At 48.9% G+C, this 71,432-nt stretch overlaps 3 protein-coding genes across 3 annotated transcripts; 2 read left to right on the top strand and 1 right to left on the bottom strand.

The window, feature by feature from the left end:
- The first annotated feature begins 13,969 nt into the window (after positions 1 to 13,969).
- LOC144161792 (beta-1,3-galactosyltransferase 5-like) lies at positions 13,970 to 15,182 on the top strand. The gene has a single exon (XM_077692392.1). The coding sequence runs from the start codon at positions 13,974 to 13,976 to the stop codon at positions 15,180 to 15,182; it is 1,209 nt and encodes a 402-aa protein (XP_077548518.1). The 5' UTR covers positions 13,970 to 13,973.
- Positions 15,183 to 34,302: 19,120 nt separating this feature from the next.
- On the bottom strand, positions 34,303 to 51,279 carry LOC144161791 (tetraspanin-33-like). Its single transcript, XM_077692391.1, has 6 exons — positions 51,253 to 51,279; positions 48,796 to 48,946; positions 44,997 to 45,237; positions 40,192 to 40,474; positions 38,454 to 38,597; positions 34,303 to 36,108 (listed from the first exon to the last, which is right to left on the bottom strand). The coding sequence occupies exons 1-6, from the start codon at positions 51,277 to 51,279 to the stop codon at positions 35,827 to 35,829; spliced, it is 1,128 nt and encodes a 375-aa protein (XP_077548517.1). The 3' UTR covers positions 34,303 to 35,826.
- Positions 51,280 to 52,611: 1,332 nt separating this feature from the next.
- On the top strand, positions 52,612 to 68,861 carry LOC144163302 (putative peptidoglycan muropeptide transporter SLC46). The gene is made up of 7 exons (XM_077694217.1): positions 52,612 to 52,771; positions 53,767 to 54,081; positions 59,031 to 59,766; positions 61,163 to 61,399; positions 62,884 to 62,967; positions 64,247 to 64,403; positions 68,262 to 68,861. The coding sequence occupies exons 2-7, from the start codon at positions 53,812 to 53,814 to the stop codon at positions 68,344 to 68,346; spliced, it is 1,569 nt and encodes a 522-aa protein (XP_077550343.1). The 5' UTR covers positions 52,612 to 52,771; positions 53,767 to 53,811; the 3' UTR covers positions 68,347 to 68,861.
- The last annotated feature ends 2,571 nt before the right edge of the window (positions 68,862 to 71,432 follow it).

Raw genomic sequence — 71,432 nt, 5'->3', positions numbered from 1 at the left:
CTCCCTGGGAGACCTCCGATCTCCCTCGTCAATGTGTATTTTCCGGTAGGCTTCCGTATAGGGGAGAAACTGGACAGTTATATAGCCAGTAAATCGAGAGTTATTGTTGGCGGTGACTTGAATGCTCTACACGTTTCTTGGGGCTTCAGAACGGATTCTCATCATTTAGAGCTCTCGCACTGGCTGGAAGAGAATGGTCTTTCCTGTCATAATTCCTGGGAAATTGCATTTATGCGAGATCTCGATCGGCCTTGGACTTACCTTCTCCTCAGGCAATGTACAAGTCGTGTCCTGGGGTACATTACCCTGCGGTTCAAGCAGTGATCATTTTCCTCTTGAGTTTGCAGTAGGTATCCCCCTAATTAGAATTGAGGTTTGAAAGCAAAAATTTATTAACGCTCGAGTTTATCAAGGGGCATTGCGGGATTGCTTTACATCAATGCGGACCACTGATTCCACTGTAGATGCTCAGCGAACGATGGAGTCTTTGCAAGCAGCAGCAAAAAGCGCGGAGTTCACAGTCAATTGTTCCGCACATACAAAGGTCTTTAACTGATGGAACACTGATTTGAGCCGACATTATCGCCGTAGAAAAGCAGCTCTGAGGTCTCTACTGCACAAACACTGTCCGGTAAATAGCATAATCTATAAGTACGCAGCAGTGTTCAAACATGCAGTTGCTAAAGCTAAAATGGATTACATTATAAATCTCAATGACTTTCTTTCGAATCCTAAAAATGAAGCAGCGCTTTATGAGTTCATGACAAGCAATCGGGCGGTTTCTATTAAGCAGCTACAGTCATTAGAAGTCTTGACTTCTGCTAAAGAGACCCGGATTCTTGAGCGCGCTGCCAGAGGACTTGCGGTTCCGTTTTCTTCTCGTTGTAGTAACTCCCGTCTTATCAGTCGACCAGAAACCTTTTTGCGTGCGTGCGTGCGTGCGTGCGTGCGTGCGTGTGTGTGTGTGTGTGTGTGTGTGTGTGTGTGTGTGTGTGTGTGTGTGTGTGTGTGTGTGTGTGTGTGTGCATGTGTGCGTGCGTATGTGTGTGTGCGTGTGTATGTGTGTGTGCGTGTGTGTGTGTGTGTGTGCGCGTGTGTGTATGTGTGTGTGTGTGTATGTGTGTGCGCGTGTGTGCATGTGTGTGGTTTTTCCTTTCGTTTCTTTTTTCCTTGACCTAGTTATTTTCCCACTTCTCTTCTTTTCTTTTGACCTGGGGCCTGCAGATACCTTCTGATAAGAACTCTCACCACCTGTTCTGCTTCCGGTGTTTCTGAGAACCTTTTTGCAGGCCACGTGGCGTGGCAGCAAACACCCTCTCATCCTTTCTCTCCAAGAATTTCCCTGAATATGCACCACACCTGACTTCCATCTTACTGACTTCGCGGCTCAAACTATGCGACCTTCTTTCCCCCTCAATCTCTCCACCAGCATACTCCCAAGCCAATCCGGTTCCTGCATTCCACTTGTCACCTCTCACCTAGGGACCTACCCCTATATAAAGCGTGCTAGTGAGGAGGGGGTTTGCCCTGAAGGCAAGTCTCTCTGCTGAAACGTTGGCAACAGTCGTAGTTTCTACCTTGTTCGAAGTTTTCTTTCCTTGTGTTCTCTACCATCTTCAAAGTTTTATTGCTCTCTGTGTGTGTGTATATATATATATATATATATATATATATATATATATATATATATATATATATATATATATATATAGAAAGAAAAGCCGGCAGTCTACAACGCCAAAGAAGGCATAGGGGAATTGTTAGACTATTTTTTACCGTTAGTGACGTTACATTATTTTTTCTTTTATTAAAATTACGTGAGAAAGAAAGAAAGCAAAACACGCGCCCAGAGTGGGGACCGAACCCACTCCTTTCGATTACATCTCGAATGCCTTACCAATTCGGCTATCTGGGCGACTGTGTTCCCCTTCACTTTCTAGGGTATTTATATTTACAACAACTGTATCTGACGCTTGAGGGTGGTAGCCAGCGCCACTCAGACTACACGGGGAGAAGGGGACCTTCTTTTCAACCCTCGGGGCGTGACGCGAACGTCTACAGCCTGTCATAAGCGAGTAACTGGCGGGAAACCGTCTTTTGCTACCTTGGCATCAAGGCTGCCAGAACCGAGGCCAGAACCGCACAATAATAGGGTTTGGAAATGAGGGGCTCGTTAGGAAATACAGAAAGAAAAGCCGGCAGTCTACAACGCCAAAGAGGGCGTTGTAGACCTACCACATCCTCCCCTTTGCTTTCCGGGGTTTTCTTGACTGCCAACTCTTATTCCTGTGTTATTTTCAACGAGCCCCTCATTTCCTATTCTGATTCGCTGCACGCATAGCGAGGGCCTCTGTTCTGGCAGTCTTGGTGCCATAGGATGCTTAAAGGAGCCATGAAGAGAAAATACAACTTCGTTCAATTTGAAAGAACGAGGATTCAGTATCTCACTCCGCTCCATTAGAGCCACAAAAGATGTTTTTTTAACGAAAAAAAAAGCAAGAAGTATTTAAAAACTGTCAAATTTTGCGCCACAATGACGTGTTATGAGCAAGAATGACGTCATACGGGCCAACAATAAATCATAATTATCAGTGCGTTAAGTGCACGTTAGCATTCAAGTGATGCGGTCAAATGGAACTAGAGGCCCCATTACAGACATCCAGTCATGTGTCGTCGCGACAGGTCTCTTAGGCTGCCGCCAATCGCACAAACAAGGTTCCGTGACGTCATAGAAAAGTTGCGGGAAATTGGCTAGGGGGTTGCGACTGCTTCAAACGTTTACTTTAATATCTCCGTTATTTGTTCGAAGATTGCGATGATATTGGTATCATTGTTATCGGGACTAAGCAATCTTTCTAACAAACCCAACTTGTATTTTGTCTTCATGGCTCCTTTAAGAGGGTTTAACGCCGGTCGACCACTCTCGACATGTCGTAGACACTCGAGTCACGTCCCGGGGGTTAAAAAGAAGGTCCCCTTCACCCCGAGTAGTCCGAGTGGCGCTGGCTACCACCCCCAAGCACAGGAAACAAAAATACCTAAACATAAATACCCCAGAAAGTGGAGGGGAAAATCGCCCCGCCGGTAGCGTAGTGGTTGTCGCACCAGACCGGTATTCTGGAGGTCGTGGGTTCGAATCCCTCCTGGCGGGCATTTTTTCTCCACTTTCTTTCTTTCCAAATTCTTTATCTATTTCAATGACCTACCACATCCACCCCTTTGCTTTCCGAGGTTTTCTTGACTGCCAACTCTTATTTCTGTGTTATTTTCAACGAGCCAGAATAAATACTTGAATACTCGAATAAATACTCGAGGAGCCAGAATGAATACTTGAGAAACTGGTAGACGCACGATTAAAAACAAACAGTGGTGTACTGACGTTTCGACTGTGCGTGTGTGTGTGTGTGTGTGTGTGTGTGTGTGTGTGTGTGTGTGTGTGTGTGTGTGTGCGTGTGCGTGTGTGCGCGCTCGCGCGCGCGCTTGGGCACACAGGCTTCAATATTTTCGTCAACTTCGGTAGAGAAAACTTTAACCTCAGCCCATTAACCGACCGGCTCATTTACTGCTATGGATAAGCTGCGCTTCAGTTCGGCACCAGTGAAACGAAGGAAAATATTTTGCGCGTTCATGTGAATATTATCACGCTGCACCCTTTCAAATAGTGCTGAACTGGCAGCCGGTTACTAAGGTTCTGAATTAGCGTCTCGACTGGGGCCAGTTGGTTCATTCTGAACTTAAACAACAGCGCACAGACAGCGCTTGTCTGTGCTTCTTTCTTAGTCCTTGTCGTTTGCGCTGTTGTTTAAGTTCACTAAGGTTCTGTTTATCCTCGTCCAATCGCACATTTTCTCGTTGACACCTTGGGCCCAACATGATATTTTAGCGTTACTCGATGAATAAGTTAAAACGTTGTTGCATTAGTGCATCATTTTGCCGAACCTTGTTTCTTTCCCACTACCCTTAACCCTCAGCCTTGAAGTCCATTATTTCCACGCCCGTCACTGCGGGTGGTTCTATCAGCACCACCAAGACAGCAGTGTGTGAAGGTTATTTCACCGAGAGAAGTATACGAGTGAAGCGAACACGTTATCAAGCACTTATCCTTCACGAACACCAATACCTAGCGAGCACAAATAGTTTGACTGTAATAGAGAAATAAAATAATGTGTAAGTTAGGCAGGCATTTCATCTAGGAGGAATCACGATACTGTAGGAGGGCTGACTCGCCTTTGTGCCGGAGGACGTGGCGTGAACGAGTGCGGCGGTCGCGTTCGCTGTAATAAAATAGAAGAACGCGTGACCACCGGGCGTGACATGGTCGACGGGAAGCAACATACAAAGCGGTGACGGGCAGAACCGAAGCAATATGTAGCAACCGAAAGGTAACGCAGATGATCGTTGGGCGGCATTCCGCAAAAGCCGTTCCACCGAAGCCGCCAGAGGAATGCGAAGTGTACACAATGTTTTTGTCCGAGTGGAATGTCCGGGATGGCGAATGTCGAATCGGTTTTAGAAGGACGGGCAGCCAGGCAGGACACGTATAGCAAGGAAACACAGAACGAAGTAAAGGGCATCCGGGTTAGGAATACTCTACTGGCCGTCTTGCTTTAGACGTTGGAAAAACAATGCTTCCGCGATATCTATACGGTGTTGAATGACAGCTTTTCTATGAAAAAGGCAGATGAATGAAGATTCTCCACCTTCATTTGATGCTTTACGTAACCCTCCACGCGACATTTTAGCGTTTATGCTATGTGAGAACAGTTGTTAACAGGAGTGTTTGAATTTGCGCAGAAATGACAGGCTCGGGTGGCTGGTTTTCGTTCATGTTCGTCGAACCTTTTCCCCTGCTTATAAGGCGTTGAACCAAGTGCAAAAAGTAACTAGCCCACAACGCTGTCATGTGAAAGTTTAGCCGTCTGTGTCTCAGGCTCCTTCATGCGCGAGGTTTGTCGTGGTGAAAGACTGCTTTCTGTAGCGGGTCTCACCGCTCCCTGTTGATGAGCACAGCACACTGCACCCAACAATACGGCCGTGTCGTTTTTTGTTTGTTACAGCGAAGCTGGATATGTCTAGGCCACCCTGTTCTAGTGCCCGTGGGAGCGAAAATTCGGCGTGTGTAATAGAAACTCTGGCATTTGTTTTCAGAGTATGGAAAAAAATTAATTTAAAAATCCTGGACCATCTTCGCTAACGTGAAACCTGGAGAGGGGGCGAAGCATGCAGTGTTTAAGTGTATTCAAAGATTGTAAGTCTCTCTCTTGCCACACGGTGTCCCCTTAAAAAAATTCATAGATTGATTTGCGCGAAATGAAGTACTACATCCACTGCAGAAAAACAATTTCACACCGTTGCCTGCTGTCGCCCGCGCCACTATACCTTCTGGCGGCATTTTAAAAAATGAAGTGCCAACAGTTACGAAAGGTTCCACTAGATAGGTTCCCCGTTCTCATTGGAACGCACGTGGACTAGGGAAACGCGGTTCTTCAAACGTTGAAATGGGGCACCTCGATTCATGCGCGTCTCCGCCGTACTGCAGCACTGGCATCAAGGAGCCCGGCCTGTAGCCGTATACTAAGGAATTCATCGTACTAGCGAACGTTAAGACAGGGACACAGCTAAAGAGAAGACGAAACACACGCTAGAACTTCAACTCGGTCTATGCCACATAAACAGGAAAACACCAATAAGTACATGAAAAAAGAATGGGTTATCGTAAAAAAATAATAATAATGAAACACTATCACTCATATCACAGGCCACATTACAGCGCCGGTCCATAACGCATGGCGGATTTTTTTTTTCTAACCGACACGTGCAAACAGCCGTTATCCTTCGCCCACGCTCAACCACCTTCCTCTCTCCAAAAAATTGATTTCCTTTGCGGATAGTGCCAAGGACGGTGTGCTGACGCATCCTCCCCCCTCTCTTCCTATCAAAAAGGCTTCCACAATTTCTCGGTCGGTTTGGGAGGGTGACCTGTCCATGATGCGCGTCCCGCAGAAATCTGGTGTGCACCCCTTACACCTACGGCAATGATCAGCCAGGTGGCCAGCCCCCATCTGCGCTTTGACAGCCGCCTGACGCTCTCTCAGCCTCACATTGAGGCACTTGCCTGTTTGGCCAATGTAGCACTTTTTGCACGACATGGGGATTCTGTAGACCACCCCCGTCGCGCAATTCACAAACCTGCTTGTATGCCATACGGCACAGCTGGGCTTGGTGCCGGGATTATTCACCCTACGCACCATTTTTGACAGCCTCTCAGGTGCCAAAAAAAAAAAACACCACACTTCTCACCAACCTTTTTCAGGCGGTGGGACACTTGGTGCACGTAAGGCAAGGCTACCACAGGAACTCTCTGCCTTTGGCATTCAGAACCGGACACGTGGTCTGTTTTGAGGTCCTTCACAAGGCTCTCTGCCACAGAGGCCACCATTTCAGGTGGAAAAGCTGCCGCTTTCAGTCTTTACGCTTGCTCCAGCAGGCTAACCTGCATTCAATGCTGGCAAGACCTGGTAAGCGCCGCCCTCAGAATGTTCTTTGCAATGCCTCGCTTCACAAGCTTCGAATGAGCTGACTGATAGGGTAGGATGCCCTTTTTACTACGCGGAGCACACTGCCAACAAGGCTGATCACTCCCAAGGTGCAGGTGCACATCCAGAAACTGCAAGACACCCATCTCCGGCAACTCGTACGTAAACTTCAAACAACCTGCACACTCAGTGAAAACGCCTAGCCCATGGGCAACAATGCTATTTCTATCACCGGGCACAACTTCATTCAACACCGCAAGATAATCATCTCTACATACCAGCAGATCTTCACAATAGGGCTGCCCTCAGGGCGGCAAGCAATCTGCCGGTCACACTTTGCCAAGAACAAGTCGCTCAGGACTGGGGCGATACACGAACCTATGCACACACCTTCTTTTTGCAGTACCAGCCTATCTTAAACCTGACCACAGTAGATGACAGATAAAAGTCTAGTAAAGCTATAAAGCTACTGGCAGGCATGCCCGCAGAATTCCGGAACGACACAATACCACTAGCGTCAATGCTTTCCTGTACAGCACTTAGTATTCCACCCTTTGGAATGGAGTAAAACAGTTCTTCCGCGTCAATGGAAAAGGCTAAAAGGCCGGCCCCCCTCTCTTCGCGCTCCGAGAAAAAACTAATGACTTCTTCCAAGTTGCGTACCAGAAACGGGTCCCAAGCTTTAAACCATTCAACTGCTTTTGCAGAAACTTTGAAAGCGCACCTTGCCAGGAGCCTTTTTCCGTAAAAATCGCACGAAAAGGTACAGAATCCTTGTGTGTCTTTGCTGTATAAAACACTTCTAGGGCATTCGCTTTTGCACCCGCAATCTCTTTTCTTAAGTTGGGTAAATTCAAATCGTCACAATGGCGCAGCGCTTCTCTTTTAACCTTAACAGGATTGGCTGGGGTTAACACAAAATTCTTTTTTAGGGCGTTCTCGGCCTTTTCCTTGAACAAGTCTTTTGTCATGACAACAAAACCACCCTCCTTGTCGGACAGCGTCAAAGCCAAGTTATTGTCCCGCAAGAATCCTACGGTGTTGTTCACACGACGACTACACCGCTGCGCTCTCGCACTACCACCCACAAGGCACTCTACTCCTTCCGCTATGCACCGCTCCTTGTTGTCCTGACCGGCACAAGATGCTACTTTCCTGACCATTGACACCAATCGAACAGGATGCATCTTCGGTTCACAACAGAATTTCGGACCACAATTCAACACAGACTCTGCTTCGCTCGTCAAAGTTACATCCCCAAAGCACTTTACCTTCTGTGGAAGACCCTTTTTCCCCGAAGAAGCTCGCTTCCAGGAACATAGCGTCGGGAGGCATTGGGACCACAGAAAAACCTTCACAGATTCACTTTCACGAATCCAACGTTGAAAGTCTGAGGCTGTCGTCAAGATGAACCGAATGGTGAGCAGACAGAGCACGCAAACAGTCCTTTAGGTGACGAATTTGTCTCCACAGTTCCGAGTGGGCCATTCTCATGAATCTTCTCGCTCTTCGCCATGAAGAAATCGCAGGAAGGAAAAACAGTTGCACATCCGGAGGAACCAGGTGATTGCCAAGGGCGAAGCTGTAGACTTGTGCGCAACACGAAGCAATGGCGATGAGGTTAATGTAAGTGACAGAAGGATTACCACATTGAAACAGGTTGACATGGCCCACTGTACCAGAAATAAGGACTACTAAAGCGCTAATTTGGGTGAGTTGGTTACTGTATACTAAGGAATTCATCGTACTAGCGAACATTAAGACAGGGACACAGCTAAAGAGAAGACGAAACACACGCTAGAGAACGTCAACTCGGTTTACGCCACATAAACAGGAAAACACCAATGAGCACATGAAAAAGGAATGGGTTATCGTAAAAAAAATAATAATGAAACACTATCACTCATATCACAGGCCACATTACAGCGCCGGTTCATATCGCATGGCGGAATTTTTTTTTTCTAACCGACACGTGCAAACAGCCGTCGTCCTTCGCCCACGCTCAATCACCTTCCTCTCTCCAAAAAATTGATTTCCTTTGCGGATAGTTCCAAGGACGGTGCGCTGACGCATCCTCCCCCCTCTCTTCCTATCAAAAAGGCTTCCACAATTTCTCGGTCGGTTTGGGAGGGTGACCTGTACATGATGCGCGTCCCGCAGAAATCTGGTGTGCACCCCTTACACCTACGGCAATGATCAGCCAGGTGGCCAGCCCCCATTTGCGCATTGACAGCCGCATTGACACAAGCTTAGTTCATTCGAAAGACGGCCTCGTTAGAATCACGCTGACACCAGTTTTAACGTAAACTTCGCTCAAATAAGCTAAATAATTAGAAAAAAAGGGAATGGCCCTGCCACCCACTAGCTCATTTCCCGCAACAGAACATATGTCGTCATACCATCCAGCTCTGCGATTCGTGGAGGCCGGCGAAAGCAAACGCAAATTAGGCGGAGCTTATAAGCTTGCCGAACGAGCTATTTGCGATTAAATTTAGGCCACATTCTTTTTATAGCAGTACGAATGGGGGGATAAACCGTGGAAGTTACGAAAGCACGGGTAAACATAAAAGTATCGATTCGTACTGTTGCTGGTACTGCACGCACTATGCTTGTTTTTGCTGCCCAGCAGTCCGCCGCTTTCGAATTGCCTTAAACGCATTGGCCGTTTGGCGTAAGCGACGTTGTACGTGAGTGGGACCGGGCAGTTGAATGGGTGGCGCCACCGCTCGGCGCTCCCCTCGTTAGTGGAATGAGCCGTGCAATGGACTATACAGCCTCCCATTGTTTTTGTCGTGTTTGCTTCGGTGCTTTGAATGTTTTGGTGGTGTTGTGAGCGGACATTTGAGATGAAACGAAGTCTAGACAGATGTGTTGTGTTCTTAGATGCAGTAACGACTACGTAAACTTGTCGGACGCTTCTAAAGTTGGGTATCGGCTGCAATAGGGCTCCTGCGCTGGAGTTTTGGCGACGTGCAGCGCCCCTGGTGGCCGACGCCTCTTGGTAGTACAAAAGAAGACGACCCTCGCCGCCCTCCATGCGTTTTCAATTACAAGGCAGAGTGAAACTTGGTTGTACTTACTTTAATCGCTTTATGGTGTGTTTAAATGACTGCATACTGTATGAAATAGCCCTTAAAGTAGTTTTAGAGGCCAAACAAAATAATATCTGCTCGAACAAGCCGATTTATCGGCTTTCTTTTCAGCGAGCTGTCGCGGTCGCCGCGGATGGTACAGTATCGCCATGCCGGGTGGTCTAACTTCCTGAGGACGATTACCGTTCTTTCTTCTTGCGTGCGGTCGACAGAGGAAAGTTCACGAGTAGCATAAACACGTAATGCTGCTCATCCTATATCCTGAGGTAACTGCAAAAGGTTGCGTCAGCGGGAGCATGCAAGCGAACCCAAGAATTGCGCAGCCGACTCAGCTGACTCTGCTGGCCTGGCACCGCCTTGAAAACGAGCGGAAATTTTGTATTGTATTTACGCAAACTAAATGATCCTTGCGGAACGTTTTACGCCCAGGGATTTACAAACGGCAGGGTACATGTATACTAGCGAGTAGGTGAGGCATTGCGTGAAATAAATTAAGCGCTATTATAGGACGCAATACAATCACCAAATCGCACGCCCGCTGCCTGCATAAATGTGTACTTCTATATTTGTATAGCATAACAACATAACACAGCCTCATACATGGCGCGCGGCCCCGAATATTTACATACGATCATCACACTCTTTTAGTTATCTTCGCTAACAATCTGAACGCCGACACGTTTTGTCCTCAAATTGGAGTTAGACAGCGAGATAAGAACAGAAAATTGGTCGCTTCAAGTTGAATTGTCCCCCATCGTCACACTTCGCCAGATTATTTTCAAATATTATCGGCGATTCACTGAATTTTTTCGCCTTGCATTCAAAGCCCCCCTCTCCCTCTCACCCGATTTGCCGTCGAGCCCTCCGCCGTGTCGGCTGGATGCAACTCGGCCCTACACTTCAAAACGTTATTTACCCTTATTCTAGCCTATTAAGTGCGAACAGAGCGTAATTAAGTAAAGTGAGCGCAAGTAAGGAAAGCGAGCGGCCTCTCGGTTCGCTCTACCACTTTGTTTTACGGCCACTAATTTCGGAATCGCAAAACAGATTTCACGCTTCTGACGCTCGCTGAATTTTGTCACTGAGATACGCAACAAAACGGCAAGCTAACGCTGCACCATGTATTCGTAACGGCGACGCAAACGAGCACTGTTTAATGAAAGTGCACGCATAGTGCGCAGGCACGCAAAACAGCGGCGCACCGCAGCAGGCGAGCAGCGGTCCGCCGGACTCGCTGGCTTTTAAAGCGCCATCATCACCGATTTCGTCACTCTTCTCTTTTAATCGGCTGTTGTTGAAAAGTCCTTGTCACCTAGAGTATTAGTTTAAACTAGAAGACTCACTTCAAATTTCATTTCATACAACCATCGATCGGTGAACCTGCTTGTGGCAGAGCGCCGTCACCGTCCCGGCACTTTCGTCGGTGCTGTAAACGTATTTAGCGCTGCAAGGCTTTATGCCAACTTGATCGCCAGAAGAGATCGGACTCGTTGGGGATGGGCTTATGGCCATGTCGCAAAACAATCGGGGGCATTGAGCTCATTTTGCTTCTGTCAACACCGGATCCTATGGGACCCGCGCAGCTTTGTACTACCCGGAAGTACTGCCCGGAAGCCGCTTGCGCAGCGCCCCCAGGGCAGCGCAGGAAGCCTATGGCATGAGCGCTTTTAGATGCGACGCTGAGAGCATCTCTTGTCGGCGGCCCGTTCCTTCCTGCGTGCGTCCGTCGTCGTCGTCGTCGGCGTCCGCACTCTCCTCCGCTCACCCCCTCTCCTCTCCGATAGCGAACACACTCTCGCGAGGGGCATTGGATTGGATTCGATTGGATTGGCTTGGCATGGGTTGGCTTGGATTGGATTGGATTAAAGTGGATTGTGTTGGATTGTGTTGCGTCATAGCCGCGGCAGACGCACTGGCGCCGGCGCGTGCCCAGGTGAGAGCGACACTCTCTCTCAACATCTGCGGGTGTGCGGCCCAGCGCGCTCTCACTCCGCTGGTGGGCGGCATTGCGCACGGTGCTGCGCATGTGCAGTACTCTCTCTCCGCGGTCTCCTCTACTTCGGGCGCGCTGCCCATATAACCGGTGTGCCGCTCTCCGGCGGCCTTTCGGTCGACGGTTGCTCTCCGCTTGCGCTTGAACCCCCCTCAGCGTCGCATCACACCAGGGTTCCCGCAAGGGGAGGTGGGCGTAATTTTTTGCAGTGATCTGCGGTTGCCTCCACCTGTTCTGAGTACGAATAAAACTATTATTATTGGTATTCATTTCTCCTTAAATGCCCTAATGGCTACTTAAACTTATTGGATGCTTCTAAGGTAGGGAATGGGCTACATTGACATGAGCGCTTTTTGCGTGGCTCTGCGCCTGGCTCCGCCAGCTCCGCGCGATCTGAGTAGGAATAAAACTATTCGGAATATTAGTATTCATTTCTACAACCTTAAATTGTCTCACTGGTTTCAATGACTACGGTTTCCACGCCAGCCTTAGCGATGGGATACCTCGATGCGTGTGCTTTGAAGAGAAAGACACTTGCGTACCAGATGGATTACCGTGTAGCCGTAGAAATGTTGCGGTAGTTTACACTTTCTGTAACCGTGAGCTTTGTGATTTCGGTTTTGGTGAGCGACACTGTGACAGCATGGGAGCCTGAAAGCCGAAGTGGAACTCCCACGTTTGTGGTGGTCATTTTATCAAGAGCCAAAGTTATTCACCCACCCAACAGTCCAAGTTACAAACCATCCCTCCTCCTCTTCCCGTTTTACCACCTGCGTGGAATAAACGCTGGCACCGATAGTTCAAAAATGTGGCAACGTTAACGTCAGCCGGTGTTTTTTAATGCTTACGTATTCTTTACAGAGTATTTAAAAAATCGTGTAATGCCTTGTGAAAACACCAAAAACGCGGGATTAGTTGCCTCAAATATGGGTGCATCAGCCCGAGTCCTCCTGCACAGACACATTTCCGACACGCTGGAAAAAGTTTAGAATTGGAGAGGGGTGCATGGAAGTTCAAAATTAAACGGCAAAATCATCTAGCCCTCCGTCTAATGATTACGATGGTTAAACGCACAGCTTGCTTCATGCGAAATCGAATTGGAAAAGGTCAAAGACGCTGCGATCAAAAGACTAAACTGCGTGCTGGTCAAATTCGAAGCTCAACTAGTCAAAGTTTAAATCCAGAAGGCAACCAAAAAAACCCACACGAGAAAGGTTTTGCGATAAACCATCATCGTAGTTAGACAGAGGAGTGCATGATTTTTCAAGCGTAGGTGGCAGCTTGTAAACCGACCGCAGCATTCAGTTGTGAAGCTGAGACAGGTTTAGGGCACCCTCCTGTCTCGCGTCCTTCAGCCACGCAGGAATTGTTTTTGAAAAACCATTTACCAACTAGCCAGCAACCATTGCAATTCTTGTAGAGCAATGCTTCTCCACGACAAGCATAACGTTCTACTGTCATGCGGTAATAATTCTATAAACGATTCCCGATGACTGTAGTAAGAACATTTCTGTGAAACTAAACACGTTTAAGCCGTAGTTAATGAAGTTACGGAATCGTCGTCCATCACAATTTGTTTTGAGGTAAATCTTAGAAGGCATCCCCCAACTTTGTCTTTCGCTTGTGCACGACGTCGATGCCGTTTTGTCATCAACTGCCAAAGGCCAGTGCCGCAGCATTCCTGGATCGGTTGCACACATCGGCTTTGTGAAAGCATTCCGCTGCAATATACTCCTTGATACACGAAACTGCATGCAGGCATGAAAAAATTGCATGAAGGAACGGATATTCACTTCCACCTTGGCTTCTAGCTTGGCGCATGGAGCGTCGTCTGCTATTGGTAAGTACTGAGTATGGGCGTAAATCACACACATGGCATGCCTCGTAAAGGTCACATCCGCGCTCAAGATTTACCGATCTGAAAAAAGTCCTTGTGGTTACGTTGGCTTTGCAATCCGCATCGCAAAAAAAAAACGACAGAAAGCCATGCTCAATAACACTGCGCTGACCGCCACCGGCATTCCACTGACGAGCGGTTCGCCACGGGCGGCGCTGTTCGCTGAAGCGATGGTGGTGCCATACAACGGCCGCCCGGTCCCTTATGACTTGATTGTTGACGTCCCAAAAACGCACGATTTTGTGGGAGAATTAAAATTTCAACCTACATTACTTTTTCTCAGTAAGAACGGCATCATTTGCTGCCGGACAAGCGCTAGGAGTTCTTAAAAGAGGAAATCATTCGAGTAAAACAAGCATGTATTTTGTCCTCATGGCCCATTTAATATTTGCAGCGAGAGCGCGTAAGTTACCCTCTTCTGAATTTCGGATTTTCTTTTCTTCAGGCCCTCCCTGATGACGGGAAGAACGACAGGTGATACCGTCCTCTGCAATTTGTCGAGGAAGCAGCTTGTGTGCGCCACAAGCGGCGTCGCCGCTTACGTGGTCTTCCTTACGTGGTACCTGCACCTTTCCCGGATACACTTCGGCTGGGGCATGACACCAGTGAGAACAGGACACAACCTTTCCTCACCGGCTTTCGAGGGAGCTAAACCTCCTTCAGGACGAGACAGCCCCCCAGTGTTGGCCAACGACCGTCTACCCCCAAAATCTTCTCGCGCTGGAAACGCCGAAGATTGGTACACCTTCACCTACATCCTAAACAAGCCCAACATCTGCTCTGGCTCGCCAGTACCGACCGTCCTCATTGTGGTCATCAGCAGCTCCATCAACTTTGCCCAACGCAAGGCCATCCGGGAAACGTGGGGAGCAGCGGCGCGCCGACGTGGCTATCGGCTCGTGTTTCTCCTCGGCAGGCCTAACCTCAAACCGGACCAGAGCAAAATTTTATACGAGGATGCCAAGCACGGAGACCTCGTTCAGGCTGACTTCATGGACACGTACCGGAACCAGACCCTCAAGTCGATGACGATGGTCCGATGGTCCAACGAGTACTGTCCTGGCACCCAGCTCGTCCTGAAGATCGACGACGACATGCTGCTCAACGTCTGGGGCCTCGCGGATCGGGTACGCAGGTTGCACGGCGTGAAACGGACCATGTGGGGCATGCTGACCCATAAGTGGACGCCAATTAGGAACCGCACGAGCAAGTGGTACATGTCGGTCAGAGAGTACCGCAACTCGACATACCCGGACTATCTGACCGGGCCGTCGTACCTCTGGTCCCGAGACTGCGCTCCGCTCCTGCTGCGTGGTAGCACCGCCGTGCCTTTCGTGTACCTCGAAGACGTCTTCCTCACGGGAATGGTGGCCGGCAAGATGGGCATCAAGAGAGTGCACGACGAGGGTTTCCTCAATTACAGGAAGCTTTTCAGGCCCTGCAAGAGGCCTAGGATAGTGGCGAGTCACGGCTTCACGCCGCAGGACTTGAAGCAGACGTGGCGCTCTCTGTTCCCCATCGCCGAGGCCAGAGGTTGTGATGACACTGACCTTTTCACAGGCGCCGCTGCTGCGAACGTTACAGCGGGAAAGCGAAGCACCGCATGGCGGGGCCTGACTAACGAGGACACGAGCACTATCTTTCGCGAAACAAATAAAGCATGAATGCTAACGAGTCCGATGGTCTACATTTTAGGCATTATTAGAATCAGCATCTAGAGCGCAGTCATTCCAGAGCCTACCAGAAAACTACTATAGCCAATGCTTCGTAGCAGTATGCAAGCTCTGAGTTCGCTGGGGAAGGTAACCATGATATTTGACCACCGTCTGTACACGGACAACTGTAATGTGAAGCACGTAGTATATTGCAACAACGGCTGGATGCGTGCCTTTTAAGACTGCCATTTGCACAGGTATTCGGCAAACCTATCGAAAGTGACACACTGCCAGCATTTAATAGACAGCGTCATTCAAATTTTACACGAACCAATTTGCCAACGTGAATACAGAGCTCCTTCGCAACTATACTCACAGTTTTACTTACAGCGTAGGCCTTCAACAATGCCTTTTGGGCAGGGTGTCGCACGGTAATAGAAAATATATACCAGTTTGGTTAAGGTGCGGGTGGCTACATTTCGCTAGCACGAGCTTTCAGTTCAACAAAACGATTCGCGTACCCGTCTGGTACGGAAGTAGCTTCAACTATGGACTTGTGAGTGGGTATTCACGTCCATGACGAGATAAGAGAATGCTACCTGAGTTTCTCCAACAATCCACAAAAACGTTTTCTTAGTGAAACGCGTACACACACATACAACAGGGCATTCGCTGGGCCACTATATACAGCAGCTTCTCTGGTGAGCCGGTAGTCCGGTACAGTCGATCCAGGAACGTCTCTATATTTCAGAGTAGCGAGGACACCGTCAGACTTGTACTGGTTACACGTGGCCGCCAAACATAAAACCAAGGGGAACTTGCAATGGGCGCGCAAACAGCGCGATAGAAGGTGCGACAATCGTGTACACTATTTGTGATGGGGGCAGGAATATCTCCTCGCTCAAGCCCTGGGGCAAGGAGTAAATAGGATTAGGAGTTTTTGGGGGGTATTTTGCTCCCTATGTCGGCGAGACTTGACTTGAAGGTAGCTAAGCTGTAAGGCAACCTTGATGACCAACGCGATGGTTCAACTCCATGATTGCACCCGATTTCTTCTTCTTCGCTGCCGCAACCACTTTTGCTCCATCATTGTTGCTATTAAATGTGAGCTTCCTTCATTTTTTTGAAAGTCATAATCAATGGACACCACCTTGGAGGGGCGTGCGCTATGACAAGTCTTTTTTGTTCCTAGCGAGTGCTGCCACGCTTACGGCGAACGCTGGGGACTTTCTCGTTCCGATCAAGTGCTGCTACGATTACGGCGAACGCTAGAGTTAGTTCTCTTTGGCCCATCTTGGCCAATCTCCCTAAGTGGGTGTGCTTGGCTTGACAGACGTGTTCAGGGGACGGTGAGTGGTCGCCGCGAAGCACGCACACAGAGAGAGAGAGAGAAAGGACTTTATTGAGGTACCGACAGTCGGGGACGGATCAGGCCACGCAGGGCTTCACCGTCCCGTAGTCTTCACCGCTCACCGCGGCGTCGGGCCGACCCCGAGGTCTGCGTCTGGTCGGCGCGGGCTACTTGGAGTGCCGCCGCTGTCGCCCCTAGCCCTCGCTCCCGCAGGAGGAGGCCGAGGGGAGTGCGGGTTCCCCTACGTATTTCTGTGGTTATGTTAACTGCATGGCGGTCGCCGATATCTTTGCCAATCTCCATAAGTGGGCATGTCTGGCTTGACAAACGTGCGCATTTGACACTGGACGGTCGTCGCGAGGCACGCACACACGAGCGCACGACATTTTCGTGGTTCTGTTAGTGCGGGGCAGTCATCACACTCTTGCCCAATATCCATAAGTGGGCATACTTGGGTTGACAAGCATGCGCATAGGAAGCCGGGTGGTCGCCGCGAGACAATCATTTTCACCGGAAACAATTCGCAAATGGTACTACCCCCACATCAACCCAAAATGTCCATACTGTCAGCAAGCCGTCACAGCTGATTTGCACCACCTGGTCTGGATATGCCCCAAATTCTCTCGATACCGGAATTTCACTTCCCCAAACCCAGATCCCTCAACCCGTATCGATCCCCTCACATTAGATGAACACACCCTTAACCTTATAATACGGTTCGCCACTAAGAGCGGTCTAGCGCGAGTTATGTAGCGATGGCCTACACCAGTGAATGGACCATTCAATGCTGAACAATTGTCCTGTGAAAAACTGATGCCGCCTCCCGAAGACCACGAACTCATACGAGCCCCCTTCAACCATGAATCCTCCCCTCCCAACTCCCCCACAGGGCCTCCGGCCTTCCCTTTTTGAATAAAAGATTTAACAACAACAACTCACACACGAGCCCTTGGCAGTTACTTTGTTTTTGTAGCTTAAGCTACACTGGCCGAGATTCAGCAGTTTCGCGTGGACCTTGAAAAGCCGTCCTCTGCATGCGCGAGGAGCATTGGATTGTATTGGATTTGGATTGGATTAAGATGGATTCCAATCCAATTGGAGTACGTGTGTGTAGAGAATCGGGTCTGCACATTCGCCGGTCTGCGCAATCCACATGAGTAACGTGTGCTGGCGCGTGCCCAGCTGTGTGCCTCGGTTGCTCAGTAGCCAAGTCTGACGCTGCGCCGGAGCCGCTTGATAGCCGCTTCGCGTGGCCACTGGAGAGCCGTGCTTGGGTGACCAGCAGTGGCGTAGCCAGGGGGGGGCTGACCGGGCTTCAGCCCCCCCCGAAATTTTTCCGGCCGTCGCCGTGCTGCCTGTAGGCCTGGTACGTCGCCTGTGAACAAAGCTGCATATCCTTCGAAAGTGCCACTCATAGAAGCATTCAAGACTCAATGTCTGCCCTACCCAAGGGTGTTTACACAAAACCACGGCCGGACTCGACTCTTTTTCCGCGCTGCGGAAAGGGTGTCGAGTCCGGCCGTGACAAAACGATGCGCCTGAGGGGTGCGAACCGATGAGTCATGATCGCGAAGGGGCAGCCCCAAAAGCCACGACGACTTCGGGTAAGCTCAGCGCACGGGACGCCAAAGGCATGCGTTGTGTCCCTTTGTGCGAGGCATGTGGCAACACAGAGAATAATTGGCCGGCTGAGTCGTTCTCAGCAGAGGAGATTAACGCCGGCCATTGATGGTTCAAGACTGGTACGATGCAGGCCCGAAAGAGAACAGTCGATCTTTGTATATTAAGCAGAACAACGTGCAAGCGGCGGTGGCTGACCACGGCTGCTCCATCTCCTAGAAAGGGGGAGATCAAGCGGCAGTGGGCACACATTCAAGACTCGTGCAAGGTAACTGAAGAATGCCATGGGGCTACGTAATGAATGAAACATGCAGTTTAGCTGGATGAATGTCGTGCGCGGGCAGAGGGACTTTGCGAATGAGACACAAAGCAAGGTATGCCCCTCTTCCTCGCGTCAGCCCTTCATTCTTCCTTTTTCACGTTTCTGTCGAGGCCGGGAGGGTATTGTTGGAGTGGGCTCAAAATTGCGCGCACTGAGTGTCCCCTTCCGACGGCGATGTTGCGACAATCAATTTCACCCCTGCGATTAGGCAGCTTTGTTCGGCGGTATTCTCCCCTAACCTAGGAATCTGGAGAACAGCGGGTCGACAAAAAAGGCGCGCTGGGGCTCCCCGAGCTAGTCCCAGACTTTATCCTAAATGTGAAGGCACGACGGTCACCAGCCCTGACACAGGCAGACGGCGTCGCGACAGTAACAACGATCAGATGGCCATATTCTACCTTGATCACAACTAAAGCCCCTCCATTGCGTCCACGGCCGCTTTTTCCCTGGACGGCGGCTGCCAGAGCAGTGTATATTCAGGGGCCTGAAACACAACGGCGATATGAACGCCCTGGTTTTGAGAAGCTCATGTTCCAAGTGCCAACACCCAAAAGAGGCCTCGAATTGTAAGTCATTTTCTTCCGGTGATTAATCCTTGCATGATCACTGATGTCTTTTGGCGATGGAGGTTGCATTGTACGTTAAGTTGTGTAGTGCAGATCAGTTATGCATTCTTTGATATTTAAATAATCATTTCCTTATATTTACACGATGCCACAGTACATTATGTCTGCGACCCAGAAACGTGTATCTCGTTTTATTTCGAATGCAGTATTTGCGTTTGAATTGGTCGTTGAAAGCGCCCACGGTGGAGCGGATACGTGATTTTTAATGAGGGAAAACATATATTCAACCCCTGTAAACGCCTAAATATTTTATTATGCACGAAGTTGGAGAGGGTTACTCAGAGTGTATCGGGACAGCGTTAGTATGAGTACATGAAGAGTGAAAAATATATTTGTTTTGGCTGCAGTTTTAATAGTTTGCTTTTACTAGGACGAAACTTCATGTGAGGTAGCCGCTGTCGCATTGTGCGCGCGTTATCGGGACTTTTGTTACCGCGTTTCATATCTACGCGTGAATCCACTGCTACACCCAATTTTAAACCCATAGCAGCGTGCACAGCGCAAGTGAAGGACCTTCTTACTGGTGGCGAAGAAACGAACGTGCCTTTCTGGTAGAATTTTCCTTTAACTCTTCCTGGCCTTATTTGAAGTTCTGTGGACGCAGGAGTATCGTTCTTTCAAGGCTCGATCGGTCGTGCAAGACGACAGAATTCCCTAATTAAATAAACGGGCTACAGACCGCAGGCCCTCTCAAGAGCACCAGCACACCTCCGCCCTCGTCCTCCCCTCCACCCCCCGCCCCCCTACATACGGGTGCGCGCTGTTGTCTTTCTTCCTGAATCCACAACTGCTACGTATACATTCTAAAATGTTGCATGAAGGACATTTTGAGCAATCGTCAGCATTTCTCAAGTAACCGAAATTACCGAGGAATTATCACGGTAAACAACTTAAAATTTGCAATTTTTAGCCAATCTATCCTGTCGTAGCCTGAAACCATGCTTCCGTTTCAACATCACGGTCGCTGTCAACCAAGGAAATAGTTTAACTGTGTCATTACTGTCCGCTTCATGCTGAAGCATGGTAGACTTTGGGCTTTCTGTATGCGGGGCCATGCCAATACGCATGTTTTCTTGGTGCACTCCGGAAAACAAAATGCTGACTTGTTTCGGGCATCGCACCATGCCCGAAGGTCATGCTGGCTCTGCACAGCTTCCCAATCCTCCATTTTCTGGTGGACCAAGGAGATTCCCAACATAATTTTCATTTCCCGCGTCTCTAACGAAAACTGCAAAACTCAAGTGCGCCCTATACATTCCAAAGCCGCCCATGCTCACGCACTGATACTTTTTATCGTTTATCTTTAAAACCGGCAGTGTGTACTCCGCTGAAAAATGGCAGCGCACGCGTCAGCTACAAAAGTATGTCCTTTCATTAAAGTTTGAAACCAAAATGGTAGGACCGCATTATAACTCTTTCCTCAGATCTCACGACAAAATTCAAAACGGCAATATTTTGCTCAGATTGCACAGAACATGCCTCACCGCAAAGTATATTCATACATCGTCGTCTTTGCGCGCGTTACTATTTTTTCTTGCTAAATATAAAGTTCGATACAGCATCGAATAGTGAACTTTGCAGTGACTTGCTCTACCTCATCTGGGAGTGGTAACTAAATGGGGTGGCTGCTCCAGAAAAGTTACTGGATAGTACGCCCCTTCAGGCACACTATAGGGCATTCATGCACGAAGCATTGAAAAATTGACAGGTAATAATGCAACTATTTGAGAACACCAAACTCATTACAGCAGACTCTACATTTGGGCTGTGCCGAAATGCAAACCAGATTCATTATTTTAAAGCACAAGCTTCTCATGTGCGCCCGGAGACCTGATACAAGCTACGAAATGGACTGCGTTGAGACTCAAAACAGAAGCGCAAATTTAAACTGGCATGACTTAACAAATACCGATGGCTGAATTATTCCGCTTTGCGTGTGGACTAATCCTGCCATGTTCGTGTAATTTTCGACCTTAACAGCGCTGTTATTGCGCGTGATGTCTGTGTGCTTAAGGTTGATATTTGTTAAAATTATAATTGCGAGATATATAACGCTTCTTGTATGCATAATTCATAGCCTCTCGTTTTTTTAAAGGTGAGACCTGCGCTACACATAACGCAAGCGCATAGATTCCATGTATACTGCACAGAATGAGCTCCATTGGCCTTACACTGGCTGCTACTGTACGGGCGTTGAATGCAAAAAAAATTTGTTTTGCATTGTGAACAAAAACAACTAAATAAAAAATCTAATTCTTACGGCCTACGTCATTTTATTGTGGATGTCACACTCATCATACTCCACACGTTGAAATAGAGCAAGTAATTGCATGAAACTATGGCCGTTTAATGCAATGCCTGCACAAGGTTCCCGTGCGTGCAATGTGCGTCCCGTACAAGGAGGTTAACCTCCTTGGTCCCGTATCACGGGCAGAGATTTGTATCACGCGGTCTGCGGATTTCCACCCAGTTTACAACTTCAGCTGGCACAAATACAATCATAATAAACACCAATATCATGAGAGAACCTTAAAGGGCCTTTTAAAGACAAAATACAACCTTGTTCAATTGAATAGCAACTAGCCTTTGGTAACTCGCACAGCTCCATTCCAATCACAGGCGTTTTTTCAGCCGAAGCAATGCAACAAATGTCGAAAATCTTCAAATTTAGCGCTGCAGTGAAGTAATATCGGCAGGAGTGGTATATATATAGGCGGACACTAAAACGTAGTTATGAGTGTGTTAACTGCACGTTTGAATTCAAATGATAACATCAATGGAGGCCCCTCTACAATCGCGCAATCATTTTCCTTGGCGGTGACTTAAGTCGTTGGGCGCCAATCGTACAAACAAGATCCTGAACTGTCACAGTGAAATATCCGCCGGAAAGTGGGCGGGGATTCGCCATTGCTTCAAACGTTTAATTTAATATATCGAATATTCCTTTGAAGTTTGCGATAAAACTGGTATTATTGTTGTCGGGACAAGGCAGACTTTTTAATGAACCAAACATGTATTTTATCTTCATAGCCTTCAAGGGCGCTTGCAAACTACCGCGCTTTTTTTTCTTTAGGGGGGGGGGGGCGGAGAACAACCTTAGCCCCCCCCCGAACAAAAATCCTGGCTACGCGCCTGGTGACCAGCCACCATAGCCATGCTGCGCATGCGCGAGGAGCAGTGACTGGACTGGAGTGGACTGGACCGTACTGGATTGCATTGGATTGGATTGGCTTGGAAATCGTTTTAGCAGCAGTAAGCAGGATAATCAGCTAATCCTAGACAACCAGGAAATTTAAAAATAACCAGCTGAACCTTAGCTCACGCTACGTATATCCTGGCAAAGCCGAGCTAAGCCAGTGCTAATTTTTTAACTGCCGCGCGGTCGCTGCAATCTTGGCCAATCTCCCTAAGCGGGCTTGCTTTGCTTGGCAAACGCGTGCAGGGGACACTGGTCGGTCGTCGCGAGGCTCTGGTCGCGAGGCACGCATGCAAGAGCGCTCGACATTCGTGGTTTTGTTAACTGCCGGGCGGTTGCCGTCAGGCCCGCGCTCCCGTGCGCGCCCTCGGCAATTTCGTGGTATTTTTAACTGCGGACACAAAACATTGCTTCGCTAAACAGCTTCGGTGTTAAAAAACTGGCTCCAATCCACGCTGTCAATGCGGTTGTAAAGAAAAGCTCTAAAAACGACACCCCCGAAAATTGGCCATGCGACGTCACGACGTCACTTGTATGCACACACGCCGCTCTACAAAGTGCGAAACCAGAGATTCTGCCAGCCGTTACCTGCAATACGCGGGGGCGGCGTCCCGAACGCAGCAGCAGCGTCGGCCACGGCCGGGCCAGAGCGACGGACGCCGCCGCTGTAGCGCGGCCGTGAGTGGGGAGAAACAAAATGGAGAGGAGCGTCTTTCGAAGGTATAAGACAGCGGAACCTAGCCATCCTTATGTGCTAGCTTGAGGCTACACCACCGCCGACACAAGCGCAGACACCGAAACAATACGGCATGTGAGCTTAGTGATTCCCATTTATACAGATTTAAATTAGTTAGCTTAGTAGGTTTCAGATTTGCGAAATAGCTGAGAGAACTTTTATAACCGCTATTTATCAAAACCAGTTCCTAGCTTCACCTTTTGTAATACCTCTTAAAATGCAACCGAATTGGTATTTACCAATTTAGAAAACGGAGTCCCATTCGTGGCAAGCAGTGCGCAAAATATAGCGTTTCTGTGGCGGTCAGATGTCTGTAAGTGGTTTGTACATTTTCTTTTTCCGCCCTGCAAACCAATCCTCAACGCACGTTTGCCGTACGACCACTTCATTCAGTCGGGTGCAGGTTACCCTGGAGGTGCTGTCGAACAAGTTAATCAAGCCGTGCGAAGACACCGCGCAATAGACGCGACGCTGCACCAAAGTAGGCCCAAAACCACCATCCCTACAGCAGACGACAAAGTCGTGCCGCCGACGCCACCACCGGCGAGCAGGCACTTCCGCGCGGGGAATGCTGGGTTAATTCGCCTCGCCATTTCTACATTGCTCCGTGAATGAAACCCTCCGCCCCACCTCCCCCCGCCGCCGCCTATGCCGCGTTGGCTGGTATATCTGAAAAGTTGGCTGGTAGATCTATAAAGCTTTGCTTTAAAACTCGTGCAGATGTGTTGTGATTGGATAAAGATGCGTAAAAAATGTTTATAGACAGGCTAAATAGCATGCCTGTCCTTAGTGGGCTGAGTGCGAGATTGCGAGTGAAACAGCAAGTGCGAACAAAATATTGACACTGCGGCTACTCGTGAAACAGCTTGTGTTCTTGCATGATAACCCGTTACGCTTGAGTTTCCCGTTTTGTTTTCTTTGACAGCGAGCACCAAATGCCTTAGACAGCGTGTCAACACGCCATTCTCAATTTCTGTCATTTCGGGTGCTTGAAAGATTATCTCGTAGGGATTTAACCTCCGCTTACAATCCACTTCAAAGCAATAAATTCATATTCGCACTAGTCACGTCCTTTAAGAGCCATGTATTATTCCGGGTATTTTCCTCGGGTATTTTCTTTTTCTCTTGAAGTGACGGTCATATCGACTCATAACGAAATGACGCCCAATGCGGGGTTTGAAACCGATGGAAGCCGACATCAACGCCCTAGCGCCGTTCAGTGCTACCCGTCCCGGTGGATTCGTGGCTAAGGCGTTGTACTGCTGAATAGGAGGACGCAGGTTAGATCGTGGCCGCTCGGCGGACATTTTTATACCGTAAGCTACACTGGCCGAGGTTAAGCAGTTTCGCGTGGACCTTGCAGGGCCGTGCTGCGCAAGCGCGAGGAGCATTGGATTTCATTAGATTGGATTGTATTGGAAATCCAATCCAATTGGAGTACGGGTGTGTAGAGAATTGGGTCTGCACATTCGCCGGTCTGCGCATTCCAGAAGAGTGACTTCATAGCCACGGCAGGCGCACTGGCGCCGGCGCGTGCCCAGCTGTGCGCCTCCATTGCGCAGTAGCCAAGTCTAACGCTGAGACTGGCCAGCTTGATAGCCGTTTCGCGTGGCTCCTGGAGAGCCATGCTGCGCATGCGCGAGCAGCAGCCACTGGATTCGACTAGACCGGACCGGACCGGACCGGACCGGACTCGACTCGACTGGACTGGACTGGATTGGATTGGATTTGAAATCGTTTTATCAGCAGAAAGCGTGATAATCATCTAATCCTAGACATCCAGGAAACCTAAGAATAACCACCTGAACCTTAGCTCACGCTACGTATATCATGGCATAGCCGAGTTAAGCTACCGGTAATTTTTAGATGCGACGCTGAGAGCATCTCTTGTCGGCGGCCCTGTCCTTCCTGCGTGCGTCCGTCGTCGTCGTCGGCGTCCGCACTCTCCTCCGCTCACCCCCTCCCCTCTCCGACAGCGAACACTCTCTCGCGAGGGGCATTGGATTGGATTCGATTGGCTTGGCTTGGATTTGGATTGTATTGGATTAAAGTGGATTGTGTTGCGTCATAGCCGCGGCAGACGCACTGGCGCCGGCGCGTGCCCAGGTGAGAGCGAACACTCTCTCTCAACATCTGCGGGTGTGCGGCCCAGCGCGCTCTCACTCCGCCGGTGGGCGGCGCTGCGCGCGGTGCTGCGCATGTGCAGTACTCTCTCTCCCCGCGGTCTCCTCTCCTTCGGGCACGCTGCGCATATAACCGGTGTGCCGCTCTCCGGCGGCCTTTCGGTCGACGGTTGCTCTCCGGTTGCGCTTGAACTCCCCTCAGCGTCGCATCACACCAGGGTTCCCGCGAGGGGAGGTGGACGTAATTTTTTTCTGCTGGAGGCAAAAATCGAAAGCACCCGTGTGTTGAAAGAAGCGTAGTATAGGAGCGTCACACACGGTAAAATGATCTCCACCCATTTTGTCTATAACTAACAACCTCACACCCTATAAAAAAACAAAGAAAAGCCACTCCTTGTACGGGTGTAATTAACAATAGAACACCCTTCAAAAAGGCGGATTTCATAACGGGTGCTATAAACAACAAAATACCCTAAAGGGTATTTTGCGAATGTGCAAGGGTGTTAGTTGTAGACAGTGATTCACACCTTAAGGTTGTATATGACTTCACAGTGCACCGTAAAGTCTTTCCGCTGGACACATCTCGAAAGGGCTCCCTCCAATCCGGAACTTAACCGGCACTGCGTCCGGAATCACACTGGTCCAAAAAATTGGGGCGAGGCGGGGGTCTTGCGCTATTATGTATTTATTGTGGAACCCCTGGCCGTGTTCCGAGCCTTTCCTTCACTCCATGTGTTTCCTCGACTGGGCTGAGCGGAGGATACAGGCAATGCTTTTACAGGCGAAAATCGCCTTAAGGGATCTCCTCGGCGGGAGGCTCGCGAGTGGAGGAGGAATTCAGAATATCAGGGTCCCCGTCGTTCGCAAAATCTTCACGGCTGTAGTATGGCTTCAGTTGCCCCTTGAGCCTGGGATACGGGTAACACACTCTCTGGGCCGGATCGCAGTAAAGATGCTTCCCGCATTCAGATGAGCCGGGGCAACGCCCGGGTATTGTGCATGGCTCGCCGATGGCTGCAAAGAAGAGCGATTGGAACATTGAAGGGAAGTTTTAATGACCCCCCCCCCACGTCATAATCGCAGCTACAGGCTTTCTAACCGTTTCTCATCGACATCTGTCGAATTGTTAATTCGGTATCCTACAAAAGCAGTCCCATACATACTTCATCGACATCTGTCTATACGTTCGGTATCGTACAGAAGCAGTCAGATACTAACCACATCGACACCTGTAGATGGCTGAAAAGAAGAGCGATTCGAACATTGAAAGGAAGATTTAATGAGTCTACTGGCCTGAGAATTGCAGCTACGGGCTTTCTAACCTAATCGCATCGGTATCTGAACATTTCGGTATCTGATAGAAGAACTCCCCCAGGCAGCACAGGACTGTTCGGCCTAAAACAGGCCGGTGTACTTTGGCCGGTGATTTTCTGTCCGGCCGTTTTCCGGCAGCCATGTTCGGCCCATGTCCAAATGTGGGCCTTTTGGCCGTATACGGCCGTACTCCGATGGCTGTCCAACGGCCAGTGTCCGTCGGCCAGTCGACCGGCTTACGGTCATACGGCCAGATTCCAGCCGTAGGGCTCCGGCCGTTCCAAAGCCACCCGTGTACGGCCGAAGTACGTCCGCCGGAGGACAGCCGAGATGCGGTCGTCGGACTCCAGCCAGACTACAGCTACCGGAAATACGGCCGTGCTACGGGCATTGGAGTTCAGCCACAGTACGTTAGCTGTATACTGAGGCCGGTCACTGCATGTCGCGCAAGCAGATGACTCATTCGCGCAGTGCAGAAGCAGCACAAACCCAGCATTTTGGGTCCAATGCAGCCACATCAAAGTGAGTTCGCGCGCAAGCACCAGCCGTCAAGCTTTCAGCGCGGCTTTGCTTAATTACCAGCCTCAGTAGACAGCAAAATTCATTTATTAAACAGTGCTCACAAATTGTCGGTCCTTTAATTGCTGTGCCTCTTTTACTGCCGAACACAGAAAATATTCAGTTCTTTGTAGAGCTTGAATAGATGTATTGTCCAGATCCTCATATCCTCTGTGGGGCGGCTTACCTGTAATAAACGGGGAAAGAGGAGGGGGGGGGGGGGCGGAGGGCGCATAGTGGGTTGAATTTCAGAGAGATACATTGCGCCGCTTTTAGCAAATTTCTTTTAGGCAATATTCCGGAACACTTTCATGCTATGACTACATAAACTATTTTTATAACAGTTGCTTGACCAATTTTGATGTATATAAAACCGGCGTGAATGCCTTTACGAAGCGTTTTGGTTCTCAACAAAACACTCAGGAGCATTTAATATAACTCCTTCACAAAAAAGTATGTCCAGTTTTTGCCCATTTTTCTTGCAAAGACATTTTCTACTCGATTAACTTTTCTGGTGATCTTGCGCAGGGCTGATCCTAAGAAGGAGCGAACAGGTACTTTCATTTTCAATCTATTTTAATGTTGTTTTCATTAGTATACGCCCACACCACTTAATAGTCCAAAAGAGCTTAATTTTCTTCTAATGTCATACTACGTTCAAAAAATTCTAGACGCGTCGCGAATGAGGCCCTGCTTCAGGTGGCTGCAGTTGTCACCCTTTGTGTTCAGGCAAGGAAAGGCGTAAAATTAGAGTTACATAATTTGTTTCAAACCAATAACATAGCAATGGTAGCATGTATACAGGAAACCTTGCATACTCCAACGAATAGGGCAATAAATATTTTATTGGTCAAGGTTGAATGCGTAGGGTTCTCAACCCGTCGGAGGCAAACTTGCGCCTTTGGAAGTTTATTTATTTATTTATTTATTTGTTTATTTATTTATTTGTATTCATTTATTTATTCATTGTTTTTATTTATTTATTTATTTATTTATTTATTTATTTATTTATTTATTTATTTATTTATTTTTATTCATTTATTTATTCATTGTTTTATTTATTTATTTATTTATTTATTTATTTATTTATTTATTTATTTATTTATTTATTTATTTGATGCCCGCTTTCCTTTGCATGCATTACAGAAGGGAGATACATAACACTAAGCATTAAATACGAGACAAAATAACAAAACAATTCTACAAAGCGCGCTGAAAATCGTCAATATAAACAGTTAATGCAATCATACGTCGAAGATAATTACACTGCAGTATTGATGTCAAATAAAATGAATCGCGCAAGGCGTCACCTTTAAAGGAAAGTTAATAATTTGCTTTAAGCTAGCGGTCCCACTTTGCGATATGTAGAATGGCGCTTGGACATACTTCTCCCCTTCTACAACAGTTTTCGAATGATAGATATTACGAAAAAAGTTAAACCTGTGGTTTCGTCTGTGATCTTTCACGTCCTGCCATTTCAGTTTACTTTTACTTTCTCTCATGCTAAGTTGAGCGTGCCAATTACCTAATACGAATTGCACTGACATATTCTGTATGTTTTCGAGCGTATCAACGAGCTCTTTGGTGTAGGGATCAACGAAAACACATGCGTACTCCAAGATTGAGCGCACATGAGTGAAATACGGTTGTTCTTTTCAGTTAGATGGAGGTTCACTGAAATTTCGTCTCAGAAAGCCAAAAACATATGCAGCCGTAACTTTTATGGTGTGAACCTCCCTATTTAACCTCTAACCACTCTCTAAATAAACTCCTAGGTATTTATATTCCTCGGCCGTTGTCACAGCAGCATAATTTACGGTATACGTATCCCATTGGAATGAAGGTTTTCTTGTAAAGGTGCCGTTAACACACTGTTTAGCATCAAAAAACTTTTCTGAATCAGCACACCAGGATGTTATTAAATGCGAATAAAGCTGCAGGTATACGGAATCACGTTCATTCGCTATAGTCCGGTTAACTACACAGTACGTTTGAACAAAGCTATAGGGCCAATAGTAATAACAATGCAAAAACCGATTCATTCAGTTCATAGGATGAAATGTACTACGCAGAAGGTGATATGCAACACCATCATTTGCTTTTCTGCAGTCCAAGAATATACAGTCAACCACTTTAAGCTTATCTATTGCAAGAGCCAAATCGTGCGTGAACTCAACAATCTGCGTTGAGCAAGAAAATCCTGACAAAATCCGTGTTTGCTAGGATGCTGGCGATTATGTTTACCCAAATGAGTCATATCCCAAGAGTAGCTAAGCTCACCTTCAAACATCGGAACTAAATTAACAGCTAGGCTTCGTCAGTGACAAGGCTCTGTTGTTATCGCAAATTTAAAATAATTTTTTTTTCTAAATAGGCAGTCGTAAAATCCCCTGAAGTAACATAGTGCAGGGCATGAAGTTGATCCTACCAATGCACGAGCGAGTCTCTTCTACGTTTATCACCAACAACATAGTGCAACATTGCTTGTCGCAGTTTAATTGTAAGCAGAATAACTTGCGCTTTTGCTCGCACTTGCCTTTCTTTGGTGGGGAGTCCTTGACATGGTGGCGGTTTAGCTCCTGCGTGGTTGCCGCTTGCTCGACGCCCTTGAAGGCCAGTTATTTTGGTGAACCATCTCCATCTCGGATCGGACATCTCTGGCGGATCGATGTCTCCAATGCTCTCCATTTCTTGAGCGGGCGAATAGCCTCGAGATGATGCGTCGACGAAGCCGGAGGCAGAAGCGTGGTAGCGGCGATGACTGGCGAGGCTTAGCTCACCCGTCGGTGTGGCACAGTCTTCTTGTGGCAATAAATGACATTTCGATGGCCTAAAAGGTTCCCTGCTAATGTCCAGTGAGTCCTTGCACCTTGCCCGTTCACCGAGAACACTCATTACTGTTTGACAAACGATGTTCGTTCATTTAAAACGTAGAAACACGGAGCGGATGAAAAACGCGTCCCCGTCGTTCGGCTCCCTAACGGCTCTTTGTCCCCCCAGGAAAAAACCGGTCGGTCTCCTTCCAAACACGTCTGTGCATGAATTCTCGGCGCCCAGGCGCGAGCCGTTGTTCGGCTGGATGCCGTTTGCCGAAAAAAGGACGTATAACCAGATACCTTACGTAGGCCGGTCTCCTCTTGAACACCGGTTGCCAAATATTCTGTGGCCATTCGCTGGCCGTAATTCGGCCGAAGACAGCTAACCGAATGCAAAACGTATATTCTGGGGCCGCACGTCCGCCGGACGCGCGGTTCACCGTTGAAACAACGAATGCACGGCAGCCGCGCTCCGGCCGGTCTCCTTTCGAACACCAACTGCCGCAAGAATGCGTATATTCTGTGGCCGGTCGCTTGCCGTGCTTCGGCCGATTACCGCTTCCCGAAGAAAAAACGGATGCCCTAAGGCCGTACTTCGGCCGTTCTCTTTCTCAACATCGGCAGCCGTAAGAGAACTGAATATCTGGCAGCCGGTTAGCTGCCGTTGTGCGTCCGGACACGGGCGGACGGAAAAATGCCGAAGCGCTGGTTGCCGAATTTTGGCCGTTCAACGCATGATCAGTGGCTGCCAGAACCTGGATGCTGGCCGGACATGCCAGAAAGCGGCCATAGACGGGCCGGTCTTGGGGCGCACTTTCTGTGCCGCCTGGGCCGATACTTACTTCATCGACATCTGTCGATCTGTTCGGTATCCTACAGAAGCTGTCAGAAGCTGTAGACATCGACACTTGTCGATGGCTACAAAGAAGAGCGATTCGAAAATTGAAGGGAAGTTTTAGTTACTCTACTCATGTGATAATTGCAGCTACAGGCTCTCTAACGTTATCTCATCGAATTCTGTCGAACTGTTGGGTGTCCTACACACGCAGTCGTATACGATGCAAATAATTAGAAGACATGACGGCAAATTACAAGTTTAGCTCATTACAACGAGTGCTTTGTCCCAATAACAAGGGTCTTAATTTTATCAAAAACATTGAACATATATAAAAATCATGCAGCTCTACGTCAAACGACGACGATGGTTGAAGGCAGAGCTTTCTCTTGATGGCTTCTTTGATTGCCATTCTGAGTTTTCCAAACCGTTGCGGCCATGTTGAAATGGAGCTCGAGTACATAAAAAAAACGAAATGAAGCAATCGGATATACACTGGCTTCAGAACTCGAGGAATTCAGGTTCGATTCCGGCCACCGAAAGCGTTTTTTTTTCTTTCGCTTCGGCGTTTTCGCGTTAAAGACGCAATCAGCGGGAACAGACGTCATCAGCATGGAAACTATCATTCCTTTCCTTTCGGCCTATCTGTCATTGTCTCTCCTTTTTGTTTTTTCAGTTGAGCAGTGGACAGGTCGGATGACCAGCTTAAAACTCGGATCACCAAACACATCTGGTTGACCGGGCTAGAGAAGCGGCCCACACCCAGTGCTTCCTGGTCTAATGGGGTCCCCAACCAGCAGTGGTCAACCGAACAACTTTGGCTGGTCCAATAAACACATATTCTTTCTCCTCGTCTCAATAAAGACACAACTCTCTCCTCGGTTGCTTCCTCACCAATCGTAGAACTCTACCTACCAACTACGGACAGTTGGTAAGTCGAAGAACATACTCACTGATCTGCCTGATCTGCCTGACAGCCGCAGAAGCCAGCGCCAAACGTGATTCGCCCCTTGCAGTGCTTAGGCAGCGGTGGGCACGGGTGCTTGAACTTCGTGCACATCCAGCTGGGGCAAGGGCAGCACAGGGACCCAGGCACCGCCAAGACCAGGAGAGCGCACAGTTTCACCGACAAAGGCACGGCCACGCGGAACATCTTGCTATGGCTGCTGGCACTTGCGTGGCAGCAATATTTTAACACCAAAGTGTTTTATTCCGGGCTTCACGAAAATTTTACTTACGTCACATCCATCACAGAAGTGACGCCAGTACAACGAAGCAAACGACCTGTAAAGGGTGCACCCCTACACACAGGGTCTTCTTCCGGGAAGTAACCTTTAGTACTAAAGAGTACGTTATACTTCGGGTTGTTCGTTTTCGGGTTTCATATTTTAACACGACAGAGTTTTATGCCGGGATACACAGAGATTTGACTGACGTCATATCCGCCACAAAAATGACGCCAGTACACCTTTGCCGAAGCTACTCGCCAGCAGGACGACGCTCGCCAAGCACACCCACAAGACAGCCGCCGGCCAGCAAATCATGCGCAGCTGCAGATTTCGCTGCACATCTCACTTTCGTGTTTTAGTAATTCCTATGACAGAGGAATCAACCACAGTTTTTTCGGGGGGTGTTATACGCCACCGGCAAAACAATAAAAAGAAGGAGAGCCTTCACACAACATCTTAGTCCTTTTTCTGCTCTAATAAAGCCAATTGGATAGTTGTTTTGTTCACTGTAATACCTACTAAAATAGGAGTACACACAGGGATCTGAGGAACCATTTTTATCGAGAAACCAACGCTCTTATTTTCGTTTTTATCTATATTTAACGATTCGGCGTGGACGTAATGTGGGAGAAAAAACCTTTGAAGGAGGGAGGAAATGCAGAACTTCGAAAATTTCGGGAGAGTGTTCGAGGGTGTAGCTTTCCGCGACACCCTCCCACACGGCCACACGGCCGGTCGCCCGATTCCTGGGGCTGAACACGAACGACTGCCACGAGCGCGAGGGGCGAGCTGGGCCCGTGATGCCGTGCCCGTGCGAGCCGCACCTTCATTATCATTCATACACACCTCTCGCCGCCAACATGCGAAGCTCCAGCAGGAGAAAGAAACTACTAGGCGTTAGACGACCACAGTAGGTGCCATCATGTCCTATAGGCAAACGGGTAGTCGAGGGCAGCAGTACAAAGTATAGGGGTAGCCCGCGGCGACGGGAATTCAGGAGCCAAAGGGAAACAAAAGTATTTGTAGCGCTGATACTGGCGTGACATTTCGCCCCGCACACTGAGTTCACCCACGCAGTCGAGGATGTTCAAGTATACGAATCAGCACACAACCTTCATCAGAATTCAGGATCTCTCTAAGGGCCACACGAGCAAGGCATTTAGCTTCGCGCGCCCGACGACGGCATGACGTAGTTGAATTCCGTTCTTGAGCTCCAAATTTGGGAAGTTTGGGGCAGCAGAAATGTCAGGATCCCCACACCACGAAGTATTACACAGTCCACTCGCTCATAAGTCGCATACCGGTGTAGTTCAGCCAGCCGCGGATGATACGCTGCTGCGTAGCTAATCAGAGCACCAGGCACCGCAGGGACAATCCACTTGCCGTTATCTTGTTCAACTTGTGCGTCAAGCTTCCTTCACGGCTACGGCATCCTCTTCACAATCCTCATTGAAGATGTTGGCCTAGGTGATAGTGTAGTTGCGCGGGTCATCCTGGTCGGGGCTGGCACGATGATGCTGGGTACGTTGATAGCTGCCCTTGTCGCCTCCTGGCCTGCCGTAGCCACCGGGGTCATACGTAAATCCCGCCTGCTTGGTGCAAATTCTTCGGTTAGCGAGCTGCGTCGTCTGAACCTTGTATGCCCTTCCGTAGCCAGCGAAATTTACCGTCGGGTGTAGCTGGTCGCCTGCGGTCACTTGTCGTGAGCTGCAACGCGGATCAGGATGGCGAGCTGCGCCGCAGTGCCTCAGGGACGACGATCGAAGCAGCAGATAGGGGAGCTTCCAGGACCCTTCCGGGGGCCGTCGAGCGCGGCCATTGAAGCTGCCGGGTGCCCTTTCACGAGCTATCCGAAACCAGGTTGATTTGACAGTTCACGCGATGCAAATCGGGACGCCGGTGCGCCGATCAGAGATGGAGACACCAGCAGGCATTAACGCCAGCGGAGGTGCCAGTGGAAATGCCAGAGCCGGGGGAACCACGGCCGCCGCCTTTCAAGTGGCAACAGCGCCCGCTCGCGACGGTCAGCCACGCGGTGTTTCAGCAGGGAACGTCGACGACCGGCCGCGACGTCCGAACAGCCGAAGAAAATCAGGTTGGGCGGGTCCGGGTCGGCTGCTTCCTTGCACATCGTAGTCACCGGGTCCTTTGAGAGGTTGGTTTCTTGGGCGTCTGCGAGGACGACTGCGATGCTGCTAGGTACACCCAGTTCTCCCTCAAGGGAACCTGGCGCGCCTTCCGCCAGTTGTTCAGGGCGATCAGAGTCCTCGCGAGCTGCGCGGACGTGTAGGTCGCAGACTCGCGGCCCACACGCAGAGTACACGTACGCAACATTGTCGACCACCACGGTTCTCCTGCTGTCACCGGTGAGCGCCGCGGTCTTGCCGTGCCAAGTGACGGGGAAATCGGGGCAAGGCGCTGGCTACTATGAACAACCAGGGAAGGAACCGCGGAGGGTCTGGCGAAGTATACCTGAGAGCGGATGAAGGTGACCTTTTCGTGGTATCCATAGCTAGTGAAGAAGTCACCTTCTAACTTGTTTAAATCGATGGTCTCCTGGACGCGCTAGTCAAGACCCTTCATTTCCCCATACTTACTGTTGAGGGCACGCAGGTACGAGTGGATCTGCTCGATTCGGTGCGTCTGGATCCAGTAGCAGCGATTCAATTCCAGCTACGCCCTTTGTGACGCCTTGCCTCACGAAGTCACGGTGGCGGCGTAGCTCCTCCATGGCAGACGGCAGAGATGCCGTGCGACCGGGTGGCTCCGGCACGAGCACGAGCGGCGAGCAGAGCTCGAGGATGAGGCTTCCCGAATCAGCTCGAACCAAAGGAATCCCGACCCTAGTGTACCTCGGCGCATGCGCCCCGTGAAGTCGAGTCTGCTCGTGGTTCGATCTCCCGGGTTTCGGCACCAGAATGTTCAGGAACAGGACCCAAGGCCATGGCTCTGCTAAAGACGTGCTTTGATCTCCCCTTCCTTCTCTACTAGTTCATGATTATGATCATGCCCCCCTTTGCAAGCCCTCTTTGTCCTTTTCCGCAGCAGAGTGTTCTGACACCCAAACACCCCACTGGCTACACCTCTGGCTCCTGAGTACGTAAATTGGACATGAAGACAAAATATAACTTTGTCCAACCTGAAAGAGCCGGCCTTGGGTAACTCAATCAGCTCCACTCCGACCACGAATGACGTTTTGTTTTACTTAAAAGAACGCAAGAAATGTGTTTAAAAATAGGCTGGCGATTACGATACTCTTTAATGCGATATTTGGGCGCAGCAGCAGTGCGCTGACGCGGCACTCACTCATGGGTCCTCTCGACGGCAATTATGGTGAGCCTCTGCGTCGGCGGCGCGAAGTGAGTCTCAGGAAGGAACCCCGAATTGCGCCTCAAGCGAACGCACATCATAGTCACGCGCATGCCCCCCTCACGTGTTCGCCAAGCATCGTGTAGTCGAGCGCCTCGTTCAGGCACAGCATGCTGTCCCCTCCCCTACGCCACCGCACACTTTCGGAGAGCACTAGCTCGCGCCGCCACGGCGAACCGCTCTCCCCTCCCAATTTCGCGGCACTCTCCTCCTTTGCTCTCTTTCACTCGTCGGTCTTCCCATCGTTCGCTCGGTCCCGACGACGCCGACGCGGCTGAGCTCAGGGACGGGCGGCAAAGGGCTGCTCCCTAAAAAATAGTGCCCTTCCACCCAGTGAAGAGGGATGACCTGCGAGGCTGGACGCAGTAAAAGGCGTGGTTCGCGGCAATATGTATTGATATGAACTCTATAACTACGCTTCCGGATGAGAGTACCTGCAGTAGTTGTGCGTTCACCACTACATAAACTGGCACAAAGCATAAAAGCGTGAAGATGTTTCTCTTTCATCCTATAAACAGCAAATCGTTGCCTCTAGAAACCAAGCTCTAGCGCTAACTGTCATTCCGCGGTGTTTTCCGCGCTTTGCTGTACGTCGTAGATGCGGTCGTAGATTTTTTCGTAGATGCGTCGGATGATGGATATTTCGTCGACCAGAGCCTGGGTCACCATCTGCACGAATGCGAGCAGTATGACGAACACTAGGCACGTTCCCGTGATGATGGTGACGTTTTCGCGCATGAAGCGGTGCGTGGCGTCGATGCAGTTGGCCGTGTGGACAGTGAACCAGGCGTCGTAGTCGGTCTTGTTCAGCACGCCGTGTCCGCAGCTCAAATTCGCCACCTGTGCGGGTGACATTTTTTTTTTATTTTAGGCCACTGTAATGGTCGCCAGACTTGGCCCCTAGCGCCCGACAGCGCAAGCGACAGGAAACGAAGCAACCACAAATGCCTCAATACAGGCCTCAAATAACATGCCTCAAATAAATACAAATATACATACAAACTTTTAGCATAATAACAAACAAAAACATTGCGTACTACAGAGATATATAACTGAACGTAGATACACGTTTTTTGCGCTACAGAATAATATATATTAATATAGAACCAGAATAAAATAAAATTACCGTGCAATCACACCGCTTTTGCGAAGGAAACGAGAATAGAGTACACATATACACAAAATAACACGAAAATGAAAAAAAAATTCTTGCACTTTATGGAGAAAATACATTTTTGTTTTCCGTCTAAAAGTGGCTACCGAGAAAGTGCGTTCAATCGTGCCAAACAGTACAGGATGACTGTTCAGGAGATCAGAAATTTGCCGTTTAAGTGTTTGGGTGCCATAATTCGTTGTAACACGTTCCCAGCAGCAATGAGCCACCGCGGCAGGTATATTTGACTACAGATGTCACAATTTCTACGGCCTTATGTAGAACAGTTCAACTTCTCCTTTACGAAATTTGATTTTTTTATTTCTACCGGTTGCCCATAGGCTTAAAGCAGTCTAGATTTTACAAAGTTCTCAATTTAATGGAGTCATTCACGGGAAAAGGGTGTAAACGCATAATAATAATAATCATCATCCTCTCTCGGCGGAGCGCGGGGTCGGTTAAGGCGGAACCGGGCTGTTTACGGACCATGACTGAGCAGTCGATGCCTGTTAACCAATGTGAAACCTATATCAACAGACCCGGAAGGGTCACAAAAAACTTTTCATATTTCTCTATATTTTCCTTTTTGTTCATTTTTACATTTTTGTTGCTTCCATTTTATGTTTGCTTGATTTACTGGTTGTGGTTTTACGTTCGGGAATTAATTTATTCTAATTTCAAACAAGAATACTAGCTCCCGCTAAATCAATATTTTTAGCAACACAGCTGCGTTGGGTGCCCGCAATCACTCTCTCAAACTATCGGCAGCGATAATATACGCGCGTCAACACCGCAGCGCGTCCTGAAATTCAGTAAGGACGCCTCATAACAAGAACACACTCTGAAAGGCAAGCTGTTTAGCTGTTTTAACGCCATTCACAGTGCACAAAACCTTGCAATTTCCAATAGGGCGCGAAAGCGTTTTTAAAAAATTCACCACCCCTTCCTAACGAAAGGTGAGAGAAGCGCAGAATCTACGAGTGCGTATACATACTTCGCCGAAATCGCGTCCAGTCAAGCGTCAAACCTTCAAGGACCCAAATCGCAAACGAAGAAGGAACCCATGCGACGATTTCCAGCGCACTCAGTAGACGCATCTACGAACGATCTAAATGTGTACCGATACGTGGTTGATGAGATGAAGGTATACATTTGTACAGGGTGTTGCGACGATAATTGGAACACTTTAAAAAATTTTCCTGAGCGAACCACCGCTCTGTTCGCGCTCAAACTTGCCGCGAAGGTCGCAATTTGTGGTCTATTTCATTTGATACCGGGAGCAACGATAGTACTTACCTGTGTATTCTGAAAATAAATAAAAACGATTTTCGCCTACGGGAAAATGGCGGCTGATTTGGACGTGCGAGCCAGCGCAAGTTGATGTTGGAACGACGGAACCACATGCAGAGTGAAACGCATGTTTGGGATTCACGTACGGAGCCAAACGGTGCAGCAGACGATCAGAAAATGCACCTAGAAATGAGCTAACAGACGATCAGAAAACCCGGTTTTCGGGCTCGCACGTCCAAATCGCCGCCATTTTCCCATAGGCGAAAATCGTATTTATTTATTTTCAGAATACACAGGTAATTACCATCGTTGTTCCCGGTGTCAAACAAAATAGACCCCAAAATGCGACCTTCGTGGCAAGTTGGAGCGCGAACAGAGCGGCGGTTCGCTCAGGAAAAATTTTAAAAGTGTTCCAATTATCGTCGCAACACACTGTATACTCCTTCAAGATCGATGGCGTGTATTGTCTTATCTAGGACCGTTCCTTTTTCGCGATTTCCGAGTAACCATTTTGACACAATTGAGGCCGGTTTCACGCAAGCGCCGTGTGTCCGGAGATCTCATCAGAGGTTTTCGGTCGACCAACCGGTATATGGCGAAATGCAGTAGTTTTTGACAGAACGCCATCGGTCCCACTAAAATGCTCTCGCTTTAAAAGTTAATCTCAGGCCACGAGCGTACACCCATTCTGCATTTAAATGCATGTTGCTAGATTGTGCAAATGGTAGTACTGCTGCCTCGCCTCATCGGTGCTGTTCCGCTTGCAGCACGAGTAAGGAACTGAACAGCGCTCGCTGCTGGGATTGGATCGCGAGCAGTTGAAGTACATGTTGTTGTTCCAGTCACGGAAGCTCCTCTGGGTCAGCCCGCAGCACTGGAGGTCCATCTGCGAAAAAAGGTGGCAATAGCTAAATTCGAGAACAGAAAAAACTACGTTGAAGCTGTGGCAGCGCAAATTGATGACGCCGCTAGAATCAGGTAATAAGCGTGAAATTTCGAACCAGTAGTCCCGTCACGTCACTGCTCTCACAGCCTTACCCAACAGCATAATTAACAACTTATAAAATGATAATTGTGCGCAGAATTAGGTGGTGCACGAACGCAGGCACTGTTTTCAGTAAAAAAAAACTCACTGATTTTTTTGCCATTCACGCACGCACTCGCATTATGGCCTGCTCAGTCTGCTGAAAACATTTGGACAAGAGCATATTCTCGGGTTGCGCACTAAACTGACAGCGCCACTTCTGTCTAAGCTAAAAAAAAAAAAGCTTAAGAGTGTCCCACTTTTGTATGTCTCATAATCTGCACCCATTCCAAATTCGTAATGCATGATTAGCTCCACACATTTACACAAACGCACACCTTCTGTCTATTGAAAGAATGTCTATTGAAAGTGCGCTGCAGTCGTCTCACGTTCAGGTCGTTGAAGCGCATTGTTTGGCTAGTTTACGCATCATGATTTCAACTGCGCGAGAAAAAAAACACTGAACGATGCACGCGGGCCATGAGGTGCGCCGTAGTGGATGGCTCCGGGTTAACTTTGACCACCTGGTGATCTTGAACGTGCACCGAAATCTGGAAGCACGGGTGTATTTGCTTTTCGCCTCCATCTGAAAAGCGGCCACCGCGACCGGAAGACACTACATAAAAGCAAAAAACTGTGGTTGGTTCCTCTGTCATAGAAATCGGTAAAACATGAAAGTGAAATGTGCAGCCAAATCTGCAGCTGATCATGTTTTGCGGGTCGGCAGCGTTCTTGTGGCTGTGCTCGGAGAGCGAGGTCCTCCTGGCGGGTCGCTTCAGCAAAGGTGTACTGGCGTCACTTCCGTGACGGATATGACGTCAGTGAAATCTTGGGGTACACGGCCATAAAACACTTTTGTGTATAAATATAAACCCGAAAACGAACAACCCTAAGTATAACGTAACCAGCCGCGGTGGCTCAGTGGCTAAGGCGTTGCGCTGCTGAGCACGAGGTTGCGGGTTCGATTCCCGGCCGCGGCGGCCGCTTTTCTGATGGAGGCGAAAAGCAAAAACGCCCGTGTGTACGAGATTTCGGCGCACGTTAAAGATCCCCAGGTGGTCAAAATTAATCCGGAGCCCTCCACTACGGCGCGCCTCATCGCCTGCGTTGCGTCGGCGCATTAAACCCTACAATCAATCAATCAATCAATAAGTATAACGTACTCTTTAGTGCTAAAGGTTGCTTCCCCGCATGAATGCACTGCGTGCAGGGGTGCACCCTTCGCAGGCCGCTTGCTTCATTGTACTGGCGTCACTTCCGTGACGAATATGACGTAAATGAAATCTTTGTGAATCCCGGAATAAAACACTTTCGTGTTAAAAACCGACAGGACCAATCTGCTGTTGTCCTGTATACATTTCATCGTTATCCAGTGTCTTATCAGGCGCAATCGAAACCATCGCGTCGTTGGTCTAAGAAAGATGCTGAGCAAGCATGCAAGGGCCCCCCGTCGTGCCTGCACGGAGTCGATGAAGTGCTGCAGGTCGGGGCTGTCGCGGTACCGGTCGATGAGGTGCGGGCTGACGGCGGCCCTGAGCATGCGCTTGAGCTGCGACGGCAGGAAGAAGACGAGCAGGCCCACGATGAGGTTGAGCAGCAGCAGCGCCGTGATGAGCGACGAGTAGGCGTTCAGCAGGCACGTGTTCTCGCGCAGAGCGCCCACGCAGCCGCAGAAGGACAGCGCCAACAGGCCGCCGCCCACCGCCATCACGGTCAGCTCCAGCCGAACGATCATCTGGCTGCGGTGGCGAAAGCAGCAGCGCAGTCCTCTGGTTTCTCCCAAAGCATAACTACAAATGTACGATTCCCGACTACCGTAGGAAAGAGGCCGGTGGTGATGGTGGTGGTTAAAAGCAATTATTACAGCTAACACAGGTGTGAGCCGAATAGTGGGGCTGTACGTTCGAGGTGGAGTCCCTATTCCAGGACCCCATAGGTCGAAGCCGCCAACCTGGCCGCCTTAGTGGGGGTCCACATTGCAGGAGGTACTGGCACCGAGTGTCTGGCACAGCAGGGCTGTCCTCTTAAAGCGAAAGCTTTCTTAGTGCGACGGATGAAGTCCCACCAAAAAACTGATGAATTTCCCCATAGACAGATCGGTCGACCGAAAATCTCTGATAAGATCTCTGTACACACGGCGCGTGCGTGAAAGCGGGCTTCCATTTTGTCAAAACGGTTAGTTTAAAATAGCGAATAGGGAATGCTTATAGATACGAAAATACACGCATCAATCATGAAGGAGGAGTGCAATAGTATACATTTATCTCATAAACCACGTATCGGCAGCATTTATATCGTCCGTAGATGCGTGTACTTAGTGCGCGAACAATCGTCGCGCAGGTTAGTTTTTTGTTTGTGATGTGGGTATTGGAAGGTATGACGGTCGATTGGATGCCCTTTCAGCAAAGGTTGGACGCACTTTTAGCGAAGGTTTTGATGCAGGTTTGAGGCACTTTGGATGTTAGAAAGCCTTCGCGCTTCTTTCAACTTACTTTAGCAAGGCATGGTAAATTGTTTCTATCACCCGGCTAGCATCACCAACGCCTGGTTCTTCGGCCCGTAGTGTTACTTCTCAACCTATAACAACAAAGTGTTCAGCCGTGTTCTGTGACGGCTATCTCAGCGCTAGGTGGCAATGTGGGTGGCCTTCCGAGTCCAGAAACCCGCAAGCCTTGCAGCCGTTATTGCGGGAGACGCAGGGTTTACCAACGTCTCTGGAACGTCGTCACCCTCTCTAACTGCTCCAGGGAGCGGGAAGGGGTTGGGTTTGGGTGGTAGGGGAGGGCCACTAGGTGGCCTGTGGTGTTTACATACACATTTTGCATCAGCGATAAAACTATCCAATATTTACGCTCAATCAGGCTTAAGGAATAGTTCTACTGTTTTCACACAGATGAAAGTAATCCAGAGTAAGTGTACGAGAAGCACCTTTGCACGATTAATTTCCAAAAACATTGGCGCAGATTGCACTAGTAGTGCAAGGCTGGAGAAACAGCAGAGCTGGCAGCCCCTTTTCCTTCGTCGGAGACCCAGCTGTCGCACCTCACCTAGATTTCCGAACTTGCCGCTGAAAAGTCTCCATGACTGGCAGGCCCGGATCGTTTTGTCCGCAGCCTTTCACGTCTCTCCCAAAGTGGGCTGCGTTAGCACGCGCTAGGTCTCGCGGCAACCGGCTTCGCGAACTCGGCGTCTGTGCTCCCCACTTCAGGAACGAACGCACGTGAACTGACGTGAAGAACAGCATGCGAGTTATTACGCACCGAACGCTGGCTAGAGAGTTCTCGAAGGTGGAGCTGGCCGACGCCGGGTGCTCCTCACGGGGCGCGCGTTCACGTGCGCTCGGTATTTTTTGTTTGTATTTTTTAACAGCGGAACTGTTTAGCAAATCGCAATTTTTCGTGTCGGCAGTCAAAAATGCCAAGAAACTGCCCAGCGCGCACACGCCAGCGCGGCCCTCGAGGCGGCCGCCCGACACTTAACAAAACCAAGAAAATACCTAACGCTCGTGTGTGCGTGCGATCGCGATGACCTCCCAGAGTCCCCTGCGCACGTCTGTTAAGCCAAACATACCCACCTAGGAGACTGGCCAAAATTGTGGCGACCGCCCGGCAGCAAAACAAAATACCAAGAAAATGCCGAGCGCTCGCAGGTACTTGGTTCGCGGTGACCGCCCAGCGTCCCCGGCGAACTTTTGTCAAGCCAAGCAAAGCCACTTTAGGAGATTGGCCAAGATTAGCCAAAAGAACTCCAGCGTTCGCCGTAATCATGACAACACTAGCTCGGAAAGAGAAAAACACGTCATAGCGTATGCCCCTCCGAGGTGAAATCCAATGACTAACACTTCCCTAAAAAAATGAAGGAAGCTCGCACTTATAGTACCAATGACTGAGTACAAGTCGTTGCTGCAGCGAAGAAAGAACAAATGGGCTTCAATCGCGGACCTAAACCTTCGGGATGGGCGTGAAGGTTGCGTAGAGCTTCGCTACCTTCGAGTCTTGTGCGTTGGTGTGAGCTTCCTTCATTCTTTTCTTTCGTGGTAACGCTGGACGGAGGAACTCGACACTTAAACAGCTCTGCTCTTAAAAGTCACAATCATGTATGCAAAGATATCTCCTTCAGATTTAGGGCAAGGCTTTAGCTGGATGCGAATACCGACCCCATAAAGCGGTTCTACTGGATTCCTGGAAGAAGCACCACGTATCGGGTAATGTGAGACCGAACATGTCAAAGGGAACGAAACAATCTGGATCGGAGGGAGGGTTGACGTGGGTGTTACAAGAGATAGCTTAATTATATTGGACGTGATGCAGGTGTATACATTTAGTGACAGAAATATCACGTATGCTTGTTTCCGAAGACCTACCTGTATGCACGTTACCGCAGTTACTGCACTCTGCACTGGTGCAGTTTTTGGAAAAAAGAGCTCTGCTTAGAAACGACGAAGCATGCATTCGCGATACGGCCTAGCCCCATGACGTAAGGTCGTCATGGAAACGTCAAGGAAATATTCGTGCTCCCTTCAGATGATTCTTTTAAAATGTGCGGACCCGCGTTGCCTTCGTGATGACTTTTTGCCACAAAAACTAATTCGCAAGAATGGTGGCGTATCTGCTCCTCTCGTTGCAAATGTCGACAAAAGACGATAGTCGAGTGGTGTCCCTGCCACGTAAATGCCTCCCTTCTCCTTCCCGCTCGCCTCTCGTGCTGTTCCTCTCCCGTCTCGTTCCTACCAAGGTAACACGCGAGAGGTATGCTCAAGTCAATTTAAATTTACCGCGTTCCACTGCTTCAAATCGGGTGCCTCGACGCCAGCGCGGCCGTATGGCGGAGACGCGCGCGAATCAAGGCTCCCAACTACAACGCTTATAGAACCACGTTGCCCTACTCCACGAGCGTTCCAAGCGGAACGTGGAACCTATCTAGTGGAACCTTTCGTTGGTGTTGCCGTTTGATTTTTTAAATGCCGCCACGTAGCGCGGACAACAGCAGGCGACGGTTTTCTGCAGTTGATGTAGCATTTCATTTGCTATCGCAAAAACGAAGCATCCATGATTTTTTTTTCAAATAAAGGAACACTGCAAATATCAGTTGTGTATTGATTTCTTACTTTATCGTTGCGTAATGTATTGTTCTTGTTCAACAATGTTGACAAGTATGAGCACTGACACCGACTTAGACGTTTAGGTTAGGCTGTGAGTATATATGACTATTGCGCAGCTTCTACTTCACTTTGGCCGGTAGGCTGAATCGAGTCACAGCCAGCCAGCCAGCCAGCCAGCCAGCCAGCCAGACAGACAGACAGACAGACAGATAGACAGACAAACAGACATACAGACAAACAGACATACAGACAGAACAAACTTTCTGTATTTAAGTAGCCCAAAAAAAGACCATAGTCTTTAATAACTTCCATGCAGTGCACTACATGAAGTTCAGTTAAAGCTTCTTTGCTCGAAGACCCGAAATCTCGAAATGGCATACCAGGAACTGCCAGCGTGCCCTCGCCTTTGATGCGCATAACAGGTAGCAAACCCAGATGCCACGAAGGCCATAACCATATAAAAACTTCTTTATGTAAGGCCCGAGGGCTTTTAAAGAGGCCACGAAGACGGCTTTGTCTCTATACAAGTTTGGTTCATTAGAGGACGCCTTTGTCCCTACAAAAACCTTTTTATAGCAAACTTTAATGAAATAATCGAGATATTAAGGAAAGTACATGAAGCAGTGGCGACTCCCCGCCCTCTTTTCGGTGATTTCTCTGTGATGAGTCTTGTTTGTGCGATTGAGACCCGCCTACCTAATCCACCACCAGGAAACACGACGGGTGATTGCCGTGAGGCTTCTAGTTCCGTTATGTTGGTCGTATCATATGAATGCTAACCAGCAGAATTAACACAGTACTTTGATTTTAGTGCTACCCATATAACGCCACACGGGTCCACCTCACGTCCCTGTAGCGCGAAGTTTGAGAGTTTTTTTTTGTATTTTCTGTTTTTTTTTTGCTAAAAAACTATCTTTTGTAGCTGCAAAGGAGCTTACTTAGTTAACAAAGACTAGTTCCTTACGATCGAACAAAGTTGTATTTTAACCTTAACGTAGAAATAAGTGATATTAAATGAAATCGCTAGAGCCGGTACAGCGCCAGCTGACAGCCACTCCCCTATATCTCTAGCATGAAAAGTTATAAGCTTGTCACGACAGCATGTGCTACGAGGCGCGCGCTGTCTCGCGTGTTGTCGGTAGTGCCGGGAGCGTGCCCACCTGTAGATGTTCAAAACAGGCTCCGAGGACACGGGCCGCGAGGTGGCTCTCGTGCCCAAGTAGGCGTACAGGCCGGTGACGATGAGCACGATGCCGATGACCCACAGGACGCAGTTCATCAGGATGAGCGGGTAGCGCACCAGCGGGTTCACGTCCAAGTTCACGGCCGCCTGTTTGCACACCGAGCCGGGGCTGATGGGCGACTGGGGCACCAGAGGCCCGTGCGAGCCAAGGAAGCCATCTGCACGACCCAAGTCCCCGTTTCAACGTCAAAATGCTAGCATAGGATCCATCCATGGCTCTATGTACAACGCACGTTCGTAGGCCACGATATACCGATAGCCACCGTTATCCCCATCGTCCCAATGAACGATTACGCGGGATGCCTAGATTTTTCAAATTGTGAAGGCGAAAACTTGGGTGGCCTTCCAGATGTTGATCTGCTGTTGAACCTCCTGTTGAATTTTGCGGCCGCGTCCGTTCCCACTTGAACGGCCCCTAGCAGGACAGCACCTGTCGAAGCCCGTTCCGCTCGCGAGGCATCGCCGGAGCCTTCTGTACTCCCCCGTCGGCCTCACCTCTCAAGGTGGCTAGTATTGCACCTGCGGCAGCGGCCCACCCTGCCCGGTGCTGCTGTTTCTCCTTCCCGGCACACGCTGCGTCTCCCTTTCTCAAAACCGTCCTTCGACCTTCTTTCGGCGCTGTTGTCTTTCTTTTCATGCGCGCGCTGGACCAATACCTCTACACCCAGCGCGTATCTCAGCTGCAAAGACTTGCCCTCAACCCCACAGGCCGCCACGTTCTTCATAATATAGGCCGCAGCCCGCCCCCTGCTCGTCTGAACCTACAGCAAACCCACCTTCCATTAGGCAAAAACTCAGAACCGCGCTTTTACCCAGGCACATGCACCCGACGTACAGCCAGGCGGGCAGAGAAGCTCGCGTACGCCACCACGAGAAGCGTTACGGTAACGACCCGCATACCCGCAACACGGGTATTAATCGACCATATTTAAGGGAAATCCCCAAGGTGAAGTAACTTTCTATGTAGGAAAGTTTAACATTCACCTGAGTGCAGTCATAAGGCTAGAAAGGAAAGTTATACAGCTTTCTCACAAACTTTGCAGTTCAAGAAAAATCCGTCCTGGTCCAGGATTCGAACCCGGGACCACCGCTTAACCGGAGCAGTAGCTCTACCAACTAAGCTAACCTGAAGACTAGCAGTTTGTAGCGCGAGAGCGAATTGATCAACAACTCGATGTGATGGACAGGTGTTAGTCGACCAGATCAAGGGGAAATCCCCAAGGTGGAGTAAGTTTCTACGAAGGATATTGCACGCTTCTCCTCCCATTCTCCGGCTACGCTAGTCATCCTGGACACTTCTGGCTGCATCCTTACTAAGGCCACTCACCGAAATATGCCTACACCAGAAGGCGAGGCCCTAGCCATCGCCCATGCCATTACTGCACATCAAAATCAGCCTCACTCCACCGTCATTACCGATTCACGGCAGGCCTGACGCCCTAATCAGGCCGGTCTCGCCCCGCAGTAAGCCTTCCCCATGCTATGCTGCCTGCCTCCGGACCTAGCCTAGAAGTCACCATTGTCTGGACTCCTGGCCATGCCAGCCTTGTTGGGAATGAAATGGCTCATACCGCAGCCCGCGATACGCACTACCGGGCGCTTCCAACCTCAAGGACCGACACAGGGTTCCACCGTCCCACCATTGAAGAAACGCTTCCTCCCCTTGATTCCGCCTATGTTTCATACTGCCCCACTGCAGATACGCCCGAATAATATACCCCCGCCCCACTCGTCCCTCCCAACACACCACACCACGCTTTACCGCCGCCTGCAAACTGAAACCTTGCATAATCACCCCATCTTACACCACATCTCGCCATCCCCTTTCCGCTACAACTGCATGCCCGCACTGTCACTATGCCGCTAACCACTTACCACCTTGTTTTCTCTTGTCCTCACCATCCTGTCCCCATCCCATTCCTCAACCCTGTGCAGCGAGAGGCAGAGCTCACCAGCTCAGCACCACAGCGGCAGCAAGCCCTGGTGCAACGAGCTCTGGACGCAGCTCGGATTCGCGGCCTCCTGGACATAGCAGGCTGTGCACATCGTCGTGTGCTCAATAAAAGTTTATTCCTACTCCTGCTCCCGCTTTCTGTACCTCACAGGACGTTTTATGAACCAAACATCTAAGGCGTTCGCCTTACATGACCGGGGCATGGAGGAACGAAAAGATTAGCAGAGGCCGCGACGTAATGTTGGTAATGCTATTATGTCCACCCTCGACCCCAAGAAACCTCAGTTCGGTTGTCTGCTCGGTCTGCTCTTTTCACCCAGTGGGTGTGGATGGATGTTCCAGTGCTATTCGTAAGACTCTGTTCCTGCATAGCCCTCTTCTGTGCGCCAAAATAAAAAAGTGAGAGCTCTCAAACTTCTTCCAATGGGCGGGATGGCCACGGGCCTCTTCCGAGCCTTTCTGTGCTCAAGGCCCGGAGGAGTTTATACATACGTACTATTATGAGCAATATGAAAGGGAACACAGGAACCCGTTAAAAACACTCTCAGACACAGCTATCAGTGATACGCAGCGGCCGCCGTCGGAAACAAGGTGGAAAGGGGGACGCTGTTCTAACAACTGTTCCCATTCCCGCCGTGCGTCTTATCGGCTTTCGGACGACACCATATCATCGGCGAAATTACTTAAGCTGCTGCTTCGTAGAAACGTCAGCGCGGTGGGAGTGCCAACAGTTAGTGGCACAGCGCCCTCCTTTCCCCTTCGTTTTTTACAGCGCCATCCGCGTATCGCTCCGAGTCTGTTTCGAGGCTGTTTGCCACGCGTTCCTGTGTTCCCTTTCATATTGCTCATAATAGTACACAAACCTTGCATTCTTTACCATACCACAAGTCTTGTTAACCAGCCACGGAAACGGGGTACATCCCGAAGATATTATACGGTACAGAGAAATTAGCGTCAGAAATACATGTGCAAGAAACCAAAGCCCCTTTCTTAAGCGAAAGGTGGTGAAAACGTAAACCGGGAAGCCTTCTCCCATGCAAGCTGAGTCAAAGTCCAAAATTCCAACTGTTTCGACCGTGTCGGAATGGCGCACAGTCGGACAGACGTCGGCTTCATATCGCGAGGGACTCAGTTTCGACTCCGACCGCGGGAAGCCTTTTTTTTTTGCCGCGCTTCTAGCGCCTTCGATCACCATCATCATCGTCGTCATCGTCGTCGTTTTGTGGAAGCCATTGTGTAAAGCTGGCTTTCCTGCCGTGCGTTTTCCGCGACTAACGTCGCCATCAGTGATGCCTAGGAAGCTTCGCTTTAAAATAGGTCGGCTCACAGACCTTGAGAATACCGACATCAGTAGTACAACGCGAATTTAGGTTACGTACGATATTCGGACAGTTCTTGTCGAGAACCACGATTTGAATTACCGAGTGCTTGACGTGAATTCCAGTTATATGGCACATCATGCATACAAAGCATGTCACGCATCTAATAAGGGACCTGCCGCGAGGTGTCTCCTGGTGACTACATTTATGGCGAGCCTAGTATGCAACTAAAATACTCCACAAATACCCGTGATATCAAAACCCGGTCAAAGAACAAACTGTTACCCCCATCTTACGAAATTATGACCACAAAACCTTTTTAAGCAGACTCTTAACACAGCCTCAGGACGCGCGCCATTAAATGGTGCCGCAAATTTACCGCACAGAAATTTCCATCGCTGTACCGTTTCGGGATAGCACGTCTCTCCGCGCGCTCAACTAACCTTTTGTCTGGGTTGCAACAGAGACACAAACGATCGTTTTGGCGCCGGCTTCTTCAGCGCCAACGACTCCGAGCTGCTTTGGCTCGACTTCGTCGCCCACCCTAGGCGCGCCTTCTTCGTCGAGGAAAACGCGTCTGTGGTCCGGCACATCCTGCGTTTATAGACACGTACCCAGTCTTTGTGAAAGCCGGACTCAGGTAGGTGTTTACGTTAGGACGTCACCTGGTCAAAGCAACTCCAGCAAAAAAACACCAGGCTGTGCACTTAACGGTACTTACCATGTTTGACTAAAGGAATAAAAGGAGGAGAGGCGTCGTTACTGTTACGAATCCGAAGAAAGTCAGCCCGAACACCAGCCTGGCCTTATAATCTGAATCTAACCTCATCGCCTCCGTGTCCAACATGCGGTGTGCTTGGTGACATCACAACGTTTTTCATGGACGGCCCAGTGCACTAAGAGCCGCCCCGCTTTCACCCTTTGACGAAATACTTGTCCCAAAAAAGACACTTGATCGCTAGGAGGGACATCTTACGCCTCGTCCTGAACATTTTCAAGGATACTAACCTCTGCGATTCTTAATAATTGGCTCGGGTGCCACTCGGTGCCACTCGGGCGGAGAAATTGCCGGCACGCATCGCAAGAGGAGGTCCGCCCGTTTGCTAACTCACTCACTGACTTACTCATTCACTCACCCAGTCACTCACTCACTTACTCACTGACCCACTCACTCACTCACTGACCCACTCACTCACTCCCTCACCCAGTCACTCACTCACTCACTCACTCACTCACTCACTCACTCACTCACTCACTCACTCACTCACTCACTCACTCACTCACTCACTCACTCACCTCACTCACTCACTCACTCACTCACAAGATGCACAGCTTTGTTATAGACGCATAAGGTGCACATAGCTCTGTCTTCCGATCGCGTGGCGTTTAGAGATGGAAGACATGAAATTCCGCAGTTCACACGCTTCATCCTCACCCAGCCCTCCCTCTCGTGACAACACTACGGCATCGCTATGCCCCTATTCTGAAGTCAGCTGGGAAAGAGGAAAACCTGAACAGGACACTAACACATTGAAGCTTTGCAGTTGCATCAGCGTGTCCGAAAAGCATCACAACAATGCAGCAGTGACGACTAGCATCCCAGCATCATGAACACGAAGAACTGTTTGCCAAAATTTACCTGTGATTGCTCGTTGATTGATTGATTGATTGATTGATTGATTGATTGATTGATTGATTGATTGATTGATTGATTGATTGATTGATTGATTGATTGATTGATTGATTGATTGATTGATTGATTGATTGATTGATTGATTGATTGATTGATTGATTGATTGATTGATTGATTGATTGATTGATTGATTGATTGATTGATTGATTGATTGATTGATTGTAGGGTTTAACGCGCCGGCGCTACACAGGCGATGAGGCGCGCCGTAGTGGAGGGCTCCGGATTAATTTTGACCACCTGGGGATCTCGTACACACGGGCGTTTTTTCTTTTCGCCTCCATCAGAAAAGCGGCCGCCGCGGGCGGGAATTGAACCCGCGTCAGCACACCTTAGCCACTGAGGTGATTCTTTGTCTTAACAATTTTATCGGTATACTGCTTTCCCACTAAGAAATACATTTGGGAAATCTACAGCTGCTTTTATGCTGTTCTGAATACACATGGTTTTCTTAGGAACAGCACCTTCCCGGAAAACGGCCACAACTGATGTTTTCACACAAATGCATCCGAAATTTTTACCTTTTACCGCTAAGGGGACTTAATACTGTCCAGAGTTTAATATCATTTATTACTACGGAATATTTCCCACCGAAGTTCTATAACAAATCATCTGACGCTGCGATCCCGAAAACAGCTGCAAAAGGAGTCGTAATCCGAATTGTTTAAAACGAACATTGAAAGAAAATAAAACATTAACAACCCTACATTTCACAGAGCCGATAACTAGGAACAACGCTAAACCACAATTTGAGAGCGGTAGCAATTCAGTATTGCTTCTGTTTGTTACAGAATCCTGCAGTGCCCCCTTACCCACTCCTGCCATTTCTATCAGGTTTGCACCTCCTTCTAAAACTGCCATGCCCGTATCTCCTCGGAAAGATTGTGCCTGGCTCCCCCGCAAACAAAAAAAAAAAAAAAAAAAACGTTCCGGCCGCGCAGACGGCCCCTTGCCTTCAAGCCTAAAATATTTCTAAGGAAACTCTGGCCATTGTCAAGACAGCGATGCGCCGCCCTGCACCTTTTAGCTGTCCTGGACCTAAGTCACCGACTGGGAGATGAATGCTTCTCTCTCTCTATCAATATCTCCAGTCGGGGTGGCACTCTAACTGCGTGCTGTTAATAAGAAAACCAGTTCCCAAAACCTAAACCAGTTCCAGCTAACAATTCGCCGCGAACAAATAAAAGCGAGATGAGATGCGTCTCCTAACCTCCAGGTCCTTGCTGGCGGCCTGCATCTTCTGTTGGTCGTGCTTAAATGCCGTTCGCTTGAGATGCTGATGAATATGCTCCTCGGTAAATGGCACATACCCAAACAGGAGATCGTCCAAACATCAGGGGTATGAAAAAAAGATCTTATTTGTTTACAGGCTCCTCTAATAGGAAATTTAGAGCGGTTGAAAATCCGTTTCGAAACTAAAATCCAAGATAAAAAAAGAGAATTGGGATGACCTAAAACCAAGTACATCAGTGGCAAGATAGGGAAAGTGACTTCCTCCATAAGTTTGCATCGTGAGCACAAACATGAAATTCTCCGTTCTTGCGAACTTCGTTTTTTTTATGGTACTTGTAAAGAAACGCTGTCGTGGAGGGGGGGGGGGGGGGTATCAACAGGGTTTTACTGTACATGTATACCGGGTCCCCCGTTCTCGGAAAAAAAATTAGTAGTTTTCATTTTGTTTGTGTTTGTGGCTGTGCCTATGTGCGTACTGCAACAGCGCCCATGGACAAGCTCCCTGATGCACCACACAAGCGCTGTCGCGTTCTCGCCGTAGCCCTACCGACACATAATTTACAGAACGACTTACGCCGTCGTGTCTTTGCCATCCAGCAACCATGTGTTTCGGAATGAATGTCCACTGTTTCCGCGCATGCGCATTACGAAGGCCTCAAGCTCTAACCGACACTCAGACATGCGGGACGATATGAACGCAGCTGTCGTTGTATAACGGCGCCCTTTGTGATGGCAGAAAGATTTCTTACTTCACAAAACCTGAAACAGCGTGTGATAGCAGGGACACAGCGTTCAGGTATCCCATTATTTATAGTTTTATGAGGTATTGAAGAAGACTCATGTGGAGCATTCGGGCTCTTCAAATACCTTGTTGCAATGCCGTGCTAAACATTTAGCGGTTCACACCCCGGCCGGTTCATGGTTACCGTCACTTCGGTTACTATACCATCTGAAACCTGTTTTTGTGACACCCCAAGCCCGCATGCAAGAGGCTAGTGGCGTGAGATGACCAATACCGCGTCACTTGTTCGTCAGAACCGGATGACTACCATAATTCAATTTGCCACTTGTCTCGTCATAAGCGTACATTATAAGCAGTGTATTCGAGCGGGCTCACGGATGTTGAACAGAAGCTGGCTGAACCCCTGATAGGTTGTCAAACCAGTATTGCAAAAAACTGTTTGTGAAAACTGCGAACCTCTAAGCGTTTCTTTCTCTGCGTGTCGTCCTCTTTGTTTTTGTGCAGGCGTGTAGAAGTGCTAATAACAAGAGAGTCCGGGCGAAACGTCAAATTGCACCTGCTCCATGGCACGGAGTGCATTCGCGTCAAGGGACGGAGTGAGTCAGGAGAAGTTATCGCCCGCGCCGCGTGCTGCCAGAACGGATGAGCGTCCGCTGCGCGCGTGTATCTATGGCTTCAGTCTGCGCGGGAGCGTGCGGCAGACAGCAACATTCCGCTCTGCCCGTTTTTGACATCCGCTCGTACACGCTGCCTCGTAAGTGTTCCTCGTTTTCGCCCAGCTGCGTCGCGACCGATTCGCTGGCGTCGGATCCGTTTTAGCGTGCGTAACAAACAACCAACTTTGCGAAATTCACGATGCTTTGTTCGGAAACATTTAGCGTGAGGCCACGTGTCAGAAGAAAGAAAAATGAGCAATTTTTTGCAGTATTCAAGGAGTCAAAAGAAGTCTTTATATTTTATCCAGTATTTTATTTTGTATGTATTTATAGTTGCACTCGAATAGCTTATTATCGCCAAATACAAAAACAAGAAGAAAGTACAGAACGCTACGTTTGCGACGTCATAAGCAGGTACGGCTTGGGATTCACAGCTAAGTTCAACTGGACGGAATTGTTTCCGCGGACTACCTTCATTCTGGACGCTCGCGCAAGTTTTGCAAATTCAGTGATTGAGAGATGCTTTTGCGACATATCTTAGGATACCAATTTTGTCCGCTTTAAGCATGACATACCTATATGGATCTGTTCGCATTCTGAGTACCCGCCGCGGTGGCTCAGTGGCTAAGGCGTTGCGCTGCTGAGCAAGAGGTCGCGGGTTCGATTCCCGGCCGCGGCGGCTGCTTTTCTGATGGAGGCGAAAAGCAAACACGCCCGTGTGTACGAGATTTCGGCGCACGTTAAAGATACCCAGGTGGTCAAAATTAATCCGGAGCCCTCCACTACAGCGCGCCTCATCGCCTGCTTTGCGTCGGCGCGTTAAACCCTACAATTAATCAATCAATCAAGCATTCTGAGCACTTTAGAGTATTTTATTTCCGACATTTATTTTGAAGAAAAAAGTTAGAAGTCAAGCCTAAACTTTGCTTCCACAGTTCAAATTTATTGTAGAAGCAGTAAACTTAATTGGAGGTTTTTCAACAGGCTTCTAATTAGCTCTCGCCATAAGATGTATTTCCTGAACAGGTGCCGATTCGCCGGAATCAGGTGTCTGGAGTTATATCCCTTTGGAATTCACCACGTTTTCGAGCAGGTTGAAGGCCCGTAAGAAGATCGAAACACCATTTCATGCACTGAAATGACTACTGAGGATGACTCGAGGCCTGCCGCCAGCGGTGACGGCTCCGGCAGTGGAGGCATGCACCCGGGTAATAGTCGTCGATCGTCGACGACGTCTAGCCAGGACACGTCCAGCTCTGACTCGAGGCAAGTCGGCGACGTCGTCGGCAGCGGCACGTCGACGCCATCCTTCGGCCGCCGAGTGCTCGATGGAGTCCTTGTGGCCAGACTGGAAATCTTCCTGGCGCTGTTTATGATCTCACGGTTCATGACCATGACTCCCGTCCAGGTAAGTACATTTTACGGCGAAAGCCCTGCTGGCCTAGTACAGCGAGTTTCACCGTGCGTTGACTTTGAAGTGATCGTGACTCGCCGCAGCCGCGGTGCCCAACCAGCTACATCAAAAATCGTGCACACTGTCCTTCGTATTGGGCGGCCGCCGCCTTCCTACCGTGTCCATGTGACCAACAACGCGACTCACCGATCTTTTGAAAGGGACCGCTCCTCTGCCGCATCGCAGTAAGTTGCTTTAGCCGGGTAAATGCTTCAATTAGCAGTTGTACGATATGAGGAAGGACCGAGGACGCTGGTCTAGAACCACTAAAAAAAAATTCCCCGCATTTCCCCGAGGGGAAGAATGTGAAAGTGCGAATGCACGAGTTGAATTTGCGCGGTTCGGTAATGTTCGCGAAAGAGAGATCACACACACACACACAACTACAAAGAAAGAAAGATGCATTTATTCACAGACACCTATTTGTGTTGTCGTTGTACTTGATTGCTAGAGCGGATCTCAGCTTTGAAATTTCGTGTCAGTACTCCTTTAAGCGGGTGCATTAGCCCTTCTCACGCCCGATTCCTGGCCAATCCCCCACGTGGGTATGTGCCATGTCAGCGGCCAGGCAGCGCGCGCCCATCTCCCCCCGTTGCCAAGGAAGACGAGGAGCGCGCGCACCCGCAGCTGTTGCTATGCGGACGGCGGCGGACGCTTCAGGCTCGCTTAAGAAGTGCATTCGCACTTAAAAGCTACGCTTAAGAGAAACGACACTGAAGGACGGCGGCAGCCATTTTGGTGCCTGACGCCACGGTGGCCAGCTTTATGCACCCTATGGAAGCTGCCATTGGCGGGCGGAATTGGTCTGGGCACCGCTTGACAACCATGACAGCTGTGTTTACTTTTCGAAGATGTAGAGACAGCGCGCCGGTGCGAGAGAGTCATGCTCGGTTACGCTAGCGTGGCCTATTTAGTGGTTCTATGTTACGCTAGAGTAGATTGATTGATTGATTGTGGGGTTGATGAGGCGATGAGGCGCGCCTTAGTGGGGGGCTCCGGATTAATTTTGACCACCCGGGGATCTTTAACGTGCGCTGAAATCTCGTACACACGAGAGTTTTTGCTTTTCGCCTCCATCAAAAAAGCGGCCGCCGCGGCCGGGAATCGAACCCGCGACCTCGTGCTCAGCAGCGCAACGCCTTAGCCACTGAGCCACCGCGGCGGGTGTTACGCTAGAGTCACTAATTAAGCTACGCTTTTTAAGTGGGTGTAGGTTACGCTAGGCCACTGTCGTTCTTTCCCAGCGGGAAGCGATGCAGGCGTTTTCCACCTTCTCGCCGGTTGAAACAGCCCAGTACAGAGCATCACGGCATCGCTAGTCTGTCTGCGGGCTTGAAAACTCACTCTCAGCGTGTCATACAGCCGCACTGCGCTCCGAAAATCACGACTTATCTAAAAGCGCGCGCGCGGTAACACAGATGCACCAAAATGTCAGCGCCCATGGGTCTTGCCGGGGTAAACAAATGTCACGTGACGCAGTGGGACTAATGGCCGCTGTCGGCGCATACAACAATGACAGAAAAGGGTGCCGATACTCTAAAACATCATCTATAGTGGCTCTACGCTGGTCCATCTGTGGCGAGATGGTTATGCAAGCTCTCGCTTGCATAACAGGGTTTAGCCGAGCTAAGCCACAGCCAATTTTTTAAAAGGACAAAACCGATTTTATAGCGTGAGCTACACTGGCCGAGGTTGAGCAGTTTCACGTGGCTCCTGGAGAGCCGTGCTGCGCATGCGCGAGGAGCAGTGACGTCACACTGCGCACAGAAGTTTTCTCGCTGCCCGGCGTCTCTCCCACACCCCACGCGCCCAGCTTCTTCGCCGACCTCCGTTCCGCACGTGGCGGTCCGGTCCACTTGATGATCATGCGAGGAGTGGCCGCGTGGGGAACCGATGGCTCGTGCGTCGCAGAAACACCGGCGCGCGCCTGTGGAACCAGCTTAGCTCTGGGGAGATTGGTGACGCCGCGCCGGAGCCGCTTGATAAATATGCATGTGTCACATAATGCGTATGCCATGTGTGTGTGCCACTGGAGCAGCAGTAAGCATGATAATCAGGCTAATCCTACGACAACCAGGAAAGCTAAGAATAACCAGCTGAACCTTAGCTCAGGCTACGTATATCCTGGCATAGCCGAGCTAAGCCACTGCTAATTTTTTATGCGCTGAATGCGTACCCTAGCTCATGTGAAAGCCAGCGTTTTATAAAGTGGGGTAACCCAAGGAATTTCTGAATAAATTGGCGAAAATTATTTTGATTTGGCACTAAAATCTGTGAATTTCGAAAGGTGGCGCCATCTAGCGTCTAGACGTGACACTATCGTACGCATGCAAATCAATGCATGATTTAAAAACCGCATGAAAGAATAGGAAACATTACATTCTATTATTGTTGTAGCTGGAGGCAAGTTTTTAAACGCTTCTTTTCATCTCATGTACAGTGAAAATATTTGCTGCGAGGCTCACTGTTATCTTTTTGGCAGCATACGTAAGGCTGGTAGACGTAAACATTCTGTTTCAAACGTCGTAGAGCTTCATCAGGGAAGCCGTTTCAATTCAAGGTGTTTTAAGTGACACCGTTTATTTCGGACGCAAAGCATATACTCCACAAAAATCAGTTGTCGGTCCCTTTAAAGCATTTCTACGCGAACTCAACGAAGCAACCTGTCTGTACGCTTGATACGTCACACTTGGCCGCGTATTAGAATGCTAATAATTAAAGGCTCTAGGGCCATTTTCACGTACGATCGCTTACGCTTCCACTGAAAAAACGTCTTCTCGGTAATTCATTAGCGTGTAATGGTAGCTAAGGCATTGCGCTGCTGAGCACGAGGTCGCGGGTTTGATTCCCGACTGCCGCGGCCGCTTTTCTCGTGGAGGCGAAAAGCAAAAATCGCCCGTGTGTACGAGATTTTGGCGCACGTTAAAGATCCCCAGGTGGTCAAAATTAATCCGGAGCCCTCCACTACGGCGCGCCTCATCGCCTGCGTTGCGTCGGCGCGTTAGACCCTACAATCAATCAACGCGTTATTTCCATCGCGTCGGCATGCGAAAGCCCGGTATCTCCCGTCCATAAACCTATATCGTTGACAGTTGCCTCGCCCTGCATGCGGTGTTCTGGCGCGTTTTTTTTCCTGTTAACCTGTGTTGATTCTCGTGCGCCCTCTCTTCTTCGTCCGCGTTTATGCGCTGTTTTAAGAATAATTGGATACCAACTCACCCCGCTGTCGGTATGCTTCCTAATTGTCGCTTCCTAATTGGGGGGGGGGGGGTATGGGGTGTCTCGACCTTAGTCGACTTTACTTTATAGACTGTGGTTGGGAGTGACCTCACGGAAGCCTACTCTTCCCTCGTCGGGATGGCCAGCAGCACCCATTGTGACGGCTGTGGGGCCGAAGAGACTATAGAGCATGTGCTGTGTCGCTGCCCCGTACTGTGCTGACTAGGAAACACCTATATGCGCCCCCGCATATTCGTCGGAGAGAAGCGTGCTCGCCACCACGCTCAGCAGACAGCAAAGACTATCTAGTCATCGGTCTCTACCATCGACTTCACAGAAGGCGAAGACTTCTACGCTTCCTGAGCGAAACGAATTTGCATGAAAGACATTATACCTAAAACGGGACTAGAGTGCGCGCTTTCTCACGCGTACCTCTTCCTCCTCTCCCGCCCTCTCTTTTATCCCCTAAACCCCACTCCCCCAGTGCAGGGTAGCAAACCGGTCTCTACACTTAGCTAACCTCCCGGCTTTTTAACACGAAAGTGTTTTATTCCGGGATTCACGAAGGTTTCACTTACGTCATATCCGTCACGGAAGTGACGCCAGTACAAAAGCAAGCGGCCTGTAAGGGTGCACCCCTCCACACAGGGTGTTCTTGCGGGAAAGCAACCTTATAAACTAAAGAGTACGTTAACTTCGGGTTGTTCGTTTTCTGGTTTTATATTTTAACACGAAAGTGTTTTATGCCGGGGTACACCAAGATTCCACTGACGTCATATCCGTCATGAAAATTACGCCAGTACACCTTTGCCGAAGTGACCCGCCAGTAGGATGTCGCTCGCCAAGCACACCTACAAGACAGCCGCCGACCCGCAAATCATGCTCAGCTGCAGATTTCGCTGCACATTTCCCTTTCGTGTTTTACCGATTCCTATGACAGAGGAATGAACAATTTTTTTTATCTTTTCTTTTTCCCTTCTTCTTCTGGGGGACAGTCACCTCATTCCCCTGGAATTCACAACTGAATAGATAATACCATAGGGTTGCGTTGTTGATGCAGAAAACGGGCACTCATAAATGTAATTCGATGATAAAGTACTCCCAGTCGAAGATGACCAGAAAAATGTCTGTAGCTTCTCGTATTTTCGCATGTGGTGCTGTCGTCATGTCATAATGTTGTCGTGTCGGTATTTTGATGTTCTGTCGTGTGTGGTATTCCTGTCCTCATTTTGATGTTCCGTCGTGCCGAATTCCTGTCTTGTCGTGATCCCGATGTTCCATCAGTAATTGCACATTGTTTGAATGTAATTTCCCATTGTGCAAAATGGCACTTCTGTTGTCACTACAAGAATGTTTGTCGTTGAGAAAATTGACTGTCGTTACGACAGAAATGTGTGTCGTAACAACCGATGGCTTTGTCGTAACAACAGGATTTCTGTTGTCACAACAAAGTTTTTTTGTGTACGACAGAAATTCTTGTTTGGTTTTTGTGGTATTCCTTTTGTGATTTTAGACTGGGCTCCAGCCATAGTTGCCATTGTTTCAACAAAATAGATTATTAGGTCTCGATCTTTGTCGTGCATGCAAGTGTGCAGAACTAAGCCTTTTTGATGGAATGTGTAGTTAGAAGCTATTAATCCCAAGCTCTCCGCTGAGCGTTTTATTTGCACTACCGCGCATTCCAGGACTTGCTGCTCCAGAAGGCTTGCCTCTACCGATTGCACCTGAACGCAAGCGTGTGCTCGCGACTGGACGATTTCGAGGACGTGAAGAACGCAGCCGAGAAGGTGGCCAGCACCACGAACTTGATGCAGATCGTCGCAGCCTTGGCGCCGTCTTCGGTGCTCGCAATCTTCATCGGCCCCTGGTGCGACAAGTACGGCTACAGGGCTCCACTCATCAGCTCCTCACTGGGACTTGCAGCGAACTTCTCCATTACCATTGTCACTGTGTACTACATGGAACTTCCACTGTACGTGAACATTCTATCGGCCATACCGAATGGCATCAGTGGTGGCCTCATCTGTGTAGTCACGTCTGTCTGCAGCGAAGCCACGCTGATCACGCGGGCAGAGAGAAGACGTGCCAGGTTCTTCGCGGTAACGGCAACCATGAGCTTGTCGAATCCCCTGGGTAGCTACGTCGGAGGGCAGCTGTATGGTCATTACGGCTGGAAAGCGGTACTCTATACAGCTCTCAGTACGGTGGCCGTTGCGCTTGTGTGGGCCTGTGTTACCATCAAGGATCTTGCAAAGCCTGCTTACGAAAAAGACGGCCTAAGAGTCAAGCTTCAAAACCTATTCCAGCTGGGGAACTTGCGCGAGAGCTTCGGGACGGTGGTGAAGTCTAGGCCAAGCAGGGGAAGGCTACAACTGTGGTGCCTCTTCGCTGCTGTATGCTGCGTCCTGTTCGACCACGCTTGTGAGTATGTCTGACTTACTGGATGTTTGACCAAACTTGTAAGCATATCCAACTTAGTACCCAGACATTGAAGTGCTTTGTCACATGCCTGCATGAAGAAATTCGATGTTGACAGTTTGACATGGGGCGTTAAGAGTCCAGCGGACAGCAAGTCAGGCAACACGTAACTTTAGCAATAAATACCCCTTATAGCAATACTTTGTTGAGAAGTGTCCCCCTACACTCTACTGCGAGCTACCATTGTAATTACAATAACAATACTAACGTTCAAAGAAAACTGTGTACCGCCTTGGCAGCGTGCAAGGCTAGACAGAAAAGTTATTACCTTTAAGTTGTGCAACTCCTAGTGACTGAAGAGCATTCCCTAACAACAAAAGAAGTCGGGTAAATACACAAAGTGCAACAAATGTGGGGGAAGTACACGTCACAAGTTCACTAAGGCAGGAGCCACAACATCCTCAATGCCAAAAGCGTCTTCACAGGCCATCCTGTGCAAAAATGCGCTGGCCATACTCTGAACAGGTATCTTTTGATTCCTTCTTCTGATGCTTGAATTGGGGCAGTGTCAGTTAGAGAAGCTAATAGAATTCGCGCACAGCAGCTTGGATTTCTGATGCCTGATGTGGACCAGATCCTTTGTTTACACATACTATGAATGCCGCAGGAGTTGCGAACGAAGTGCCGTGGAGTATGCAGCAGAGCCAGTGCATGCACCTAGCATGTGTGGTGCCCATTTGGACGCTTTAAATTGAAGCTGTAAGGTGTCGCTGACGTTGCTGGGCCGCATGGTTTAGGAGCAGAGTAAATGAAACTCAGCGTGCGGCAAGCCGTGGCTACGGCGCTTGTGATGTAAGGGGTGAAGTAAAGACTGCAAGTGAGCCTTAATTTTACCCAAAATGTGATTGCGCACAGGCAGAGCACACATGTACAACAGGTACGAAGATATGAAGTCGCCCGAGAACCTCATGACGCTGCCGCAAGCAAGATATAGTCTGGCACCATGCCCAGGGGCCCCAATGTAGGTCGCCAAATGGTGGTGAGGGGGAGGTGAAGCATTATGAATTAGGATGATTATAGCATACTCATACTACTGGAGATAAAAGCGGAATTCTCCTGCAGACATGTAGTTGATAAAAATCAAGAAGAGTGACGGGCCCAGAACTGATCCCCAAAGCGCTTGTGGTTGCACCATATTCAAAGCCTGATGAATGGGTCGCATACTTTACTCGTGGTATGTATACCTTGTGTGTGTATATTGCGTCGCATTCATCTTTTTTGGGCGGCTGGCCTACCAGAGTACAATATACGCTGTTAAATTATTTCGCAGTCATAACATTTTCCAATTCACGTGGTGTGGAATCAACGGAATAATCTTTATCATTTTTTCACCCTGCAGCCGTGGGCATCGCGTATTACTACGCGCGGAAGATGTACTCGTGGACAGTGCCACACTACACGACGGTGCAGTCTGTGGCGGCTGTGGTGGGGGTGGCTCTGAACATCCCTCTCGCCCACTTCCTTGCTCGAGTGTTCAGAATCAGCGACCCGGCCATGGCGCTCATCGGAACGTGCTGCTACGCAACACAGCTGATCATTCTGGGACTCGCGTATAAAGAGTGGCTCTACTACATCCGTACGTACACCTCGGTTTTGCAGGGGGAAAAAAAGTTCCTGCGTTTTTGCAGCCGCCCCTTTCCATAGGGGCGATTTCCCGTGCAAGCCGGGTGAACTTCCCAAGCGTTGTAGTCCCACACAAGGGCCGAGCGCGAGGCCGGGGAGTCACTTGTACTTATTTTACCGGTAGGTGCCCGGCGCCACCAAGGAACATGAATTCACATGGTGCCTTCCACAGCCACGGTGGACGCTCAACTCGCAACCGCCTGTGGCAGGACATGCCGCCAGACTCTTTCACCCCCGGCAATGGCGCAACGCGGCATGATGGCTGGGGGCCCCGCCAGATGAACAAGGGTCAGGGGCCCCTCGATAGGGTAAAGGAAGCTTTCCAGACGTGGATTCCCCTTTCAAGGGTCCGCACTCGACCAGGGACGCCTGTACCCATTAAAGAAACCGGTGGGTGTCCGGCGGTACCAGGATTCGAACCCAGTACCTCCCGCATACGAGGCGAGTGCTGTACCTCTGAGCCATCACTGCGCTCTGAGCCATCGCTGAGCCATCAAATTCGTTATGTCCAGGTTTAACTGCAGTGTGTCAAAAGTCGTCCCAAATGCAGCAGTTTGGTTAACGTCAAGTGAAGTTCAGTGTTTCAATTAAAATGCACCAGGTTCAAGCAACCGGCTGGTAGGATGCAGCCTTGTGTTGCTCAGCCCATTCTCGCACTTGGCACCACCACGGACGCACCGATGAAATTTGGCGCCACACCTGCATTTTTATGGAGTTCCTTCCCGCACTTGACGTAGAGTCTTCCTGCCACAATAAAGGCTACATCCTTCTCCCTAAATCCTCTCCCAATGAAAAAATTCTCGTGGGAACTTCAGCAATCTGCGTGTTCTTGGCCGCTCTATGACTTTATTTTTTGAATGGTATTTGTTTTAAGGCGCTCGAATGAAAAAAGCTTCAAATGACAATCCGTGTATTCTCGGGCACTCTACCCCTTTGTAATTTAAAGCTTTTTTTTGCTAGATTCTCCTGTAATTATTTGATTATTTCAGTCTAATTTATTAACCATAGAAAGTAGTGCGGTATGGTTTGCGCCAGCCTGATTAACAATGAATCATCATCATCATCATAATTTCTTTTTCCCTTAAAGGCCACTTTCGGGGTATTACATACTTATTACACAACGTGTGTACTTGAAAATTCCACCCTTCTAATTTTAATGAGTTATGTGAGAAGTCATGAATATGAGACAATATGCATGGTTTTTATAATCCTTCCAGACTTCCTTCATCGTATACCATCTGCAGTGTAGCAACATAGTAAAATTAGATAATCTCACTGTGTTTACGTTGCCAGTTTTGCAGCTTTAGAAATTCCCATTCGCTGTGCATAGCCATGATTGTCTCGGTCCAGTGCTGTTTGTAGCACATACTATGAAGTGCTTAGTAGTACTCTCTCTCTCTCTCTCTCTCTCTCTCTCTCTCTCTCTCCTTTTTTCAGAGTGTTTGGTGGGCCTGCCGTCCTTTCTGGGCCAAGTAGGCGTGCGTACCCATATCTCCAAGCTGGTGGGACCGGATGAAGTCGGTGAGTTGCAGATGCTTCAAGATTCGGTCGTATTCGAAAAGTTTAATCAGCGGTCTTAGGCTCCAAAGCTATGTCTGGAATGTTTTAATCAGAAGAGCCTCATCGTGCTGCCCCCTCGTTTCAGTTGTGCGAGCATTTTCTGTGACTACGGGCCCTGCTGAAATGTGTACAGTTCAACTCTCACACTGCCATTTTACCTCCTCATGAATGGCTTTGAGAATGGTTTGGCCTGTAGGAGTGTGTTCATTGTGCGGCATTGGATACGACGACTGAGTTCAAGCTTGATGTGTTTTCTGATGTGGTGTTCCAAAGGGTTCACCGACATCAGTGCGTTGATTCCAATGGATCGCTAGGAAGAGCTGATTCTGCTTCCTTGCAGTAGGCCAACCAGCAAGTTCTCGAAAAGCATGCCTTGACTTGACTTCCACCCTTCCGTAAGGCCAATGGCCAGACTCCCTGAGATGAGTAGCATGGCTCCTTAAACATTCTGGTGGTGGTGGTGATTACGCTTATTAACGGGTGTATCTAGCCTTGCGGCCAATGCTTCCCCGATCAACATTTTCTAGCCGCTATGCGCGGGAAATCACCAGGAGTCACTGAGGCGTGTGTCACGTAAAAGCCCGTGGATCAGGCGCAAGATGTCTCTCCTGGCTATCCAATGTCCTATAGGAAAAATTCTATCATCCAAAGAGTCATGCGGAGCGGTTCTCCTTCGGAGTTTTTTAAACAAAGCTAACCTGTCCGTTGCATGCTCTCGGCTGAATGCGCAGTAACCGAATATTTTGCCTTTTGCATTTTGGATTCACAGCGTGTACGAGATTCCACACTTTGCACCTGTTTTTCTCGTATTTTCAGTAGCCCATGCGGGCTTTTCTCGGAGGAGGAGTAGATAAGGGGAGTGGGGGAGGAGCATGGCTGTTGTTTTTCGTTGCGAGTTCTTTTTTTTTTTCTTTGTTCTGAGCAGCGTTCGCCTCGACCTTGCCGACTTGCGCCCCTTTTCGGTTTGGGGTTGTGTTTCTCTTTGCCGCTTCTTCCCCTCCCCCCATTATTTTTTGCTCTCTGAGTTTGGCTTTCTTCCGCCATTGCTGCTTTTTACGTTTTTGGGTCATGTTTCGTGCTGCTCGCCGAATCTCGCCCGGTTCTGTGATACCAGCTGTGCAGACGGAACGTTAAACCTAAACTCTGTCAGTGCTTTGTTGTTTGCTAAGAGTGCACTGATTAACACGAGCCACCCATTGTTCCAGACTGAGCGCAAGTCTGTTTGCTGGTCCACTTGCAGGCAAGGTGTTTGCGTTCCTCTCTCTGTTTGTCTCTGTGGTTCCCATCCTCGGCGAGGTGGTTCTCACCTCCCTGTTCAACTGGTCCATCGGCTTCCTGCCCGGCCTGCCATACCTGGTTGCCAGCTGCATCGCCTGCATTGCAATCGTCCTACTAGGGTGAGCAGCGAGTTCCCGTCACCAACCACAACTTCCAGCCGCAGCCGCACACTCCCATCAGAAAGTAGTGGAAGAGCAGAACAAGCTCACTGTTGCCATCTGAATGTCACCTCAACCTCTGTGTTGATGGCATCAGGCATCCGGCCGACAACAAATTAAAATGGTGCCCGCTACAGGAGCTTTCCTTTGGAGTGAGCTCGCTGAAACAGAGTTCTTGGTTGTAAAGCTTAAGCTTGCCATTGTTTGATTGCTTTTCCGGACTTTCGGTGCAAAAATTATTCGTCTGAAAGGTCGTGTTAGTTTCCACATTTCGTGTTCGTTTCTACGGGTTTAAACAAACTGTTGTGACATCCTCGCAAATATGCTCCCAACGAAGGAGTCACTGTGTGCTTACGTGTACTCATATCTCCAGCTGTAACGAGTGGTTAAATGAGTTTATTTGGTTGTCAAGAATAAAGATTAACTCTTTCATAGACTAAAATTTTTCTATGTCTTTGTGTTGAAAAACACCAATTGTAAAAGCGGTTACCAACATGCTGTTTTGAAAACGGCAGGTTATGTATATTTGGGTTTGGGCTCGCGCAGGTTAGGTATACAGTCGAACACGGCTATATCGAACTCCAAGGGGATCGCGAAAAAGTTCGATATATGAAAAATTCGATATAAAAAAATATGGGCTCTGAGACCTCACCTATGGCGGACGGTCACTTACCAATCGTCGCATTCAAGAATGACAACTAATTCCGCACTCACGACGCAAGAGGACGCCTTATTTCCGTGAAAAAAAATCGCTGATCTTGGCCAGCTTCTTCGTCCTGGAAATAAAATTAAAGACGCTGGTCTCGATGTTCTCGAGGCTGCACAACTAGAAAATTCCAGCAGTACGCCGCGCCTTCGCACACCATGCACAACACGCACGCAAAAGAAGAACAGCGCGCACGTACCACAAGAACTTTGAAGGTAGCAATACCAAGGCTCTCTGAATCGACTCCAACAAAGCGCTCGTGATGGTCATCTCCGAGAGAAACAGTGATCTCCAAAAGGTGTGGGACAACTCGCCAAACAGCAGCAACAGCAGCATAATGCAAAAGAAGGAAGAGGCCGCCAGCGCCTTCGTTCCCTCTTCCCTTTCCCGAGACGACACCGGGGGAAGACAGACCCAGAGAGAGAGAGAGAAAAAAAAACCCTTTTTCGGCAAGCCGGGGAACGTACACAGCCGCAAAAAAGAGGACGTGCGCAGTCGGGGTATCCCTACCTCGCACTGTCACATTTTCCGAGCGTTCGGGCTTCTGTGCCTAGAGAGATTTAGCATACCGGGCTCCGTCCGCTAACGCTACGGCGGCCGGTAGCGGGGCCCGACTGGGAAAGCGCAAATTCGTTCCGGTCGGGGGGATTAGTTCCGCGAGCCAGTCTTCGCCATGCCCACGCATTCCTCCACATCCTCCTCAACCTCAGTCGGGGGTGCAGCGACCGCCGAAGAGGACCTTCCAGCTCGTGCGGCGTTCGATATACCCAATGTCGGGAAAAATACGGTTCGATATAAACGTACGAATTCCTATACTTTTACACAGAATTTTCAAGGGGATAATTTATGAGTTCGATATAGACAACAATTCGATATACCCGTGTTCGATTTATCCGTGTTCGACTGTATTTGAGATAACTGCAGTAAGTTAGAGGAATGCAAGGGGCTCTGTGAAGCACGGAGGGAAACACAAATATATTTAATTTTTTTGCGACATCTATAATAATTTTTTTTTCATTTGTATCATAAAGGTCTGTGTAATTGCTAATTTAATAGCAAAGTCTAGTTTAAACCTACGCGAAAGGTATCTTGGACCCTTCAATTAAGCTGCAAAGCTTAATTTAAACCAAGCAAAACAAGTGTTTACAGTCCTAACACAGCGTTTCTCAAATGGGGGTCCACGAACGCCAGGGGCTCCGCAATGCCCTCCCCAGAACTCTTCCCACTCCTTTTCTTTTCCTTTTTCCACTTCAAAACTTGCTGGCAATGCAAAAAGGTGGCTTCGCTGCGTGACTGGCACATTTAATTTTTTGTGTAGCATGTATTAGTGCGTAGCTCTTTGGCGGCGGGGGCGGTGATGTCTGCGTAGCGGAGCGAGCGAACGCGGCACCGAAGGCAGAAAGAAAGCAAAGGGGAACGTCCGGCGAAAGTGTGAGGGCAGGGCGGCACACGCTACAATGGCGTCATCTCTCACACTGTCGTCATGCGCCACCGCCTAGGAGCGCCCTCCCCTCACATCTTTCGGCAGACGCTCCTCCTCCGTTTGTGGCTCATCATAACCACGTGACATTTGCGCGGGAGGTTCAAACACGATTCGCAACATGCTCGGCGGCGGCGACGCGCTTAGAGATAACGGCAGAATAGCGTGCGCCGCCATGCGTTCGATCATCGCGTGATCACTTCCTGAGACGCAGTAGCTATGCGCCGTGACGAAGAAGACTGCAGTTCACGCCGGGCACAAATTTCGCATTAGGGAGTATAACAATCCCCAGTGCTTTTTAACGTTGGCTTTTTGCGCAACATGCCAGCTATGTGGAAAGGCGAGACACACAAGTGTGACTTCTAGCTGCAAGGGCAAACTGTTGGACAATAATGACACACATCAACAAAAAAGTCAGACACAAAGGGCGGGTATTGAAGAAGTATGTGAACGACTTAAGCCGCAAACGGAAATTGTTTGACATTATGACACAAATCGACATAGTCCATCATAGGTTCCCTCACATCTTCTGCAAGTTTGAAAAGCGTCTGCACACTCATGGTTAAGAACCACTGTCCTAGCATATACCTTTTAACCTGGCCCTAACTTTTCTACTTACACCAGTAGCAATGTTTGAGCTATCCATGTGCTGCTGGGACCCGGTTCATCTGCCAAGAATTGGCAAGAAGGTGAAAAGCAAAAGCACTCCGCCCTTTTGCTACTCAGTCGTGTTGTAATGGATTTCATGCACAAAGGAAAGAGTAAAACATTGTTCCGTCTTTACAGCTAATTCCAAGCGTTTCCCCGCCCAAAAGTCCCTCATCGCCCATTGTGGGATCTGCTATTCTGATCTCTGCCAAATTCTGGCTTGCCAATAGCTTAAATGTTAAAAGCATCTGTGAGTTGGAGTGTACCCACGTGCCTTCAAACCAACTGCTAGGCTGCTTAAGCAGGCATTAATGCTGGCTAGATGTCCCAACAAAGCTTCAACTGCAGTCAAAATAGACTTGAGTTAGGTGCAATTGCCCCCTGAATGTTTTTTCCACTGTTTACCTGATGTTGACCCATGAATTGTTTGGTAAGCATGAAACCAGTACATGCGAGGTTAACCACCTCCTGAAGCTCTTGGCATAGTATCGTTTTTATGTTTTGCTTCTCAACACATCCGTCTCAAGTACAATTGGTGATAAAGATTCACTGCCGTAAAAACAGTTCTCAAATCAAACAACTCTTTTACAAGGTTGCAGTCCACTATTGGCCAAGACTCTGTACATGACTTACGAGACATTTCACACACGGTCGGCATTCGTGAAATATATGCAGGCACGAAGAAAACCCCTGCAGATCACCATTTCTCCGGTTCAGAAGCCACTGCAGCTAATCCTAAAATTACAATCAGTTAACGGAAACAGCCCAGTTGACATTCTAATAAAAATTACTATCCCAATGCTCGTGATAAACAAACCGAGCGCATTTTCATAGCGTTTTTACAAAAGCACATAAATTCGCACTTCTTCGAACTTGGCGTGCCAGTGTGCTTTAGGCATCAATACCGCAGTTATATGTCTGCTCTCATATTAGCCACCCCGCTTACCTAGCAACTTCATTATGACATGCACAAATTTTTTCGCAGCTATGTCTCCAAAGTGCATCGGGACACCGTAGTCTACGAAGAGATGCCCAAGGTTGACGCCCCGTCAGGGCCCAGGAATGACTGAGGCCGGGTGAGCTGCTTGCATCAGGACAGCTCTAGTTCGGCTCGGCGAGCCGTCATTTCAGCCGAATGTTCAAGACGTTGAACCAACATCCCCGGACTGCAGTGTCCTTCCAGATTCCAGCAAGGGCTGGAAAGTTCGCCTCCTGACAGCGAGTATTTTGGAGGAGTTGCTCGACTCCACTCACGGACCAAGTGGTTTTGAGACTGTTTTTTATAGTGCACGGACTGTTTGAAGCCTGTGATGGGGTTACTCACGAAATCGTATTTATGTCAACAAACCGGATACGTGGTAGCAACTGATACTGAAATCGATCCTAAGTTCTTTGCTGTTGTGAAGCACGTGACAAAAACTGGGGCAAAAGAGATACTTGGGCTGCTGTGAAGAATCTACTACATGCGCATTCATGAAAGCTATCCCGAATGTAAAAGAAAAATGCTGTACATAAGCACGGGTAAACACATTTTGCAGATCTAGAATTATATATATATATATACATATATATATATATATATATATATATATATATATATATATATATATATATATATATATATATATATATATATATATATAGTCTGAATAGATAAAAACACACAGAGCGCGAAAAAAATAAGGTTAGTAGAGACAGAGACAAACGAGAAAGACGTAGAAAATAGAAATAAGTTTACTGACGTTTCAGGGAGAGGACTCTCTGAAGAAAGGGAGTCCTCTCCCTGAAACGTCAGTAAACTTATTTCTATTTTCTACGTCTTTCTCGTTTGTCTCTGTCTCTACTAACTTTATATATATATATATATATATATATAGTAAGTACTTTTGACCATGCTGCTTATGTTTTGAATGTTTTGAACCTTCTAGAAGAACTTCCTCTTGATCTGTTTTGTTGAACTGTTTTCTTGTTATCTTGCCTTCATTTGCCTTTCCAATTTTTATACAACGAAACATGTGAAATGATGATACATTATGCGCGTTAAATAACCATGATTTATATGCTGACATATATGCTGACCAAATTCTTCGAGGTATGTTAAACATACTTTTCTCCTTTATTATATCTTGTAAATATGCATATATGTGTATATAAATGTATAGATGCGGATATGTATATGTATGCGTGTTTGTATTGCATTGCCCGTAGTTTTTTTTTCGAAAATCCCTTATTTACGATGTCTTTTACTTCACATTGCCGCGAACCATGCATTGGGTTTGTTTATTTGTGTTTTGCTTTGAAGAACGGGCCGCCCTTCTTTCGAAAAGCAAAACACAAATAAATGCATAGTTCGCGGCATTATTCACCAAAACTACCACTTTTTTTCTTGTTTTTCCAAGTAGGAAAATACTTATTTGTATAAAATTGTGTCTACTCAAGACGCTACGTGAAAACTGTTAGATATTACAAAACCGTACCGGACAAAATAAAATGGGGGGTCTTCGGCTCCAGCAAGCTGCAAAAGTGCAGCTTTTCCCTTTGTCCTCCCTCTCTCTCTCTCTCTCAAGAGAAAAATAAACATTTGATTGATTGATTGATTGATTGATTGATTGATTGATTGATTGATTGATTGATTGATTGATTGATTGATTGATTGTCAGTATTAACTCTTATGACTCCTAATATCATCACCTGTACACAATCATCCTCACCATTTGGGCTGTTCCTTGGCGCGAGCGCCTGAACTTAGTGCGGCGAGACCGGTCGTCCGACGCTGGCCGCGGACTTTTGCCCAAAGGAATTCTCGGTGTTGCCCGTGCAGGCGATGCGGATTGCGGTGCTGCCGGAAAAGGAGTTCGTGGCTCGTGCCCATTTGGTTTGCCGGCCACGAAAAGGGAGCTCAACGAAGAAAACATTGGATACAAACAAAGTATAAAATAACAAACACTCGAAGAAGTTTCCTTAGTGTAATAATAAGGGATGAAAGCGCAAAAGCGTTCCTTTTGGCGGCTTCCGTCGACGTGTTCCACCTACGTCGAGCACGCTATATCCACACCCTGTTGCTCATTGCGGCTACTAGATGCAGGATCACCGATCGTGCTGCTGCGCCGCTGTCTCGACAGAAGCTGAAGTCCCGCCGACGCCGCGTGCGAGGCTTGTGATAAACGCGTCTTTGTGTTGTGAAGCGAGGCTTTATATATGTAAGGGTCAGAGGTCCAGCCAGTACCTCGCACCAGACTTAACGACCCGTTCCGACATCCATCACCCACACATGTATTTCCGATTACGCAAAAACCCAGCGGAACAACACACTTGCGACTACCTCACAGAACACGCGGACAGTTGCAGTCACGAAAGTTTACAGGGAACGTCTCGCCGGCGTCTCAGCCCACCCCGGTCCAGGCGCGGATACCTCTGTGGTCGGTGACCGGGCGTGATGCGGTGGGCGTGACCGGGCGTGACCGGGCGTGACCGGGCGTGAGCGTGATGCGGTGGTGCTCCTCGGGCCTACACCGCGAAGCGCACACGGCGTCGGGGCTGTCGGAGAACTCCTTAGGAACGGGTACGCCGGGCCCACTCGCCGGCCCGGAGGTCCAAGCACACGGGATCGAGCCGCCTCGTTGGTGGTGGTGGTGGTGGTGGCCCGAAAAATGGCGCATACCCACTTAGGGGGATTGGCCAAGAAGAGTGATGTTTTCATTACAAACAATCATGCGAGGCAAAATAATGGAGCAGAAGAAAGAATTTGGTCTAGGTTAATGAGAGAGAGAGAGAAAACACGAAAAAAAAAACAACAGAGAGAAGAATAGGAAAACTATAGTAAAAGTCAGCCTAATCGGAATGTTTTTAACACTGCAGACGAGCTGTCTCCGAAATGAAGGAGTGGATGGCGTTGCACACGTCCCTATGGCATCGGCCCAGCCTAGTTCCCCCAAACGACAAAAGCACCGGTACAGTTAAAGGCAGTCCAAGACGCAGCAGGGGAATCTCCAGCAGCCTTCTCCGATGGTTAGAAAATCGGCGGCAAAAAAGAAAGAAATGCTCTTCGGATTCAATTTCTTGGCGAAAGTGGCACAAAGGGGTGGTTATCAGATTTGCCCTGTATAAATACCGATTAAGTGGTGGCACACCACAACGAAAAGAAGTTATCAATACT

This window comes from Haemaphysalis longicornis, unplaced genomic scaffold (assembly GCF_048455015.1).
Source record: "Haemaphysalis longicornis isolate Haplotype H1 unplaced genomic scaffold, Haemaphysalis longicornis Haplotype H1 scaffold_12, whole genome shotgun sequence".
Taxonomy (NCBI): domain Eukaryota; kingdom Metazoa; phylum Arthropoda; class Arachnida; order Ixodida; family Ixodidae; genus Haemaphysalis; species Haemaphysalis longicornis.
This window is presented reverse-complemented; position numbering and strand designations above follow the sequence as displayed.

Coding starts and splice junctions, on each gene's coding strand:
- LOC144163302 (XM_077694217.1), top strand. CDS start 53,812: ATGACTACTGAGGATGACTCGAGGCCTGCCGCCAGCGGTGACGGCTCC. Junction 59,767..61,162: donor CGTCCTGTTCGACCACGCTT/GTGAGTATGTCT, acceptor TTCACCCTGCAG/CCGTGGGCATCGCGTATTAC. Junction 61,400..62,883: donor AGAGTGGCTCTACTACATCC/GTACGTACACCT, acceptor TCCTTTTTTCAG/AGTGTTTGGTGGGCCTGCCG.
- LOC144161792 (XM_077692392.1), top strand. CDS start 13,974: ATGACGGGAAGAACGACAGGTGATACCGTCCTCTGCAATTTGTCGAGG.
- LOC144161791 (XM_077692391.1), bottom strand. CDS start 51,279: ATGCAGGCCGCCAGCAAGGACCTGGAG. Junction 40,475..44,996: donor CCTGTTTTGAACATCTACAG/GTGGGCACGCTC, acceptor TCGCCACCGCAG/CCAGATGATCGTTCGGCTGG. Junction 38,598..40,191: donor ACTTCATCGACTCCGTGCAG/GCACGACGGGGG, acceptor CTTTTTTCGCAG/ATGGACCTCCAGTGCTGCGG.